The 61,958-nt window shown below is 40.8% G+C and overlaps 1 protein-coding gene across 1 annotated transcript; it reads left to right on the forward strand.

Annotated features, from left to right (window-relative positions):
- Positions 1 to 22,108: 22,108 nt before the first annotated feature.
- Positions 22,109 to 59,036, forward strand: sema3d (sema domain, immunoglobulin domain (Ig), short basic domain, secreted, (semaphorin) 3D). The gene is made up of 18 exons (XM_065957315.1): positions 22,109 to 22,368; positions 30,779 to 31,038; positions 35,874 to 36,034; positions 39,156 to 39,218; positions 39,392 to 39,511; positions 39,627 to 39,720; positions 40,178 to 40,306; positions 42,351 to 42,487; positions 44,164 to 44,278; positions 45,290 to 45,359; positions 45,461 to 45,605; positions 46,128 to 46,350; positions 46,922 to 47,010; positions 47,526 to 47,567; positions 48,287 to 48,444; positions 50,651 to 50,715; positions 50,876 to 51,015; positions 56,754 to 59,036. The coding sequence occupies exons 1-18, from the start codon at positions 22,361 to 22,363 to the stop codon at positions 57,210 to 57,212; spliced, it is 2,478 nt and encodes an 825-aa protein (XP_065813387.1). The 5' UTR covers positions 22,109 to 22,360; the 3' UTR covers positions 57,213 to 59,036.
- Positions 59,037 to 61,958: the final 2,922 nt, after the last annotated feature.

Raw genomic sequence — 61,958 nt, forward strand, 5'->3', positions numbered from 1 at the left:
AAAAGAGGATGTTACCACAGGCTGCAGATAAGACAGTCAAGCCTGTCTGTCCCACACCTCTCTTTTCTCCCTTTCTCCCTTTCTCCTGTCCTTGACTAAAATCTAAATAAGATCAGCTTCGTATTTCAAGTTCGGCATGGCGGCCAAGTCCCTCATTTCTCCTCCTAATCGATTACCGACGCCTTGCGAGAAGTGCACCGCGCCGTTAAGTTGCACCTCAGGGGGGGTGGAGCAAGGTGGATTTATAAAAAGATTAGAGTTTAAATTAGAAGAACTTTGAGTGAGGAGGGTCCACATAACTTCAAAAAAAAAAAAAAAAACCCTCAAAGGGAAATGCGACTTTATTCAAATCCCTTCAAGGTTTGTTTAGGTTAAAAACACACGGGGTCTATCATGTGCTTGAGTTTGTGATTAGCTTATCCGTTTAAATTAAAAACAAGTTTAGAATTTTCGATCCACAGCAACTGTAACCGTCTGCTACATGGGTTCATGTTTGCTCTGCTGCATGTGTGTCGGATTGAGAGAGAGAGAGGAACAAACCCTGCATACCTTTCTAAAAAAAGGTTGGGAAGGGACACATCACCATGACAACACAGGGAGGAGTAGGACGTACGCCGTTAGAAAAAAAAAAAAAAAAAAAAACATGGAAGCAATGTTGTGCATCCTGGTATCTCTCATCTCATAGTGTTAGCACCACAATGTAAGATGTGTGTGAATGGATGAAATGTAGTGTGCACACAAAAAATGCCCCACACACATGACTTACACACCGACACTTTCGTCTCCCTCCAACACACACCGCCCGAGCGCACACACATTCTCTGCTAATCCATTTATTCAGTCCTTGCCTAATTTGCCACAGCGATGACAAACTGAAGTAATTTCCTCTACATCTTTTTTATTCCAGTTCAATGAACTCTTAAACAATTCAGCTTGAACTTTGATTACTTGCTTGCTCATTTGCATACTCTTAGTTTGAGCCAGTACGCTCTTACTCCAGCAGAGCAAAGGTGACCTTAAAGAATTGTGAACAACTGGCACAAGTTTCATATTTACCACATATACTTACCGAAGAAAGAGCCTTCTTTATGAGATGCAACGTCATCCATCTACTTTGTGAACATTCAAATGAATGGTGATGGGACAAGCATGTACCTAATAAGTGTACAGAAAACGACTGTACTGTATAATGCTGCGTATCAAATCAGAGAACTGTTAGAAGTTTGGGTCCAGAGACATCAGAAAGGGCAGTATTGAGATTTAACACATAGATAATAGTGACATCTAGTGGTCAAGGGAGAGAAAAATGAGGCTTGAATGAATCCATACTTTCTGAAAAACAATAGATCAGCTCCCCTCTTAACAGTTTTGCTCCCAATGGGTGTGCATCTCTCCGGCATCCCAGCGTTGAATCTATTACGTGGCAAGCCAAGCAACCTCTGTCATGTTCCTCTCCATCTTTCTCTCTCAGGTCTTTTATCACTGCATGTAAGCACACGCACAGAGACATATAAACACAGACACACACACACACACACAGACACACACACACACACACACACACACACTGTGTCTGTAGCTCTTGGAAGGCTTCTTTTCCTCTGTGACATCAAATTTATTTAATCAAGTCGGCACAACCCCAGCTGTCCAACATGAAGTGTTTCCCAATTATCTTAATGTGATTTGCTCCTTGCTGTTGGCTGCTACACTACTGATTACGATGTAATAAGATACTGAGTGTACACACACGCACACACACACACACACACACACACAACTCTTGTTCTCACACACACACACAAATACAAAAACATGTTTCTGTCATCTGTACTCTCCTGTCATCAGATAGCCAGGGTGAGTAATGACAGGACAAGCTGTGACAAAGCGAGGGATGAGGAGATATCAACCCCAGGAGAGGAGGGGTGGTATAGGATGGAGGTACAGGATGGATGGAGGGATGAAAAGGCAGACAGACAGAGAGCTTCAGGCCTCAGCAGATTGTACCTCAGCGGTCCCCCCCTGTCATCAAACTCAGAGCGGGTCCCGCAGAACAGCAGGGCAGACATCATCCTAACTATGTGACGACAGGGCAGAAGAGAATTTAAATACACATAAGGAGATGCATCGCGACCCCACCGGGGAAGCAGACAGACAGATGGAATAAAAGAAGACAGGAAGAGATGACAGATCCGTATATCAATGCCTTCGGCCTCTGTGGTCTTGTGAATCCCAGCAGACAACGCGGGACTCTCTCTGTCCCTCCCTTCAGTTTAATCCGAAGTAGTAAAAAACAGGAGAGAGGGTTTGACAGTATTGCAAGTTTGCGCTGACAGTGTGAACTCAGGACGGATTAAAAAAAGATATTATGTGGGGAGGGGGGGGGGGGGATGCTGGGTCTGAGGTGTGGAGATGTGGACATACAACCCCAGCACCTTCCGTGCGGAGAATCCCACGGTGCGAGCAGTGCGACGGGTCGGCTGTCATCAGAGTGGCTTCAAGACAAACGAGGGGGGAAAGAAGGTTAAAAGAGGTAAAAAGTTGTGGCTCTCCAGGGGATTCCTTACAAGACCGGAGAGCCCAGGAGATAGTCTGACCCCTGGAGCTTGTGAGCAGCCATCCTGTTAACCCCCCCCTCCCATTTGTAACCCGGGGACAGGAGAGATGTTGGAGCCCTTTTGGCTGCAGAAAAGAACAACAATTCTAAATCTAGGAGCGTTCCATTAACATCAAACCAAAACGGAAACAGTTGATAAAATAAAAATAAAAACAGCTCATGCCTAATCACTTAAAGCACCTATGAGGATCAAAGCAAAAATATTATTAGCAGCGTATATTTTTTTACAAGTGCTAATTAGCTTATAAGTCTGATACACATTTCCATATTAAATTAAACTGAGGAAATTAAGATTGTTTTGTTTTGAGTTTTCCACAGGGTACAGAACATGATGAGATATGAAGCCACCCTTGGGGGTCCGTTGAAATCCATGCAGAACACACTTCCTCTGCTCTCTTATTTCAGTTTCTCTCTCTCTGTCATCTGTGCCCAAGCCTGTAATCCATCCCTGATGTTGTCAAAGAGCTCATTAGAAAAACCATTTCAGTCTTTTCTTGACTTTAATTATTTTTGTCTGATTTCCCTTTTAAGGCCTCCTTAACGCTGATATGGTTAATTACTGCTGCAAAATCTGGCTCATTAATGGCTGCTTTTGCACATTTATATCAACCACTTGAACTTAAGCTGCACTTTTTTTTGGGGGGGAGCATTTACAGGGTAATTTCCATCTCACATATTGTGTTGCCAAAAATGAGTTCTGCAGCAGTTATATAACAAAACTGCCGCAAAACACTCGCATTCACGACGTGTATGTTAAACCAGACGTATGTGATGTCTTCATTTTTCAGCATCAACTCCTGTGTCAAAGATCTTAAGCCGGGACTGTCCGTTCCGTCTGCACAAGGACTATACTGAACTACCATTGTGAAGTGAGAGCGCTGACATCATAATAGAGTTCCTGTCACCGTTTTCAATTTCACAGTCAATGGCTTCCATATGGTGGAGCTTAATTGGGGCATCATCAGGGGAGTCTTTGAATCTCCGTGCCTTTACATGTAAGTGTGTGTGTGTATGTGCACATGCATTTGTGTCTATGTACAGAGTCCCACTGTTTAACTGTTAGGGGAGCTTTGCTTATACACACTTTTATGACGACGACAAAAGAAGCTCTTTATACACTGCGTTATCCTTTGTGAGCACAGTTAGCATGCTCCTAAAAACAGCACAAATTAGTTTCTTTATCGGGGGAAAGAAAACCTCTTTAATGAAGTTAACATCTGGAGGTAAACACTTTTAGAAAAAGAAAGACCTGAGCTACATTTCTGTACATATTTGCGTCATGTGTTATCAAAAAACAACAATGGCTGAATTCTTTTGAAGAATGATTAATACGATAAAAAAAGCTAACATTGTTAATAGTGAGTGGATAAATGAAAAAATCAATCACTGACTGTACTTTGTCATGTATGCTGTTGCCGTACCCTTTGATAAAACTACTTTACAATGATCCAGGTGTGGGGCTCTGGCTTTGACTGGTTGACCTACCGGACTCAGTCCAGCTCACAGACATCAAACACATCAACCCTGAAGCTCTCTATCACTAACCCCACATCAAAGGTCTCACTTCTTTCTGTTACCATCTGTCCTTTCATTCCTTCCAGTCAGTCCGCAAGGCCCAAGAGGGACCGCGTCAGCTCTTCGGGATAGGCAGTCAACAGAGCACTTCCCTTTTTAAAAGTCATAATAAAATGTGCGGGCCCCATAGAGGAGAGTGAATCCATGAAAACAGGTTTACAAAAACTGACATTCACTGATGGAGTCGACAAAAATGCCGTGGCCAAAGTCAGCAGCGGTGCAGCTTAAAGATTTTTGTCAACAGCTCAAAGGCTTCTCTAACACAATAGACTTGTTTAATCCTTGACATGTCTATCTCCGGGCCCCCAGATTTCTTCAAGCTCTCCTTTTAACTTGCAGTCCTGAAAGGAAAAGTAGTAATCATCTGTTACTACATTTTTTTTTTGTTCTATACTGCAACCACCTGGGGGCAAGGTTTTCCCCTTCAACAGGGGAATGATGTTTCAAAGCATAGTCTTGCTTGTTGTGCAGTTGTTACCTATTTTTTTTCTCATTCTTGGCTCAATTCTAAGAAAAAAAACAGATGTATTATAAAGAGACTGACCATATGAATAGCCAGGTGTCGTAAAGGTTTCTGAAGCCAGCGCATGGAGTGAAAAAACTGTCCTTGATTACCTCTAACCTTTGGAAAATTGGAGAATACAAAAGTGAAAACACATTGTAATGCAAAGACGGAGAAAAAAAGTAAAGCAAAAAAACCCTAAAGTAAGTTGGGAAATGCAACTTGTTTTGCTTGATCACAGTTTCATATCCAAATCTAATAAAAGCTGAAATATTGCTGTTATTTTCTGCCTCTCTGGAGCTGTTCACCAATCAGCTATTACACTGTGAACACTGACAGGAAAGTGCATAACATTGATTTCCTCTTGCACCTGGATGAGATTTTTCAGGCAGCAAAAGACATCTTGACTTTGAAAATGATGATGTAGTGGAAGCAGGTAAGGACAAGATCTCCAAAAAGGCCGGTCTGGTGAAGTGTTCACGGTCTGGAGTTGTCAATATCTACCAAAAGTTGTCCAATGGAAGAACAATCATTGACCATGCGACGGAGTCATGGACAGCCGAGGCCCCCTGATCCCGTGAACCCTCATTGAAAGCATCTACAATCATGGACATGTGAGCATCAGGACTGGACCACAGAGCAATTGGAAGAAGGTGCCTGGATGAACCAACATTAAGTTCAAGATATCGACTTGGCCTCCAAATCCTCAGATGTCATTCAATCGAGCATCAGAGGGATGTGCTGGTCAACCAAGTCCGATCCACGTGCCAGTTAACACAGCACACATTTTTACACAACTTTAACTCTCTCATCCAGGTCTACACTCCCTCCCCCCACTACGCTCTGCCAATGAAAGGCGTCTGATCCAACCTTCACAACAGGGTCCTAAGACGTTGACTAGACTCTTCTCCTCTGTCGCCCCCCGGTGGTGGAATGAACTTCCAAACTCCATTGGATCTGCAGAGTCCCTCTGCACCTTTAAGAAAAAGCTAAAGACCCAGCTCTTTCATGAATACCTACTAACTTAATGATGATGGTCTCCATATTATTGATGATGATGATGGTAATGACGATGGTTTTTGTTTGATAACGACGACTTATAAGATGGTTTCTATACTGATTAGAGCTCTCAAGAACTGCCCTCAATGTTGTGCTTTGCCTCTGGTCACTTCCTGTCAGCACCTGTGTGTCCAATCGGACTCAAAGCTGATCGTTTGCTCTTACTGACATTGTTCCCTTTTTTCTAGATCCCTGCTTGTGTTGTACTTACTCTCTTGGATAAAAGCGTCTGCTAAGTGAATTGTAGAATTGTAGAAACATTCAGAGGTCTAGTGGAGTTCATGTCTCTCGAGGAAGTTACACAATATTAGGCGGTGACGGTCATAATGTTACGGCTGATGGGTGTGCAGTCGGTTGTGTTGTCGTCTCAGAGCAAGAGGGTTTATGGTTTGAATTCCTGGTCATGGGGCATTTCTGTGTGTTCCCCCCTCGTGGTTCTCTCCATGTACTTAAGCTATCCCCACCATCCAAAGACGCACACGTTAGGTTGATTGGTGACTCTTAATTGCCGTGTGTGTGAGTGTGAGCATGAAGGTTTGTTTTTCTATACATGTCATCCCTGTGATTGACTGGAGACCATTCCAGAGTGTGTTCCACCTCGTGCCTAATGACGGCTGGGATCGGCTCCAAACCCTGCAAACCCTGCGACAGGTTAAGCAGTATAGATAATGGACGGTTGGATATTGGTTGTTTCGTCCAATACCTAAAACAGACAACCGTTGTACACGGCCAAGAAAGAGTCCGTCAGAGTCAGTAATACAACGTCTCGCTGCTTTGACACTTTGACAGATAAAACATGTTAATTAGCGACTGACTCTTTCCCCTCATTTTATTCTTTTTTTTTTTGTTCAAGCTAATGAACTCTCTGCTGGCTCGCCACATGTTGAACACATTAATGTGTGTTACGCGCTCTCGTCAAGAAAACAAAAGTGCATTCTTGTAAGCCGGAAGACGCTAACACAGCCGAAATAGAATGCACTCATGCAGTTTGTGAAATTGTTGCACAACATAAAACAAGAGGTTTTACTAATTAAAAAATAGTTGTGGGGAATTTCAAATTGTGCAATAAGTTTAGACGAGATGGCTTTGAGGGCACTGACCTCATGTTTGTTTAAGAAAGGTGGATGTCTAAACGTTCATAATTTGCTGTATTTTGAGCAGTTAAATTAACATTATGTTGTAAACGTTCTCAGAACTGTTACACGGGCTGTTGGTAATGGGGACACTATGAAAACAATCTGCTCTATACATTAGACTCTATCACCACAAAACGCATAATTGCACATTCGGCGCACGGTGGAGAGGTATGATGAAAGGCGGATGTGTCATGTATAATGATTCGCTACATTGACCAAAGATACCAGCTCTAGAATGGCCTGACGAAAGCGGCTTTGAGGGAGGGAGATAAAGGCAGACGGAGGGTACGAGTACTTGAGAGCAAAGTTATAAACAGCAGGACGAGTGTACATTTACAGACCTCTGCTCTGTTCTTTCATTCAGTCAATATGTCAGCCACAGGTGGGATGTATCAAGCTGTATATGACTTAACCTGAGCACTATAATAATTTCCAGGGCACTCTATGAAAAATGTAAGCATCTTGTGTGTGTGTGTGCACATGAAGGCAGGAAGCTAATCAAATGAAATACATTCCTTATTAATGTGATTTATTACTGCTGTGTAGCCAAAATCTGATCTTGCAGACCGTCAGCAGAGGGATTGAATCTATTTCAATTCTAACTAACGACACATGCCACAGGCGGCAGGATGTGCTCTTTTTTTTTTTCTTTGCTGACAGCTTGTGTTCCTCTGTTGTACCCCGAGGCGTTGTGAGATGGAAGAGGTCTGCTCCAGTTTTACTGTGAATGATCAATGTAAACAAAGTCTCCCGTTTTAATCATTGTGTACAATTCAATGCAAGACAGAACAAGGGTGACTAAAAAATCTTTAACTGCAGCTATGATTTAAAGAAGCCGATGTTATGCAACTTGTTTTGAAAATGGATGGTGATCTTTTGAATTCATGGAAGAATCGACACATTTCAGAGCGGTGATGTGGCATAAAACGGTTAAAAAACAAAGACATCAAAGAAGTCCCTGTAGATTCAAAATACTGAAGTGAAACACAAACAGTTGATTTCCTCGGCGACACTGTCTGAGGGAGAATACGAGCGCTGCTTCTGTATCCACCTCTCAGTCAGAGCACGGCCTCTAATTTGATGTTGCCATGCTGTAGCCTTGGAAACAACGGCTCAAACTGAATTCCCAAATCACAGACATGACAGACAGTGGAAAAATATGCTACTAGTTATTTTTCTTGATACTGTTGTTCAGTCATCATAAGGGTTTGGGTTATAGGATGGATACGAATTTCCCTGAGCCGATACTGAGCTGATTGTTGTCGCGTCAAAAAAAGGTTTATTCATTATCTCTAGTACAATGGTTTGACCCAGTTATATCTTATATAGAGGCAATCTCGATAATCAGAGATTATGTGCGACCTTAATACAGTACATGCTACTGTAGGAAACCAATCCTCTAAGCACACACACACAGAAACACACAGAAACACACACACACAAACGTATGCACGCACACACACAGATGACCTCACACCAGACACCTCATGACTGATTGCCAGCCTTGGGCTAGCCCTGTGTCTGAACTTCCTGGTTTTTAAACCTTGGTTCCTGCGAGGATCATTGCTTCTGTGATGTGATTAACTCAACAGAATGAAGTCATGATTCATGTTGGGGTCTTCAAACAGGTAGAAGTTAGACCAAAGACTAGAGACAGGTTTCCCAGGTGGTCTTGCTTATAGGGTGAAGGGGCTCAGGGTGGGTTGAGGAGGGGGGGGGGGGGGGGGGGGGGGTTTGGGGGGCTGGAGAAAAGTTAAGGTCCAGGTTGAGGCCAGATGAATGGTGGGTATAGGTCTAGCAGCAGCAGCAGCATTGTGTTTTTCTCCAGGGGAGCAAAAGTTTTCGGCCTGATGGTTCAAATATAAGACTCTGATCCAACCATCACAACAGGGTCCTAAGTCTCTAACTAGACTCTTCTCCTCTGTCGCCCCCCGGTGGTGGAACAAACTTCCAAACTCCTTTCGATCTGCAGACTCCCTTTGCACCTTTAAGAAAAAGCTAAAGACCCAGCTCTTTCATGAATACCTTCACGCTTAATGACATTATTGATGACAATTATGATGATGACGATGGTTTTGTTTGATAACGGCGATTTTAGGATTGTTTTGATGCTGATAAAAACTCTAAAGAACAGCTGATGATGTTGTGATTTGCCTCTATGCATTGTGTCCTGCTTTCTAGATCCTTGCTTGAGTTGTACTTATTTTCTGATGTACGTTGCTTTGGATTAACATAAGTCATAGTTCTCCCCTGCCATGAAAGTATATTGCCATTGAATAGTCAAGACCCCTAATATAAGATGATACCACTTTATTCTGGTTTATTTCATGGGAATACATATAGAACAATGTGGTATTAGTTTCCAAAGCTAAGATGAAACTAAGCAACTTACATAAACTAAACTATAACCACCCGAGATTGTTCAACAGTTGGAGAATCGTGCATACATTTATCTGAACAGTTTGATTTGTGCTGAGATATCGAAAATCAATGTAAGCCCTGCTAATTATATTGCAAAACAGCCGGTAGAAAATGTCCATGGCTTTGCATAAAGGAAGGAAGCAGGGTGAAACAGCTTGCCCGGCTCACTCCCCTCGTTTAAAAGCCAGTCATCAGCAATGCCAAATTAGTTATGCATGTTAATAAGTAAGCTTCCAAGAAAAAATGCTAGAAGTCTGTTTTTTTTTTTCCGTCTTTATGCAAAGCTCAACTAATCTAAACTAAGCTAACAACTATAGCTTCATATTTAGCATAAAGTAATGAGACTGTTATTGATCCTTTTCAATCCTCAAATAAATACAGTGCTGCCCTTAACTGTAAGAATTTCAAATTTGTATTTGTAATTTACAGAAGCGTTCTGTCTCTTATTCCTCAAAGAATCAGAATCACAATCAGAATCGGGGTTTATTGCCAAGTACATTTACACGTACAAGGAATTTGACTCGTGTATTGGTGCTGAACAATTAACAAGGAAATTAAGCAGAACTAGAAACAACTTAAATAATACAGTATAAGAAGCTGTTACAATATATAAATAGAATTTAAAAATGTAAAAAAATAAAGATAAAAACACAAAATGTACAAAAGGTGTAATGTAGGAGCTGTGCAGTGGACCATGAAGAAAGACACACACAAAAAGACTAAATCTTCTTATTTTGGTCCACTTAAATATGTAGTTTCCTCTTTCCCTTCCGTTCATCTCACTCTTGAAACTCGATGCCCTCGTGTGACCCTGTAAGCTTGCTAATTGAGTTTCTTTTCTTAACAGCCATATGGTATTGGTTTCAGTTGCACCGCTCCAATCTAATGAGCTATCCCATGTGGACAAAAATAAAAACCCTCTAGATTTATAACTAGCTCCTTCTACTGGTTCTAACTTATGACCCCGTGATTGAGAGGTTACATTTTTTTTATTGACGGCGAGCACAGTCCGCTAATGACCATTACCGCAAATGAAAAGCAGAGAAAAGGGGGTTTCATTTTACAAATTTTATGACCGTGTTACCCTTTTCTTTCCTCTCTTCTTTCTCTCTTCACGACTTATTGACCAGTTCCCTTTGATAATGGTGTCAAAGTCAAGCGGCTGTGTGGCCCAGACTCCCAAACGCATCATAACACACAGTTTTCACTAGCTGCAAAACAACTTATTCATACGTAAGTATTACAATAATATGATTACAAAACAATTAACTTCTGAGGATTTGCCCTTGCCATGTAAATAAACATTGCTTTAACAATGTTGAAGTACAGTTTGATTCCATGTCACATGCTTAGGCTGTTAAGCTTTTTTTAACACCACATATTTTCTATATGCTAATCCACACAGTAATCCATCTGTATTCATGTAATCAGCCACTTGAGATTACAGTTCAATGACACAATTTGGTGTTGCCAGCTTGTGCCAGTGTTTTAAAAGAGTTGTTCAAACATGAAGCAATGAGAAGAATGTTGCACAGAGAGTGATTTTTCCATATTGAAAACACAGTCTGCTACTTTTATTGCTAACACACACACATACAGATGCAAAAAGCAACAAGCTGCTTCCTGGTTTTCAGCACCAACATCTTGCAGGTTAATAAAGATGGAAACCCCCGCCACTGCTCCCAGCATACATCTCTGGCTTGTCCCAGTGCCACTTTCACTGCACAGTGAGTCATTGTACCAATCGCTTCTCATTTCCTTCTCCACTGAAGGCGTACCCTGTGTGGTACAGCAGCCAGAGCGCGGTATTCCACCAGCCCTGACACAGCACGCTCATTATGGCCCTAATGGAGGTGAAGGTGTTTTAATGACGTGGTCTGGCCCATTCAGCCAGCCACTGTGCCACACAAGACTCCCTCTAAGGGCCTTATTACAGATTTCCTTGCACAAATACTTACAGATACATTCACATGTGATTTCTAATTTCTCCCGCCATTCCTGGAATCTGGGATTTTTTGCAAACTTAACTATGTAACCCATATTGAAGGCCCCTGCCGAAGCATCCTGCGATTGGCCTCACTTTTTATTGAAACTCCTAACTGCTGCCAATTGTTAGCAATTAGTCCAAATTGGTCAGTTAAATCGTAGGTTTATAGAAGTAAGTGATTTACCAAATCACCTCAGCTTGGACTGCGACGATGTACACATTGAACTTCTCTGTAATGACGCCGAGGTTCCCCAATAATAATAATAATGTGTTTATAATTAGAAGCTCAACTGCTCTTAATTTCTCTCAATTGTGTGAAATATTGTAACAGATTGATTTTTGGCTTCCAATAGGCCAGCCAGCCAGCACAAGACGTCAACACTGTGGTGTTCCCCCCAAATGAAGCCATTAGATTAGAAACACACTTAGACTTTTGGGATATGGAAGTCATGCTTCAACAGCACAAACATTGTCAGTCAACGTTTCTTTGAGAACTAATGAAAGACATGTAAATGTATCCCATCGTTGGAATGTGAAATTTGCAGGAATGAAAGCCTAAATAATATCGGCTAAATGGCGGAAATCAGCGGCGTTGATTAGAAGATTAGAAATAAACACACTGTTGATGCTGTATCAGTCATTTATCATAGAGTCCGACTTTGGCTCCATTATGTTGGCATGCTCCTTTAACTTCTAGAAAAGGAATGGCAGGCTGGAACTGAGGAACTGTGGTTCCTGATACTGTAATACTAACAACATCACAACATTTCTGGTATTTGTTGATAGGATTTCACAACAGCAACAGCTGAGGTAAATAAAAAAAAAGGTGGAAAGTTATAGCAAAAACTCATTAGCATGCCGTCTCCAAACTTAAAAGTTTCCTGTCTTCAGTAAGGGTAGCGAGGTTATCAAAGACTCCATCTCCCACTCTATTTTGTTCTTTTTCTCCTCTGTCTGCCCCTCTCTCTCTCTCTCTCTCTCTCTCTCTTGCTCTTTATGCTTGAGTGACCACAATTACACGTTGAAGCCAGCACAGGATGCAGCAGTGATTTAAAATGATTCATTTAGGGAATGCAGAGAGCTGACACACTGAAACTCATACTCCCACTGCAAGCCCTGCATCCCACCCACATACACCAGAAAAGATTCAATGTACAGCTGTGCTTAAACTGTACACATCCACAAAGGGTATTGATTGGATACACACATTTACGCCCTGAAAATGCACATGCAAAACCCTGATTATCACAAATACTTGTATGACAACATGTTTTCTAGGGGTTACAACGCGCACAAGCACACAACATTTGCTCGCTGGAATCATACCTCACACTGTTCACTCTGGCATTTCAAATCCTGACTCCATCTTTAAAAGGAGACCTGTCTCAATGTTTACCACCCCTGGCTGAGTGAACTGTGATGTTTGATAAGCTGCAAGAACTCGGCAGTAAATTTAGCCTAGTTGGGCCACAGGCATTTTCTTCATCTCTATTTGCAGTCCTCTCTCCCTCCTGATCTATTCTACCCCCGCTGTTTGATGGCCTCAAAGTGTAGATATGAATCATATGTCAACAATGTAGCAGTTAAAAAAAAAAAAAAAAAAAAAAAGCCTGTGGAGATTGAGCAAGGGAAGGTGAACAAGAGAGAGAGAGAGAGAGAATGAGGCAAGAGGAATCTCTACTGTCCCCACTGGCACACAACAATTAAGCCTTCTTACAGGAAGTGGAGTGCAAATGCCCTCTGTCTTCACTTCCTACAGCTGACCCTCTCTGATAACAACTCAAGTAAAAACCAGTGAAAAACATCATGGAGTCATGTTTGATAACTAGGAACTTTGAGTTTTGTCTTGTCTGATCATCTATCCGATTTGAATACATCATGTACAGAGGTATGAACATGAAGATGTTTCTTTTCTGGTTCCTACCTCCCATAAAGGGAAAAAAAAGAATAATGTGACATTTGGATCCAGTTTAAAGTGATCAACTATCTTCCCTGTTAACACTCCGAGATAATAGGATGAGCACCTGAATCCCCCATGTGTTTAAACCATTACGGCAAGATTGAGGATTTATGTTAAAGTGATAACAGCTGATCAAGGGAGGAGTCTCTCCCCTGATGTAAGAGACACAAAACGCAGCTGTGCTGTATCACACAGACACGCACAAACTACACAGGGGAGGATGTTGTTGAATGTGTTTTGTTAAAAGACTCGCAGATCATCTGAGGCCGCACGTCAGCCTCCTCCCCTTGAAGGGTTTCATTTACACTCGATTCCTCTTATCAGTCCTCTCTTCTGTCGTCTACTTTTCCTAAGGAGTGCTCTCGGCTTATCCGATGAGATCCACAGATGTTTATTTCACTAGAGAGGAATTTGAGGAATATCAAGATTTCAGACGGACGCTTGCTTAACCATTTAGTTTGGGGTACCGTGCCAAAAAAAGTGGACAAAATGTGTCTCGATTTGACATGAAGGGAAGTATGTTTGTGACAAGTTGGAGTTATAGCAGGCAGTTAAGGAAATCTCCAAGATGCACTGTCAATTGTATCGAATTTGAAATGCAGCCTAATATAGTTGATCTGTGAGTCTGAATTTCTGTTACACCCATTTCTCCTCACGATTTCCACTTAGAATAACATTCATACTTCCAAAACATGGCAAGATAACAGCTGTCCATTTCCTAGAGCAGACCCTCCCTCCTCCGTGATCATCACCTTCCTCCTCTCTGCCGCTCAGTAAGGGTACATTCTTTAGTTTAGAGAGAGTGATGCTGATATTGGCAGCACTTCTCTCTGAACATTCGGGAATACCTGAGCGAGGCATTTGTGGTTTCCCCTTTGGTTATTTCCTCGGCAGAAGAATTTCCACTACACAGAAAAAGTTTGAACATCTTTATATGTTCACAGTGGAAAAGCTGGTTCAGCATGTTATTGAGCACAGGGCTTAGACAGGGAATAATCAGAAAGAGGAGATGCAGCGAGAGTATTTCTATTGCTTTTCCAGCAACTTTAGAATAGCTGCATACGACAGGAAATTAACCATATCTTCTTTTTTTTTATAAGCTAGAAACTATGTCTGCATGATGTGCAAAACGTATGTGATGACATTGTTTTATATTGCAATTACAACGTGAAGTATAGCAGATTCTTTAAAAGTCAAGCGTGCATAGCTTTAACTCAGATTTTCTGTCCATCAGCTTTTCTTTATTTTGAACATAATACAGTACCTGTGTTCGCAGCGTGTTCCTCATCCTAACCTTCTCCTTTTTTTTTCACCTATAAATTGCCACTGTATTCTGCAGTAAGCTGATAGCTATCTTAAACTTCACCTGACTGCATCAAAATAATACAAAAAAGAATCACTGTTATACCCAGACCTCCATCCAACAGGTAAAACATACAAATGCTGAGTAAGGAGGCCTTTCTCTTTCACATACATTCAATTTTCTTTTTAGTGCTAATCATTTCAGACATTAGCGATGTGTTTATAACAAATGTGCATATTTCAAAGAAGATATTCCAAATTATTGTGCAGCACTTCAAAATACTTGATCTTTATTTTCTATGCAAGCTGACTTTTCTGCTGACAGTTGACAAGCCTGAATAAATGTTGTATTTCATTTTTCATTTTTTTTAACCAGTAAGAATGTTAAGTTAAATTCTTAATGCATAAATCTCTTCTTATTCTTATTTTATATTTTAAGTCCTTACTTATGTATCTATTCTTATATTGTTTTATTTGCTCTGATAACCTGCTGCTGTAACACCACAATTTCCCAGTTTGGGATCAATAAAGTAATTCTATTCTATTCTATTCTTTTCCATTCTATTCTATTTTAATTTCTTACTACTCTTTGTGTGTTTATCGTTCTCTTTTCCCAGCTGCAGGACGTCCAGATGCTGTTTACACTGTCATGTCCCTTAACTTCTACTGTAGAGCTTGTTTCTCTGGGGACACAATAAATAAATAAATAAATAATCCCACGCTTGGACACTTGACTATGAGAAACAAGCTCAAATCATAAATAAACAAACTGGAGACAGAGAGAGAAGAAGTAACAACCTTCCTCACTTTCTGTGTTCTTGTGTTAAATTCTAGTTGCTGTCTAATGGGCCGGTATGTTTAGTGTTTACCTTTAGCAGTATGGCTTGCTTGAGTTTCTGAATGTTTGTGCTGCAGTGTGTGAGTGAGTGAGTGTGTGTATTTGTGAAATGCATTTAATTGGGGCTGTGGGTTTTATTGTTTAGACTGCTTGAGTGTGATGGTGGAAGCTGTTTACCTCTCATTTAGTGAGGGAGAAGCAGTCTGCTTTAGTGTTTTGTTTTGGGTCGGCGTGTGAGCAGTAGAGGAAACGAGAACACTTAATGGGGTTGTGACAAAGAAAATGCCTTTTTGCCTTTTTTTATGCCTGAGAGGAACCAAATTGTTGTTTTTAAAGTTTCATAATTATTGCGATGAAAAAACAGTTTTCATGGAAAGTTACAAAGAGAAAGCAAACAAAGACGAGGCGAGGTGTTCATGAAGAGTGCAGCAAAATTGTCTTCTAAGCAAAAGGGTTTTCAAATTGGATAACTTCAAGTAAATGATTCAAGTTAAACACTACAAAAAGATTTGCCTCTGAGCTGTACTGCACAAGTTTCAGAATATTTCAGACTCAAAAGTAAATGACTTTGGCAGTTTTCTTGTATGTAATGCCAAACATTCATTGACGGAAAAAATCACAAGGTGCCCAGTTTATTTTGTACAGGGGTCTTGCTCCACAGAGCATACAGTTGTTTCCAGCTGTGCCTAAATGACATCCATAGTGTATCTTAATGTCATATACTTCAGCGAAACTACACCTGAGTGAGTGCTAATGTACTGAATAAAGCTGGGCTGTGAATCTGACACAGGACCAAGGCTGTACGTCAATATTGATAATCCCAGCCGGGCTGAAACTCAATACAAATGACCTCGATGTCATGTACTGCTTTTATAACAGTTCTACAAATAGTATACAACGTTAAAAGGTAATAAGCAGACTATAATTCAATTTGTTTAAATACTTATTTGATTGCTTATCAACATAACTAGTTCTTTGACTTGTCTGGAACTGAACTGTTGCCAAGCAACCCAAACATTTTCCAGCACATCTGCCTCTGTTCCTACAGTTTACTTAGTTTGTATTACGCACATATATCTTCTGAGTCACGAGCCCAATAATCGAGACAAACGTTGTTTACTGTAATGTTAGACCTCTTCAGGTGGAGTGATACATGTAGTGATATTGTGTTCTACATTGTGTTCACTGACAGACTAAATGAATTGTGTTGATCATCCCGTTACAGTGACACCTGTCCATGTGTGGGATTTGTTAAGGCAGCAAATAACATTTTGTGCTCGGACGTTGAAGTGTTGGAGGCAGGAAAAGGGGGGTAAGAGTAAGAACGTGAGCAACTTTGACCAGGGCCAAATTATGATGACTGGAGTCAGAGCATCTCCAGAACTGCAGCTCTTTTAGAGTGTTCTCCGTTTGCAGTGGTCAGTATCAACCAAAAGTGGTCTAAAGGTCCAATCTAAATATTGACTTGATTCAGGTGCGGGATGGTCTGTTTTTGTTTTGACCAGAGACGTAGGAGGTTTTAAGGCACCCCTACTCAGCCGATTTGGACACTCCTTGGTTTGCCTGGGAAAACGCCAAACCATCAGGTGTTACAGCGATGGGAAGGGGGGTGTGTGACGGTCACTGCCTTAGTCAGGCTATTACTAATTGATTCTGTCCCCCTAGTTCTTGAGGAGTTTGATGGTCCAATTTAGAGCACCATGGGCCTACTGCTTGCAGGGCATAAAAGCCCGACCCCAGGGTGGATCTCGCTCTCTCTCTCTTGCCACACATTCACATTCATTCCATGTTTGTTCGTGCTACGGTTGTGGGTGCGTTGTTCAAATAAATCATTGTTACCTCAATTTAAGGTGTTCTTTCTCATATTTGTCATGGCCATGGAGCCAGGTTATGACACAGGCAAGCAGATTAATTCAGGTATAACAGATTCTACCCAACCTAAGAACCCTCTGCATTTTTCTAATAAGCTAAACAACAAGAAATGTGGTAAAACTAAAATAAATATTGGAGATTTCTTTTGAAAAAGCTTAGAATGCAGAAAGGTTGCAAGATCGATGCAGAGCTGGCTAAACACTGAAGCTTCTTCGTCCGCGTCATGGCAACCTGCGTTGACCTAGACTGTAGGGTGGAGGGGGCGGGTGGAGATGGCTCTCTTCAATGTTTTGAATTTGGACTCTACAGTGCCCGTTTTAATAAACACTAGGTGTCAGAGTTACACATTGCCCCTTCATGAAGGAAAACCAGTGAGCATGCGACAGGGTCATGGGAGGCCACGTCTCATGATGGGTGTGTGGAGAAAAGGCTGGTCTGTGTGGTCTGAAAGCAGGAAAGCTACTGTTGCTCAAATTGTTGAAGAAGTTAATGATGTTTCTGACAGAAAGGTATCAGAACACAAAGCGCCTCAATGGGTCAGTGCTGTTTTGGTGGAAAAAGCGGGGACATAGACACTAATAATGTTGTTGCTGATCGCTGTGTATCAGTGCTCATGGAATGTCTCTTGCTCAATCAAATTACTGGGTGGAACAAATTGTGGCATGCCATCCAAACAAAGGAAACTGCAATGAAGTTTTAGTGTGTTGTCCGAGCTTCATCATTTCACACTACATTAGAGAGCTTTACAGTTACAATTCCTAAAGTGAAAAAGGGAGAAGCTCAGATAGACCTTGAACTAGAACGTGTACTTAAGGTCTCTTTGAACAGTGAGGCAGAGAGCAGTCACATTTCCATTCGATAGTATGATCCAAAACAAATGATATGTGTTATTAAATGTGTTATTTAAATAGAAGTTGCCATTAACAGACAAGAACTTTCAACTGTTGAGTTTTTACGCTCTCTTTGTTTTTGTTTTTTAAGTCTGCTACAATTTTCTCAGGATTTTCAAATTTTTCTTATCTCTGTTGACATGTCTAGCTGATATCTAATTAATGATCCTAATCCCTAATAATCAACAAGTTACAATCACTGATAATTAGCTCTGCTCCAGTTGTTTAAGAGTACAAGCCTGGTGGCATCTCATGTAATCGAGATAAGCTAATCACTGCAACTCTATTGGCACTAAAGCTAAGTGGCCTCCATGTGTGTGTGTGTGTGTGTGCGTGTGTGTGTGTGTGTGTGTGTGTGTGTGTGTGTGTGTGTGTGTGTGTGTGTCCATGTTGAGTGGAACCCTCCCTGGGTAACCAGGCCTGGCTGACTGCCCTCTCGCAGGAGATCTTCACGATTACTGTTAAAAAAAAATGACTCACAGATTGCACTACTTTTATACCCTAATGTACAATTTGTGTGATTGTGCACAGTCCCACTCCCACAAGGAAACCACATGCATGTTGGGAAAGTTGTTTCTTTCCTTAAACAACTGGAGATCGTGAGCCTACTAATGGAACATTAATGCCCGAGTTTATAAGAAATTCTGCATTCTTCCCTCATTTCTTCCCTATAACTCAGCCCTCATTGTTTTACCAACTGACAAGTGTTTTTAAGCCAAAACCTCAAGAAGATGAGAGAGGGAACATGGCCCACAAACTGTGAAGTGATTTACTGTCCACTTACATATCCCGAACACATAATGCAACCAGCGAAAGTGTCCAATTTTTCAAGCCTTAATCCCTTCGGATGAGAGGGGACTTCACATCCTCCAAGAGAAATTTTGGCTCCTCGATGATTTCTGATTACACAGACTTCCTCCTCAAACTTCCACAACCTTCTCCTGTTTATACTTGAGCTAAACTGTCACAATTATGCGGAGAGAATAATCTTCATGACACAGGACGGTGTATACTTCTGAAAACCCGCATGCAGTAGATCTTTTCTGTGGCTCTCCTCCTCATCCACAGTGAGCGGTTGATCCTCCTTAATGGAGGATCACCTGGAAAAAACGAATGGTGGAAACACGAGGGGATTAAGGGGCTATTCTTAGGGTTTCTTTATCATCTGTTGCATTGCCTAATCCTCTCTATTCACTCATACTCCATTTATCAAAGTGTAGGGATATAAAAACACAAAAGAGCAACACATGTGTAGGAAGTTCAAATGGGGAGAAACACAATCAGCATATAGGTATATGCATGTGGATACATTTGTGTGTGACTAAAGTATTGGGTTTTTTTTTAACCCCGATCACATAAATGACACCAAATTATAATCCAAAATGTTACCCAGCTTGCTTTGACTATTTCATTTTACAGGACAAGCCTCAGCAGACTTTAGCCCGAAGCCAAATGCTTCTTCAAAGAGACTGAACAATAGACAATATGACATTTGTTCTCTTAGATGTCAATCAACTGCCCCTGCCACTAATTGGACAAATGGACCCCTCGCTGGGCTGTTTTTTGGACTTTGCTCCTGATTTTTTACATAACTTGGCAGATGTTCTGGGAACTTTGCCAAAATCCTTCTGAACTCAAAATGTAGCTTCATTATTTCTGGGATAAAAAGGAGAACATATGATAGTGAAATATCAGCACACATTTCTACCATACGCCTTACATTTCTATCAATCTTAGGATTTGATTTATTATTGTTTTATTATTAAGTAATATTTTGAAAGTCTTATAAGGGGCTACAATCAGTGTAAATGTTTTTAATTTTTAATCCCCTGTTATTGAGACATGCTTCCCCATGTGCCTGACTTGCACAAACTCGACCTGTGGACATGCATTGATGGGGCAGTGGCGGTTCTAGGCCACTTTTACTGAGGGGGCCAAACTGGGGCCAGTTGTTTTGTCAGAGGGGAACATTAAACCCAGGTGAAAAATATATTTTGCCAAATAATAGCTCACATCATTAAATACCATGATTTATATTTGTTTCAGTCACAGTATTTAGTACTAGTTTGTGAGTCCGGTTGTTGAGTCAATACTGTGTATGTGTTACTAGGTGGGGGCTCTTCCTTTTGGAGGGGTGGCCACAAGGGGGACCAAGCTCCGTGTTAGAGGGGCACTGGCCCCTGTTGGCCCCTGCCTAGAACCGCCCATGTGATGGAGAGATGTCAGACATCACTGCTACACAGTGAGCTTGCCATGAGCTGTTTGGTGTGCTCAAGGGCACCTTGTCTGTAATCGTTAAGTGACCTGGCACCTCTACAGCTACAAGACCAACTTCAAGCAACATACTTTGGTCCGCACCGGGACTCGAACCGGCAACCCTCGGTTCACAACCCCAAGTTCCTACAGACTGAGATACTGCCGCCCCCCAAATATACACACAAATGTGAGGTATTCTTGGTGTGCTTTCTTAAGATTCTGATTATGTACTGCAGCATTCCCACTTTGAATCAAACAGGGAACTCTGTTACCCCACTACCAATCATTTCTTGTATTTTACTAAATCATGAAAACAACTGAACAAATACAGTAAATAAAAAAAAAGTAAAGAACTTGAAAAAAAATGATTGTCTAAACCTTTAGGCCTCTGGCCCATATCCCAGAATGAAAAATGTTAAATGTTGTTCCCAGGAAGCACACATCCTCAAAGTAAGGGAGGACACTTTTTTAACCTGACAACCTTTAACCTGATCCTTTGAGGTAACTTGGATTCAGTCACATCCTGCTAAAGATACACACCCAAAGCTGGAGCAGAAATAGGTGAATGACTTCCAAAGGGCAATAACATACAAATCTAAAACCACTCCACTTAAGTGACACGCTGTGCAACTCTCTTTTTCTCAGCTCTCATCTCATATGAATTTGACCTCTGTATGTACTTGGCTCTGACCCTTTCTCGAAGAAAACAAAATACTGTGAATTTGGACTGACTCATGTCTACATATGTATGTAGAAGAGTGCCAAAGAAAGCCATGTTTACTTCAAAATCAAGCAGGGAGGATTTGGACTGCACGCTCCTTTTCTAGAAGACACGCGGCCCAGGCATCCCACCCAGCAGGATCTGCAGAATGAACCAAAATACAGCTGCTTTTCTATTCCTTTCACCAGCCCCTGAGGATGCTAATATCAAGTTTATAAAGATAATCAGCGCAAGCCTGGACACGACATGCTCAATTACGCAAAACATAACAACTATGGGATTTTCAGAGGTCTATGACACTTCATTCACGCTCAAATGCATTTCAGTCATTCAAGTTTACTAGAAATCCATCATACAAGGCTCTTCCCCCTCTCGTACTACGATCTTATGTACAAAGTTTTGTTTTGACAGGTTGAGGAAAAACCTCCACCAGCATGTCGTACTAGATGCCAGGGAACCATTGGGAGGATATGAGGGAACTGGATTGTTGTAGCAGGAGCAAATAAAAAGAAAGAAAAACAAACAAAAAAAATGACACCAACACTGCACAACATAAAAGCAAATGATTCATTCATAAAGCATACTGTACAGCGTTGACCCCCATTGTTACTGGCTTCAAACTATTTATGGATTTTTTTAATGAATCCTCCTTTTATAGGCATTTCATATTCCTGCACAAGTAAAGATGACTTTAGTTATTTATTCATTTTTAATTATCCATGTACTACTCCAAGATGGTGCAATACATATCCCACAGACTCTCAAAAAAAAAAAAACTGTGGACTGCACAAAGCAATAAAATACGGACTGTTAGAATGAAATAATAAATAATATTTAGGTAGCCGAAGCAAAGTGGCAACTCTGTCTGTCCTGCATGACAACGGGACAGATGCTGAGGGCCCCTCCCCTCCAGCAACAACTTAATTACGAGTTACTGTCTGTCTTTCCCCGGAGCGAACTGCCACAGAGGAAGCAGCCATCCAGTACACCCACCCACCCACACACACACACACACACACACACACACACACAGACACACAGAGTGCAGTAAGAGTTCAAGCGCCAGTGTGCGTTTACTACAATTAAGGAGAGTAGAAGTGTTCTTTTGGGGGAAGTGTTCTGTTTATTCATCCACTTTACTTCTGGTCGGGACGCGGTCGCAGCGAGTGTCCTACTGTTTCTGTTTGCGTCAGCTAATTAAGGAGAGTGAAAGTGAGACAGAGCTGGATGCACAGGTAAGATAACGTAGCCTAAATACTTTCTTGAGTCCATATAAGACTTATAAAGCACAGCTAGCCCATCAGGGCGTAGTTCGAATAATTGCACCATTCATCAGATTGCCTGTCCTCGCGATATAAATGGGTCTGTATTGTTTTCAGGCTGTGATCGTTTCTCAAGTTTTCTCTGTATAGCCTCGGCTTATAAACTGAAAAAATATTTAATTTGACTGTCTTTTTTCCCCCTTTTTATATTTTCGACTATATTAGGCTATATATTTCAATTTTTAAACGGTTTTTGTTGTTGACATGTCTGTTTCTAAGACAAGTTTCCTAACTTATATTTAGGCTATATAAAACAATCTTTCTAAATTCAGCCTTCTACATAACAGTGTTTAAACTTCAACTCTAAAAATGTTGAGAAAGCTTTGAAAGCATTGTGACAACTAACTTTTTAAAGAATAAAAGGCATTCTGAAAAGATTTAAGGATCATATAAAGATTTTTCTCTTTTGGAATACTTTAATTGTAACAGTAAATCATCTTTCTATTACAATGAAAGTGTTGTAATTCTTAACTGTGCAAACAGCAATGGGCTGATGATGTTTGATGACTTTTACATTAATGATTTAGGTAGAGAGGCACAGACACAGTTAATATAGAGATAAATTGAGCGGTAGAATTTGAAGTGTGGGCTCCAAAAACTGTTCCTGATCCAACAAATTCCCATTGCCAACATGTTGCAGTGAACAGTTCTGTTTGATTATTATAACAGAGTTGTTAATTATGAAGTTATCAAGCTATTCTTCTCCTTCAGTGTCAAGAACCAACTCCCCACTTACTGCACTTAAGGGTTTAATAATCCAGCCTCTTACAAGGCGGAGTGGTTGAGTGTGTGCTATGAGAGATTTGGAGAGAAGAGTTGTGTGGTGTTGTTTTCTCTGGTACTGTTCTGGGGTTTTAAAGCAAGGCAAGGCAAGTTTATTTGTATAGCACATTTCAACAACAAGGCAAAGCAGCAAGACAGAGGCACATAAATGATTCATGTATGGCATCACAGACACATAATTCAGAAAATCGTGTCTGATTTTGATCAGATTGTCACTGAGGTGATGTCTCCCTGCTGTGAGTAATGCAGACTGCTAAATGTAAGTACAGTTTAGAGGTTCAGTACAGATCAGTCCGCTGAAATCAAAGTCTGGAGAACATGTGTGTGCTTTGAGGACTTTGAAGTGATCTTTGACAAGTGAAAACTCGTTTTTGTAGATGAAATTGTATCTTGACCGAACTTCTGTTTGAGTTGATTGGAGAAGTGGATTTGATAAGTACTACACATATTGTAAGACTCATGGAAGAGTTTTGGTATAGGTTGTGTGGGTTCCTCTTCTAGATATACCATATCTCCTCTACTGTGCATGCAGTGTCAACCCTTTGGCCTCCTGGGTGTTCTGTATGGCATGTCCTAAGACGCTGACTAGACTCTTCTCCTCTGTCGCCCCCCGGTGGTGGAATGAACTTCCAAACTCCATTGGATCTGCAGAGTCCCGCTGCACCTTTAAGAAAAAGCTAAAGACCCAGCTCTTTCATGAATACCTACTAACTTAATGATGATGGTCTCCATATTATTGATGATGATGATGGTAATGACGATGGTTTTTGTTTGATAACGACGACTTATAAGATGGTTTCTATACTGATTAGAGCTCTCAAGAACTGCCCTCAATGTTGTGCTTTGCCTCTGGTCACTTCCTGTCAGCACCTGTGTGTCCAATCAGACTCAAAGCTGATCGTTTGCTCTTACTGACATTGTTCCCTTTTTTCTAGATCCTTGCTTGTGTTGTTCTTACTCTCTGATGTACGTCGCTTTGGATAAAAGAGTCTGCTAAGTGAATTGTAGAATTGTAGAATGTTGACAAACACAGCATCAACATGTAGCTGTGTTTTAAATGGCCTACAGCGTCGATCCTGAGCTTTGAAGCAGCTTCACTCGGTTCTTTCCTGGACGGTGATGAAAGGTAAAAAAAAAAAATTGAAGTGCAAAAAGTGTACTTTCTCAAAACTCAACAGGATTCGGGTGGAAAAAGTTATTAAAACATACTTGTAGCCATGCTTCACACTAGCCCAAGCCTTTTATGGTCATGTTTCCAGAATCCTTCAGCGCATGGAGACAAAGCAGCTCAAGCCAACCATTACTGCGGTGCTGATGTTACTGTGTTTAGAGAGTCTACAACGGCTAGGTGCCAATGACTTGCAGACAGACAGCTCGACTGGGTTCGCCTGCTCAGCAGCTCTGTGGCCTCTGTGTTTCCTCTGAACTGCACTGGAGCCTGGAGCCCATGTGGAGGTGACCACATTACTTAAGCCTGGGAAAAAGAACAAAAGAGCTATACTTCCCACATTTCTAGAAAACCTTAAAGCTCTTGAGAGGAGTTGTTGCATAGCATGCTTGGGTGTACCCCCGTATCCTCAGGCCATCAGCGGAGACAAGTGAGAGCACTTCCAACTGTCACTCACTGTTTTCATATCCTCTTGCTCCCATCTGCTTACCTCAGGATGGTATTAGCTTACACACACACACACACACACACACACACATGTTCATAAATGAAGACTCTCATGCACATGCACATTCACAGGTCATGACTTGTTCAGCATGAGTACATTTTTTTTGTGTTGTTCCTTATCAACAAACCTATCAGCATGTTTATGCTGTTATCTCAGTTACATGGATGCTTCTCGGTTTTGAATTGCTTCTCTGCTTTGTTCCCAACTGTTTTTTTTTCTGTTTCTATCTTCTCTGTTGAAAAGAGCTCGACCACAGATCCAGTATCACTCTCCCACCTTTCTCATTCACCCTCGGGTAGCAGGCAAAACAGCAAAGTGAAGCTGTGGGCTCTGCCTGGTGCTGAAAATATGTCAGGGTTATACAGCAATGTTAAAGGCTTTATATGTGATTTTTTCATCCAGCAGATGTCGCCCTTGAGCACCAGCATGAAACCAAAACAACTCGCGCTGCATTGTTGTGTTAGCATGCTAATGCTAGCGATCTTTATTATGCTGGTATCTTCACACTGCATTTAAATTTACCTGAAATGAGCGTGATCTAGAAACACAGTTAAGCAGTGAGTACAGTATGTTATTCTTCTTTTCTCTAGTCCCTCAATTAAACAACTTTTATACACGAGGGGAGGAGTCAGCCGGCCGTCCTGGCGATGTAAACAAAGTGAAGATAGGACTCTGAAAACTCTGAAAGCAGACAGTGGGACTCGGGTGTTACACCCATTGTAGACAGTCATGACTCACAGAGTTATTTTCAGAGGATATACTTGATTTATATTACATTTAAGCGTGAAAAATCACATTTAAAGCCTTTAAACATAAAGTGAGTCCCTAACTAAGTCAGCAGCACATAGCATTATTATCTATATCAATCAATCAACTTTTTCATCTAGTGCTAAACACAACAAATTGTTTCTTACCACACTTACAACGAGAAGGTCCAGAGAGCTGGGTATTGTCCACAACCTCACAATTCAATTCGATTCAAAATCGTAATAAACATAACAGAGCTGTAATGGCATTCACAAAAACGAAATGTAAAATGCTCAACTGTGCCTGACCTGAATTCACAGCACCCACAGTGCCCCCAGTGGAGAGGGGCATAATTACAACTAAAACAATCGATTTCATGGATTTCCCTGTGTCGATATTGAATTGGGAAAATAATAATTACAATGCATTGATTAATCTTTTTTTTTTTTAACCAGCCCTATAGTCCAGACGGTGTTCAGCGACAAGCATGAATCCACCAATGAGCAAGCACCTGTTGCAAGAGTTGAAAGGGAAGGCAGAAGCAGTCATTGGTGAACAGCCATCTGCTGTGACCTGACGGGCGGAGAAGTTGACAGAATTCATTCGTCTATTATTTCGTCTTTGGTGTATTTAGTTACTATCAGCAGTTGTCCTGAGTATTGTCTTTTGGGGTGTTTTGAGATAACAGTGTAGGGAGGGACAACATGTGGACAGACAGGACCTCAGGGCTGGAAATTGTATCCACCTCCTTTGGGTTTTTCCCCTAAGATGTACTTTTCACTTCCAAAACGGATGTCCTGGCATCATGCATTGATTTCACACTTTAGTCGTTATGAGCAAACTGGGAATTTCATGAGATTTTTGTTTTCATTCTCAAAAAATTTCAAGTGTAAAAAAAGGGGCAGTGGAACATGACAGGACTGATCTCTTGTGCAACTAGGTCGTTCTGTTATCAGACTGCCTCTGGATTTCTGATTTATAGGATTTATTTGAAGGTAAATCGCTGCAGGCAATGCAGACTTCCCTAATGGCAAGGGATCAAATGTTCCACTCCACAGACGCTATCAGGTATCCTTACCTAACATGTTTTGTGATTCATCATTTGTCCTTATTTAGGGCAAACTTTGAGGCAACCTTTTCAACTTGTATACGTCTATATAATTGTTTTCTGTGTAAGGTGATACTTTGGTAATTTATTTTGCATTATTTTTTTTGGATAGATGTGTAATTTCCCTCGAGATGCACATGCTGTGCTAACAGATACTTGCTCAGATAAGGCGGGGGAAATGTTTGTGGTTAAAATCCAAAATGAATCACAGCTTGTCGTCACTGGGTGTTAACCTTATAACCAGAGCAAACTATTTTTTTTGTCAGGGAAAAAAGCCAGTGATTTTATTAAAGATGCAAAAAAACCTTAAGTATATGTGCGTTGAGGTTATTGATCTTGGTCCAGAATGATCTTATGTGGCCACAGGGAGCACATGTTTCATATTTTCTACATGAAGTTCATTCTGAGTATACAGTTAAAACACAGTGGGGTGTGTTCTAGATGTGCCATGTTCACAGTGTTAAGCTAAAAAGTTCAGACAGCAGTTGGAAGATATATTGATGTTGGACCCACGGATGACTATTACCTGTTTTTATTAGTAGCCTGCAGACACAGAAGTGAAAGTTGTTTTCTTTTAGCTTATGATGGAAAGTTAAATAAAACGCCCTGAAATTCCCTATGTGACAGTTCCAGAGTATGAATAGAAAGTGGTGCTTGACAGTGCTTTTTCCTTCTTCTTTTTTACTGACATAAGTTGAGTTATAGCTACAGGAACAACTTCAAAAAATGTAACGCTCCTATATTCTTTGGAGTTTGTATGCAGTGAAAACACAAACAATGGGGCTGTCCTGAAATTTTCCCCCGAGAGACACGAACTCACACCGACCTGCTGTGGCGTCGCATGCTTGCTTTTAATGCAATGTGGGGAAAAAAATGATTGACTGTTGCCAGGAAAAACAACAAATGTCTCGAGAGTTAGAAACAATTACCTGTGTTGTAGTGCCAGGTCAATGTGCCTGTGGTCAGGGGAATAAAGACAAATAACCGCGCTAATGCACTCCTGTCCTGTGGAGATGGAGAGGTTGATAATAGACTGCTCAGCGGGACAGCTGGGTGCTGCTAAATGCCTCATTACGGGGGTGGTCTCTGTGTGTAAATGCCCATATCCAGAGTACTTCTTCGCCATCTGTCCTCAAGTCTGCTGACGACATCTACAGTCTTTTAAAAGTGAAGTTTCTTCAAACTCAAAAGCCTCTGAAGTCCTTGATTTTTGTTCATCATTTATGAAATCGCTAGTGTTGTGGCATGCTGAATTAGTTCGATGTTGAGGCCTTCAGGAATAGGGCAGTATATTTGAGGCGTTGACATAAATGAGATGCTGTATGTCGGGGGTTGAGATCAGAAGCCAGCAACACTAAATTTGCTCTGCTACAGCTTTAAATCTGTCACCATCCCCATCAGGATGGTTTCCCCCATCACCCCCTGCGCCGTGTGCCGGACATGCTGCCAAAGACAACAGAGGACTCTGGCCGCCGGGAAACAGGGGTGTTAGCTAAACTCACATGGCACAAGCTGTCTGTTTCTTCTCTTTTTTCCCCTCGCACTCTCTCTCTCTCTCTTTTACTCTATCTGTTTTAACCGCTCTTTCAGAAGTATTGACTTGCTGGCAACACAAATCATGTCTTTCCCCCCGTGTGACAATTTGCTGCTGTCGTGATTTTCTCAACGGATGGATGGAGAGTGTTTCATGCTCCTTGTTCTTTCTCCTTTGTTTTTAGTGGGTGCTGTTCAGGCCTGTGTCTCTGATAGATGCCGGCAATCAAGCGGTAAAGAGACAAACATTACTCTAACACCACTCACATGGGGGGGGAATTGTGTCACCGCTCCCCTGAAGATAGTGTACTGGGGGATTGAGTCGAAAGCACCGGCACTATCCCTGTCACTCAATGACTGCAAGGATTTAAAACCGTCTCACTTTCTCACTCTCTTAGCTGCCCATCCATCACACACAGCTCTATATCTGTATTTCTAATCCCAAGGGTGTGAAGGTGTCTCAATTTGTCATCTTGAATAAACAGCAGTCTGTTTATCATCGCCTAATCCTCTACAGTTTAGACCCACAGAGCACTTGGAGGGATGCCACTTAGCCCTGATTCTCAGTAATGAACTGAATTGTGAAAAACAGATGATAAAACTGGACAAGGAAAATAAATGAAGTGAAATAAGTCGTACTTTGACAGCTTGTGTCTGCCAACATGAATATTTTCATTTGATCATGAAATGCATGTACTGTATATGTGAATACTATAACTGCTGAGAATCATCAGTCACATGAAATATTTACCTTGGCAGTGGATTAACATAATGTGAGCGTCATGGTGAATATGTCTTATCTTGACTATATCTATAGAGCCAAGCAACATGCTTTGGGAGTCAGTCATTTGAATAGAATAGAATAGAATGACTTTATTGATCCCAAACTGGGAGATTGTGGTGTTACAGCAGCATGTTATCAGAGCAAATAAAGCAATATAAGAATAGATACAAGTAAGCACTTAAAATATAAAAAAATAAGAATAAGAAGAGATTTATGAGGAAGGATTTAACTTAACATTCTTACTGGTTAAAAAAAAATAAAAAAATACAACATTTATTCAGGCTTGTCAACTACTTTCTGGAGGTAAGAGGTGTAAGTCTGCAAAAACAGTGATGACAGTGGTACATATGTAATAACTATATAGGGGGTTGTCCAGAGCTGTGCAATCAAAGATATATATGTTGAAGTGCAGGAGTGTAGCTACGTTATCAATATGTGAACGTGTGCATGCTACACCTGGATCAATTAATACAGATTGACATTGTTTATGTTGTCAGGTTGATCTGTCTTGTCTGTGATCTGGGTGGAAGGAAAGTAATGAGGGAGATGAAGCAATCTGGTTGAAGTGGGGCGGCTTTGTTTTTTAATGAATTTATCCATTTCTTCCTGGATCTTTCGATTGGTTGGTTGGTAGACAGATGGCTGTCGGAAAATATGCACAAATGCAGGTTTAAAAAGCACAGTGAAACTGAAAGGAAATGGTCTTTGACAGGGTGATGTACAACATACACAACAATGGTAATAAAGATTACCTTGACAGAATGGGGCTTATACAAAAAAAAAAACAGTTATCTTAAAGTGCTGCCAACCAAAATAAAATCCTCTTTGCACACAAGTAATTAGTTGTAGGTCCTGCAAAACCTCCTGCGATGATCATATTTTTATGTTTTAAAGACTTTGTTTTGAGTTGTAAGATTATTGAAATCAGCATGAAAAGAGTAACACTTTTCAACACTGTCATATTTCGGTTTATAGTGTTCAAATATTAGAGTTCCCCTCCTGACACTAACCAACTTTCTGCCACAATCATTCCTCTGATCTGTCCCATGTTCAATTAGAGCACATTACTCAAGTGCTCCTTGCTTATTCGTAACAGAAACGATCATGAGCGTTCCCATGAGTGTTCCCATTGAGTGTGAATTAATGTCTGTGCGACAGGCCTCTTTAATGCACTGTGAAGTCCTTAACAGGACGAGGCCCCATTTTTTTTTGCAGGATATAAAGGAGGAGTTGACAGGGTCATCCCCCCAATTCTTAAACTATTGGCAAGTATCATTTAGCTGAAGAATTAAGGGAGTTATCTGAGTCAAAAGAAGACAGAAGAGAGAGAGGGAAACTCAAAGAGGGCATAGCGGGGTGAGAGATAGGAGAATGTGAGAATGTTTTGTTAGCCTGACCTTTGTTTTGGGCAAACAGATTTAAAGGCGACACAGAAGGGGAAAGGCAGTGACAGGCAACAGCTGATGTATGATGGGTAAAGAGAAGAAGACATGCCTGTAGGGCTCCATGGTGAAACAGCTCAATAGTCTCAAAAAGAAACCTGTATGCATATCCTGCATGAAGTTAGATGAGACTGCACACACACTCATACTCTCTCTCTCACACACACACACACACTCATACTCTCTCTCACACACACACTTGTGATTGCTCCTCCCTAGCTTGACTCTTTCTCTGGGATCTCCCTTACAGGGTTTTGCAGAGAAAGGGCAGAGTGAATACAGGAACAGGACCAACTCCACACACCATGGAGAGAGACGACTCTTTTAATCTGAATGACGTCGGGGCTCCACGCTGCGCGTCTGGCAGTAATCATGGCAGAAAAGGGAAGAGGACTACGGCGCTACTGTCCCATGCAGGGGTCCCATTAGTGGGATTGATGTTGTTGGCCACCCTCCCTTTTGTAGCAAGCATCCAACAAAGTGTCCCCCGGGTCAAACTCAGCCACAGAGGTAAGGAGTGGAACATTGTTTTTTTTGCCTCTAAAAAATGTTGTTGTTACAGTCTTACATTTACTTTGAAACTTTAATGTTGAAGTGTTTTGTGTCAAGGGGCAGCCTGAGAGTAGAAATAAAAGTAATTATTAATATTTTATGACAAAATTCCTCATCAGTGCACTTGCTCTGAGTTGGGGTTATATTCACAGTCCCATGAGATGTAGAACGACTTTAACCCACCTGATTCCTCCTGAATTTTCTTTCTCAATCTCTTGGTTTCTGTCAGTATTTCACTTATTCATACATCTAGATGATCTGTGTCTCTATGCAACGTTTTGTCTCCACTTGTCTCTACGTATTTCTCTTGTGGCTTTGTGAGGAAAAATAAAGGAGGGATAAGTAGACTCAGTTGTACTGTGAAAGTAAACGGTCTGTGAAACATCACTGTAAAGAGAGAGAGAGTAGAGTGGGAGATTTAGGACTTACTCTGTGATCCATTACTAAATAATTCAGTTGGTGACTTTGACGGACACTTTTTGTATAACATAAATGTCTTTATGTCTTAATCCTCACATTTACATACTTTTATAGCCTAAACTTATTGTTACAGCTTTTGTCTTATTCCCATGCAGAACAGACATTTCATGTGGATGCCGTCCTTTAAAGTCTTAATATGCGATTTTTTACACTTAAATGTGATATAAATCAAGTATATCCTCTGAAAATAGCTCTGTGAGTCATGACTGTCTTCAATGGGTGTAACACCCGAGTCTCACTGTCTGTGATGTTTTCAGAGTTTTCAGAGTCCTATCTTCACTTTGTTTACATCGCCGGGACAGCAGGCTGACTCCTCCCCTCATGTATAAAAGTTGTTTAATTGAGGGACTAGAGAAAAGAAAAATAACATACTGTACTCACTGCTTAACTGTGTTTCTAGATCACGCTCATTTCAGGTAAATTTACATGCAGTGTGAAGATACCAGCATAATAAAGATCGCTAGCATTAGCATGCTAACACAACAATGCAGCGCGAGTTGTTTTGGTTTCATGCTGGAGCTCAAGGGCGACATCTGCTGGATCAAAAAAATCGCATATAAAGCCTTTAATCTATTGGGTGTATTTTAACCAGCTCCAGCACTGTGCAATGCGTTCATGTTCGTGTTTTGGTTTTGCATCAACTGAGTCTGTTTGCTTTTTACCTTCAGAGAGAAAATCCTAAATTATCGTCCCCCTTAAAAACCCCGCTCTACACTCCAGTGCAAACTTTACTTCAAAGTCTCCAATCCCTCATGCTACGTTTGAGCTACAAGAAAACCACACAAATGAACTTCAGTCCATGCTCCATAAAAGTGAATCCCCACGGTGACCTTAAAGTAAACTCACTTTGACTTCCACTTCTGAAAAGCGCTCCTCTAGTCAAAGCCTTCCAAAATCCCAGAATGGCTGGAAATAGACGTATGTCATGTATGGGCCCCGGGTTTCCAACATAAATACATGCAAGTAGCCGCAGGAATAATGATTGCAAGGGACAGTGTTTACCCAGCAGTTAGGCTAGTATTTAGCTCTACAGGGTGTCTCGTTTGGTGTGTTCCCAAAGCAGCCAGCAGATAAAACAAAGCAGTTCATCATGTTACACATGAATGTATTTCAATGGGGTCACAAATCCAAGCCATCTCTTTTTGATACTCTATCAGGGTTTGTGTATTGGCTTTGACTCTGAGCATGACTGACCACGCTTTACTGTCCTCTCAAGAGAACAGCTGTCTAACTAGGTTTTGGCTTCTTTGGACCTCCTATTATCAACAGTAGAACATTGTCCATCTTTGGTCTTTTCATTCAAAATGACTGAAGCAAAAATAAATTAATCAAAGGCAAAATCACCTCCAACCTCCATTGCACACATCATGCACACATCCTGTCATCATTTCATCAGTGCACACTCTTCAAAAAGCAACACCAGCCAGCGCTGATCACTCTTCAAACAATTACATCATGTTGCCCTCCTGTAAAAGCACGGCTCCAATGAGCAAAGGGGGGAAAACGATCAAAGCGTAATCATTCATGATTTAGTGAACACCTCCAAAACAACTGGCTCTCTGCTCCGGAACTCCGGACTTTCTGCTGAAAAAGCACGTCACAAGTTCAGGTTTCATCCCGAGTCAAAACACAGACATGTGGGCCTCCTGCCAAATAAAAAAAGAAACGATCATCTGGTTTTCAGCGTGAGTTTTAATGTGCTGCCCATTAAGACTGCTGTTAGACCCTTATTCCTAACGTGCAACCAAAGCGATCGAGTTACACCACTCTCGTTCTCCCAATAGTTTTGTAGCTTGTTTTAATTAAAAGCCACAGTTTATTAGTCATTTACAGTAGAGAGACAACTCGGGGGACATAATTCATCTCTTTGTAAACAACCCCCCCATTTGATCTTAAATTATGCCTAGAAGCAGCACATTAAAAACATATTCGAGTGAGTTTAATCTGGCTTTTCTTGTGCTCATTATTTCTGTATCGACGATGCTGTTTGCTTTAGCATTTGACCCGGGCTGTGATGTAACTCTGAGTACTCTGAAACCACGGGCAGAACATCCAATACTGCATATTAATGGCGGACTGAGGCTGTGAACATGCAACACCAAATCAGTGACCTCAACTGAGCACCAATGCACAAAACAAGCATCAATGACTTTTGTCTCAGCATGTGAAAAAGTCATTATTGCAATTTAACTTTTGCATGAGATGATTTTATTTCAGCTATTAGCTTGAGATGAAACACAGCACTGGTGATAATGAAGCATTGCCTTACTCGTCTTGTGTTACATGGTCAAAAGCAAAAATGATATCAGGGCTATTCAGCCTCAGTTGCTGCCATCACTGCAAATCCAAAGTTTCAAATTATGGCTACATATAACTCCTTAACTTACGGTGTAATGATTCATGAGCATCATGTATCTTTCACTTTAAAGATGGTTTATTATTTGTTGCGGTTCACAAAGTAAATGAATACTTTATGCACCTTTAGCTTTGAAAGAGACATTTTAAAGCTTGTTGTTAGCTTAATGTTGGCTAACAGGATTTTTTTCTCTGAACTATCAGAGTTCAAGGAGCCAAAGCAGGTACTGGTGTAACTTGTTGCGGCATCTATTGGATCATATTGAAACAAAACATTAAAAAAGGGTCTGCTCGTTGAATGTCTTATGGTGTTGCATCTATTTCGTAGAACTTTTTGTGAGCCTCAGCAGAGGAGCTAATCAAGAGAAGTTTAGCAGGTCGAGGGGCTTTCTTCTTTGGAGAAAGGTGAAGAGCTTGATGCGAAGCAGCAACGGCTAAGCAGGCCGTTTCAATGGGCTCATAGTGCGGCGTGTTTACAGAACAGATTAGCTTTAGCTGCGGGCTAGCAGGCCTAATCTCTCTGTAGGGTTTAGTCTTCTCGGTGCATGATGTATGTGAAGGAGTGGGAGATATGAGCATGTGTGGGGGGCAGTGTGTGTGTTTGTGTGTGTGAGCCTGTGTATAGGAGGAGGTATTAAGCAGGATTGCATGGTGTGTGTGTGTGTGTGTGTGTGTGTGTGTGTGTGTGTAGGGGGGGGTCCTCAAAGTTCAAATATTGAAGGTTGGTAACCTCTCCAATCCTTCACACCAAAAGGGTAATCACAATGTCAATCCTTTCAGAATGACTCCCCCAGGACTCCCCCCGCATTGAGCCGGTGTTTATCCAGAGCATGTTGCTATACCGGCACAATGTAAAGAAGTTGGTGATGGAAGAGATTTCCTCAACGTCAGCGAGATCAAGGATGCAACACTGAACTGAGAGAGTCGTCTGTATTCAGCTCCCTGGAATAGATCTTGGTAGCTAGGTGTCAAAAACCAAAGCGTAATAGTAGTAGTAGTAATTATTTATTTCGGTCACAAGAAAAAAAAAAAAACATTTTGACTGAAAAGGTGTAGGCTGAAGCTTGAGCTTATTACACCTACCCTTGTTACAAATCTTATTATTTAAGACACCACTACAAAACATATCAGAACAATTTTTTTTCCATTTATTTCTAATAAAAGATGTGCTAAGTGCACAGTGTATTTAAACTCTTTTTTATACTGTTTATTTAGAATGTAGCAATGTTAAATCATGCTGAAATGCGATGGTAATGACTTCTGATTTGTCGCACTTGAGTTTGAGAAAGTTGGTTTGAAGCCAGGATTTTATTTCTGTGATGCAGTCAGTGAGGATTGAGTGAGTGGCAGGAGTGATGGCTTTGGTGGCGATGTGGAGCTGGATGTCGTCGGCAAAGCAGTGAAACCGGAGTCCATGGCGGCGGATGATGTGACCAAGGGGGAGCATGTACATGATGAAGAGGAGGGGACCTAGTACAGAACCTTGGGGAACACCTTGGGAGAGAGGAGGAGTGGGGGATTTGCAGTGGTTTATGACATTCATATGCCAATGCTGCAGTTAAAGTATATGTGTAGTGAGCCATGGTAGCTTTAGCAAAAAGTGAATCCACCATGACATCTTCATGGTTTACGAGGTGGTTACAGTTATTGGGTATCGCACACACAGTAGGAATGCGCTGTCAAATTCGTTGCTACTGTAAATCCTTTCTTTCAGCGTTTGTGGCTGAGGTGTTGAACCACAGAGGATTAGACAGTTTCAAGTCAAGCTAAGACATGTTTTTTCTCTGACAGAGAAAAACCCGGGGCTTGTCTTTCGGAGCTTGACAGAGTCATATTGGCTAAAGACTCAGCATATACTGTCATTTAATCCTAGTTAGTGCAAAAAATGATGTGCTGCAGGGATGTCTTAATCTCTGCCTGCGTGTGTGTGTGTGTCTGTCTTTCTCTCTCTGGATTAGAACTTCTGCAGGCTGGCAGCGTGTCTCTCTTTCTGGGCCCCTCCGATGGTCTCCACTCCCACTCGCTGCTGTTGGATGAGGAGAGAGGCCGTCTTCTTTTCGGGGCTCGGGATCACATCTACCTGCTTGACCCTGACAATCTGGCCCACGCTCCCAGAAAGGTGCAGTATGCTGACAAGAGACATGACGTAGGAATGTGCAAATAAAGGATTTAAAAAAAAAATATCCGATCGTAGTTTCAGGATTAAAAAAAAAAGCTCAAGAATGAGTTAAGTGTGATAAATAAACAGCAGTGTTTTGTGTTATGTAGCTGCCCAGGCCATTTACTATACTTGAAGGGTTGTTTAGGTGGACTTTGGAGTGTTTACAGCAGTTTCAAGAGTATCCACACCCTCTGACAGAAGGCTAGTGCTGGAAGAAATTCAAGTTTGAACAGGAGACAGAGTATCCCCCCCACACACACACACACACACACACACACACACACACACACACACACACACACACACACACACATCCCCAGACATGCAAACTCATGCTTGGAGTCACTTTGACTCACAGATGCACTCTGTCATTTACTGCTCATCGTTATAAGGATACTCAGCTCGCAGCAGCTCAGGGCGCTTATACCTGTCTTACCGATAAATGCGATGATGCAAGGTATTATTTTCCATTACCTTGTGGTGTTTCTCCCGCTGAACTGCACTCAGTCATGTGTATTGTTTTTAGTGAAGAGCTCACTTTTCAGTCAACAGCATGTCTGGTGAGGTCAGGGTCATCCTGTGAGAGGGGGGGAAAAAAAGCTTACACACACAAGTTTGTGCACACTTTGGAGTGTGCAGCTTCAGACATAAACACAAGCTCACAAATGCACTTGGACTGATGCCATATGTTGGAGTTTGTAGATGTGAGGGTGTGTTTATGCAGCTGAGGCTGATACTGAGGATGGGGAGGGGGGGGGGGGGGGGCAGTGTGTTTATTTGATTTTTATCTGGTTGTTTTAACTCGTAGTCTTGCTCTCAAAGTGTTGCCTCTCCGGTCATTGATACTGATGTCGGGGAAGATATGGAGCAAAAAGTCTGGCTCTTTCTTTTGCTTTTGGGACTGTGCCCTCGATGGCGAACTTGATCTAGAAAATGCAAACTTTTGTGTATATCATTTAATGAAGAGAGATACCTGAAAACCTGACCTCCGGGCACTTTAACACATTCAGGTCATTTGCTCCCAAGCATTTCAGTTGTTTCTACTTTGATTGTCCGGAGATAGCTGCTCCTTTTTAAACTGTTTCCACAGTCTTTACATTCCACAATATAAGATGGTGTAACCAGGCCATTTATCATTCCATTTTAAAGGGATACTTCACCCGTTGAAACATGAATCTGTATTGACATTGGGTCATATATGTAGAAATGTGAAATACATTTTGAAGTTGGTGCCTTCTTGGCAGAGAAAAGGCAGAAAGTGTCTTTTTGGCTCATGTGGATGAAAGACACCAAATCCCAGAATGCACAGCACCACAGGCCACTCCGACTAAGGTCCTCTATTTCAGTATCAGAAATACTTTATTAATCCCAGAGGGAAATTCGATCGTTACAGTTTCTCCAAAATATACAGTATAGCAGGAGAAATATAGAAATAAAAACATTTACAGACATATTTACTTCAACACGAGGACATTTCCTCAACTGATTCAGAGATTTCTTCCAGAATTAGTATCTTGGAAAGTCCTGGCAGAAAACAGACTCTATGTCTGTGTCCATAGGCAAACAGTGAGAGCACCGACGAGATGGCTGCTGCCGACAGGCCGGTCTTGTGTCGCGGCAGCCGGCGGCGGCAGCAGCCAAGACACAAAACCGGCCTGTCAGCAGCAGCCGTCTTGCCTCTATATTTATATTTTTTTGCCATTATCAGCTTTCTCCATAGAGCCTGTTAATATGGCGGACGTTAATTTTTTGGATTCTGGGAGTGAGTTCCCACCCACTGATCTGTGATTGGTCTGCAGCTTCAGTGGTCGAAAATATGATGAACTAGTGTTGTAGTTTCACCCCGCTAACCGCAACAGCTTCCAGTGACGCAATATCACTGGAAGCTCCTTTTCAGACTCAGAAATACAAAGATTTCTCATCTCAGGGGAAAATGAGGGCGGGATGCACGACCATTCTAAAATACTACCAGGTTTCTAATGATACAAAGATTAATGCAAATGGGTGAAGTATCCCTTTAAGTTTTTTATTTTTTTTTTACCCAGGACACTCCATGTACTCAGTCAACACATCCCACTGCACAATGGTTTTCTCTATGAATTCCTCCGTGGCATGCAATGATTTGAAATCATGAGATGTTTTCGATAATTGCTCTGGTGTGTTTGCATGCGTAATCGGGCTCTGTCGACCCATGAATAAATTTGGCGATAGCTCTCCTTGGTAGGATTTAGGTGAGGTAACAGGCTAAGCACATAAGCCTGTTATAACACATGTGTGAACATGGATGGAGGGGAACATTGAAGGGACGCTGGATGATATACCCGTACCAGCACCAGGAGGAGCTAATAATCCCATTATTGCGATCAGTTTATTTTTTTTAAATAATCCCCATGGTGTTGCAAAAGAGGGATGATTAATACATTTACATTGTTCCCAATATTTTATAAAACACTTTTTTTTATCAACATACAGTACTGGGAAATGCACTGACTGAAAGTGAGCAGAATACAAAGTCAGTTTAAAAAAAGTAACAGAACAAACACCAAGGCTAAATTCTTGTGGCAGTTTGTTGCACAAATGGTAAAGACCCTTTTTGGTTTTAACCTTAAAGAGACACTTAAAAGGAACTTCAAAAAGATCTTGGGATGCACTTAGGCTCCTATCAGGTTGGGGGGTGGGGGGGTCAGGAACTTTCAAACTGGTACCCTTTAAAGTGCTCCATAAAATTTGATATTCTTCTTTAAAAAGAACAAGTGCTTAGCGTAAAGTAACCACAACAGGAGTATAAAAGAGTCTCCTTTTGGGGATTGTTGTAAGGCTGGCTAATGGATTTGGAACCTGTTGCAGCTTAAACACATTATATTCTTTTTTTTTTTTTTTGGCTCACACAGGTATAAAGTGCATTACAATCCTCTGGATGTTTGTAGATAAAGCTCTCATCTTAAAAAAAAAAAAAGAATTATGCTAGTGTGTAAATGAAAAATAACCGTATAAGGCAGTATTTAACTTCTTAGGCTAAAGGCCAACATGCTACATTATGAGATGTTAAGTATGTCTCCTTTTGTTTATTCATCCTTAGATTCACTGGCCTGCTCCCCGGGACCGAGTGGAAATGTGCAGACTAGCAGGAAAAAATGCGAATGTAAGTGCTGCAGAGGAATGAAGTGAAACAGAAATTTGCTTCATACAAAAGAAAAAAAAAAATCATATGGAATTTTTTGGTGTTTTCACACACCATGAAATGCATCATACATGTTCTATCAGACTTTCTGTACTCCTTCTTCATTGCTGGTTTTCTGCCCTTGCTCATACTAGTTGGAGTGTGCCAACTTTGTCAGGGTCCTCCACAACTACAATCGAACACACGTCTACGCCTGTGGGACGGGAGCGTTCCATCCCAGCTGCGCTTTCGTCGAAATCGCCGGACGCAGAGAGGTAAAGTCGATATGAGTCAGCGAAACCAGGCAAAAAAAATGATTATAGCACAATTTAGGAGTTTGGTTTATATTTTGAAAGTGAAATAATTCTTCCTTTTTTTTTTTTATCTTAGGATGGTGTGTTCCAGCTTCTTTCTTCTACAGTGGAGTCTGGCAGATTGAAATGTCCTTTTGATCCCCTGCAGTCATTCACTTCAATCCTCACAGGTAAGATGAGGCCATCACAGAAAAAAAAAAAAAAAACTCTTCAGCATTCCTCTGCCTGCCTTATCGTCAACGCACCAGAAATGTATTTCTGAACGTCACAATTTTACCCGGAACGAAATTGTGTTTCTCCCTTAAGTCTTTATCCTCCTTAAGTGTTTATGCATCTTTTTGCCCCCAATTTTTTTTGCCAAGTTAGAGGCGAGCAGAGGCAATAAAACAAGTGAAGTGAGACAAAATTGTTAAATGTAAATTGACAAGTTTTTTGAGCCTCATCTTCTTTTTTTTTTTACATTGTTTCCGCAAATATTTCTCAGGCTGTGTTTCTGCTAAATTTACTGAGGTAAACAGTTTTACTTTTTATGCATTATAATGGACTTTATATGCTAAGTTTTTTCCTCACTGAGTATTTTGTGATGTGTCATGATTGATCGCCTGCTCTGTGTTTTTTTGGGTCCAGATCAGTACCTGTACGCGGGCACATCGTCGGACTTCCTGGGCAAGGACACAACATTCACGCGCTCCCTCGGCCCTCCACCTGACCAGCACTACATACGCACAGACATCTCTGAAGACTACTGGATCAATGGTACACACACATGCCCTCCACACATCCACATTTAACACTCTGAGTGCACTCAAAAACTTGTTATTGCTTTTTTTCTCCAAACTTCCAGCCTCTCATACTGATACAAAGAGCCTCTCTGTGCCCTCAGGATGGTTATTGGCATTCCAGTGTAGAGGAAACAGCCCACTTATTCATTTCTCTGGAACTTTTATATGAATGTCAAAGCTGAAGAGGGACCACACCTACAGGGGAATTTACAGTGTGCCATGAAGTTCACGGCCTTAGTCACACAAAAACACACACACATGGGCATGCACAGTCATCTTCTCTTCCTGAATACATCTCCGGGCCTCCAGTGTTTTTAAAGCCAATGATGGGTTTGTCGTGTATGAGCAGTTTGTCACCAGCGTCTAAATCCTTACACATGGTCTCCACATTTCACAACCACACAGTCAGAGATTTTTTGAGCAATTATCTCTCTCTCTCCTTCAGTGTGCGTATGCAGCATGTGTTGGCCCAGGGCGTGCAGAAAGAAACAGTGAATAATTTGTTACAGTGTTTCTGTTCCATGTGAGCCCATGGAACATCCCGCTAACAATGACCTACTATCCAAAGTGTTAGCAGTCGTACACTAAGTTGTTCCAGTCGGGGAATGACTCTCTGGTGGTTGGCTCCGCTTGTCAGGGTTGAGCTAATGTTGATGTAATGTCACTGCAAGACTTTGGAGCCTCCCTCCTCCTGTGCCAGAACACTGATGATAACATGCTATGCATTCCTTTTTCTGTTTTACATTATGAACGGTTTATTTTTTAAATTAAGAAATTGCTTTTCTGATGTCTCAATTACTGCAGCATAAGTCACTTTTTATTTACTACACCATGTGTTTACCAGTCATTTGAGATCTATGAAATATTTTGCAGATTAAGATTTTAAATACAGAGACTGGATCGATTATAGTGTAACATATTGTTACAAACTTCATTGTTGAAGTTATTTTTATTTATTTTTATTGAGTTTTTAACTTGAACAGTACAAATTGCTGCATGATGTACATAATACTAACCCTCTTATCTCCCCGATCCACCACCCAAAACCACCCTCAGTCCCACCCCACCGCAAAGCTTTTAACAACAATGATAGCATAATGTACTGTCTGCATTTACACATATACATACATTTATCCACATACAGTTAGTGAACAAAAATAATCCAGGCATTTGCAGCTGCTTGAAGACTTACTTTTAAAGCTTCAAAAATCAATTTTTTTTATTTAGAAGTTTTGCATTGCAATTGAGCATTTTAGCTTGTCAGCTACCAAATACTTTCCTGATTTTGTCCAGTCTTTTATAGTAGTGGTACAAATAAAACTAACTACTCTAAAACATATTGTGCTGTTAACTCCTCGTCATGTATTCACTGGTCATTTAACAGCTATGGATTGTCTTCTAAGGAGATTAAAAAAAAAAAAAAAATGGAGACTGGATAGATTATAGAATGTTACATGTTGTAACGAGAAGCCAGTGTAGAGCCAGCCTTTTGTAAAACTTCAAAAGTCATTGTTTTCCTATAAAATAATAGCATTTCAGCTCCACAGCAGCCTTACTTTAATGGTAACTTTAGTGTTTTTGTTCAGCTTCTGGCCACAGCAGGCCGCTGATGTATGCAGGACAGAAGCAACTAGCTGGTTAACATGATAATGCATAATGCAGCAACATATATTCATTTTATGGTAGTGTTCACAGAGCAAGAAGAAGAGTCCAGATTTATTGAGCATTGCGTTCATGTTTTATTTAGCTATATTGTGGAATGTCAGAGTTGTGTTTACGGCTCTTTCTGCTGCCCTAAGTGGCCAAAAGAGAGAACCAATCCCGCTTAAAGCAAGGAAGGTTTGGTAATGGTGATGGTTTTTATTTCTCTTTAGTAATAGAGTGAAACCGTAACCAAACAAGTGCTGACACCAATGTTCTTGACACACCAAGGCTTCAGCAAATGGAAAAGCCATTAATGTACTCATTTTAACACCTCCCTCTCTTTTTTTTTTTTTGTGCTCTCTATGTGTCTTCAGAGGCCAGGTTTATAGCTGCTCACCCTATCGCAGACACCTACAATCCAGACGATGATAAGATATACTTCTTCTTCCGGGAGGTGTCTTGGGAAGGCAACGACAAGAGCATCGTGTCCCGAGTGGCTCGTGTGTGCAAGGTAAGATATCACACGAGAGAGGTGGTGAAAGTGGGAGGTATACAGAGGAATGGAGGGGAGGCCGGGGTGTGAAAGATGGTTGGAAAAAATAACGAAGGAAGAAGGGGATGGACGCGTGTGAGACTCAAATTGGTTACTGTATATTTAAGATAAAGCTCCACTGATAATGTCGTCGATTCTGACAGTGTGTTGATGATAATGCATTATCTAAGTGTGTTTCTCCAACTTCAGGAGATTTGACTTTGTATGATTTCAGTCAAATCGAATTACACAATTTCAAAACAAAATATGAATATATAAATATAAACACATGTACAGTAACCTATACACGTATTCATACACACTCACTTAGACACACACATACAATAGAAAGATTGAAAATGTTAACCCTCTATCAGCTAAATGAAACAGGCATTAATCTATTAAAAAGGGAGTGAAATGAGTGAGTTGATGGAAAAAAATAGAAATATATTTTATATATTCAAAAGTTTGACCTCGTGGATTAAATGTGAAGAGAGTTTCCTTTTAAAAATCTCTGTAGACGATCACATGCATTTGAAAAGTCCGGTGTTAGTCGGACTAATAAATCGACTGTTTCTAACTGCATGTAAACCTACTCACTGTCTCTGATAGCAGGTCGATTCAGAAAGAATATTTGATTGGAGTACCGTTCAAGACACTTTGAAGGGATGTAATGTTCATGACAGAAACTTACATTTCACCACACGTTGAATGTAACACAGTGTGTGCTGGTCAGTCGTTCCAATAGAGGACTATCCCACGCAGCAGCAGTCTCCTATTAGCATTCAGAGGCCTGTTGCTACATTCTTAGAGACAAACTTTGAGCGTCTTTATGACTTGGGAGTAAGCTGTAAAGCAGACTGGATGGAGAATCTTCTACTCTTTCTCCTGCAGCTATCTCTCCTCTGGTCTCTGTATTTTTCCCCTCGCTCACGTTCATTATCTTCCGAGTGTGTTATTACTCTGCATGTAAAATGAATCAGGGTCCTTCTCCTTCAGTCCTCTTTTGAAGATTATCACCATTGTGAAACATCCTCATTAAGTGCTTACTTTTTTTTTGTCTCTTGATCAACAGTGTGCTATTGTGTGTATTGAACCTTAACGATCTTTTTTCATATGACTTAGTTAGTGCGCCGGCCAACTTTAATAGGGAGGCTCTCTTAAGTTTTCTAACATCACAAAGAGGAGCACTTGAACGCTCTCACCAAAGCTCAATCAGAGGACGCTACTCAAACAGCGATTCATGTGCTAAGAGAACAGGGTTTGGCGCTGGCTTCCAACATTGCAGCTCCATTTTTTCTTCTCCTTTCCTTTCCTTTGATGTTTCTCCCTACCTCGTTCCTCCTTTCTCTCTTTCTTTTTTTCCCTCTACATCTACTGCGACCATCATTATTCTAACCAAGAAGGGCTCCTTTGTGTCAGCTAAATAAGCAGATCCTTACTGGAAACATGTGCTTCACCTGTTTGTTTTCCTAAAGAGTGCAGGAAACCAGAGTCAGGCCGCCGTGCTTTGTGTTGTGAAGGTCTATTAGATGGATTACAGTCAGATCACGGCAGTGTTTTATTTATTGTGGTTGTCTTTCGGCCATATTGGACTGTTGCACGATGGTTAGAATGAGTATTTTTGTAACAGTGTATGTTTTTGTGTTAAACAGAATGATGTAGGTGGGCTGAGGAGTCTGACCAATAAATGGACCACCTTCCTTAAAACCAGACTGGTGTGCTCCATCCCCGGTCCAGATGGAGTGGACACACACTTTAACGAGCTCCGTAAGTGACTGTGTGAATCGAAAGTTCTTAAAAATCCAGTTCCAATGAAGTGAGTTTAATATTTCAGAAACTACTTTTTGAGTAGAGACACTAAACTTCTAATTGCACCAGCAGTGGCTCAGTGGTAGCAAAGGTCAATATATACAACTGTAGTTTCTGCTTAATATTTAATAAAGCTGGAGGTGCAACAAAGTCTTTTCTTTTTCTTTTTTTTTTAGAATCACACATTCACCGACTTTTGTACATATTGTTCATTTGTAGTTAAACAATAAAGTGATTCCTCTTTTCACATTTTTGTAAATTTATACAGAACAAAAGTACGACAGAGGATTAGGGCCACGTTAATTATTATTTTTTTAATTTCGAGATTAAAGTCTTGTTAATTTAGTTAAATTAAAGTTAATTTACGAGAATAAAGTCGTAAATTTACAAATTTATTCTCGTAAATTTACGACTTTAATCTCGAAATTATTATTATTAATTTTTTTTAACGTGGCCCTAATCCTCCGTCATACAAAATAAGTCAAATAGAAAAAAAAATAATAATAATAGATATAGAACTGAACAAATCAAATAAAAAGACAAATTTTAAGACATGGGGTGATTTTCCACAGCACATACAAAAACAAAGCATACAGGGTTTCATAACTAAAGTAAAACCAGATTAAGCTAAAGAAGGGAGTTTAGGGGAGATATAGGATACATACCCAAATGGGTCCAAGTCTTCATTGGTAACTTGCATTCATCCACAAACCACAAAACTAAATACTTATTTGGAATCTTGAGCATTGCTGCCAGAAAGGCAACAACAAAGAAATGGCTCCAGCCAGTGACTCCATCAGTGAAAGACTATGCTGTAGTTTATGAAATATATACATAATGGTACGGATCACTTTTTCTCTGAAGCTTCAGAAAAATAGATTTCAGGACCTCTGGATTAAACGGGAAAACAAAAAGTATTTTCAGTGCACAAAGACACAAACTTCATGTTCCTCCACTTCTTTCTTTCAGAGGATGTTTTTCTGCTCCCTACCAGAGATGATAAAAACCCTAAAGTGTACGCCGTCTTCACCACCTCAAGGTAAAATTCAGCATTAATCGCAACATGTCATCGTTTCCTCCTCCATTTTCCTTCTCTGAGCCTTAACCCTGTCCTCTTGTTTTCTACTTTGCCCCCTCTAGCTCTGTTTTCCGTGGGTCAGCGGTGTGTGTGTACAGCATGATGGACATACGGGCTGCATTCAACGGACCGTACGCCCACAAGGAAGGACCCGACCACCGATGGGTTGAATACGAGGGTAGGATACCGTACCCGCGACCTGGAACAGTGAGTTGAACACAAAGCTCCTATTTGATAACTTCTTACCAAAAAACATGATTTGATGAAATAAACCCCTTAACCTACATGCTAATTACAAAAAATAAACATGGACATGATTTGATTAAAAGGCAGAATAATGATTTTGCTGCACTCACAGCTGCACTCCTGCTGCATGATGATGTAACTGTGGTTCTGATTAAGTTACTCAATGTTAATCAGACTCTTCTTTCATTTGTTTAAAAAACGCAATCAAGAAAAGGACACGCATATACAAAGAATGCTTCAGGTGTTAAAAGTGATTAAGCTTTAGTTCACACCAAGAGGGGAAGCAGGAATGACACAGATGTTCCAGATGCGGTCTGCCTCCTGCTGTTCTTCATTTGAACACCAGAGGGAGACATGCACCTGTAAACTGTTGAAAGCGACTTGTCAGTATTTAGAGGTGAAAAACTGTGACTAAACACAATAAGGGATGGAACGCATCAAGAAATTGGTTCATGTTTACACAACATTATTTTTCTCCTTCAGTGTCCCAGTAAGACCTACGACCCCAGGATCAAGACCACCAAAGACTTCCCAGATGAGGTGGTCAGCTTCATTCGATTCCACCCTCTCATGTATCGCTCGGTCCACCCTCTGACCGGACGGCCTGTGTTCACACGGGTCCGAGTGGACTACACCCTGACTCAGATTGTGGTGGACAGAGTCATGGCAGAGGATGGACAATATGAGGTCATGTTCCTGGGAACAGGTGGGACACACACAAACCTCTCCTCCCATATCCACACTTGACATTTCATTCTCTGGTCAGCAGAGGGCACTAGATCACCACGAGATGTCCTCAGCCTCAGACAAAATATTTTAGATCCTGTTCAACTATTAAGACTGAAGAGAGAAATATAGAAATGAAGAGTGGGAAAAAATGGTAACTGGTTTTGAAGCTTGTTATAAGCGTTGTGTTTATTTTTTTAGTAAGTGGCAGTGATATAAATGGGATGTTGCCTTTGGAGAGGCCTTCTGACAGGAATTTATGGACTCCACAGAAGCAACTGTTTCTGTTTTTATAGTTCTAACCTCCATGTTGTACGATATTTTTTATAGATAATAGACATTTCATCTAGTATAGTCCAGTTTGCATAACCAGATCCCTGTGTGAGTGTACAGACCAAAAACATTCATTGTAATTAAGTGTAAAAAAACAATACACTGTAGGACTCAAACATGGCTTGTTGTTGATTCAATTCTGAATTAAAAGTACATTTAGTTTGCTTTGCCTGATTCATCCTCTGCTCTCCTGTCTCTACCTCCTCTCTTCATCACAGACGCTGGCTCCATCCTGAAGGTGGTGAGCATCACTCAAGAGAACTGGTCGACGGAAGAAGTGGTGCTGGAAGAACTTCAAGTCTTCCAGGTTCTGTGCACAACACAGCTCCACAAACACAAACATTTAGCGCAAACACATTTTTCATTTCTTGCAGCGCTGCTGTTGATTGATGATGCCAAACTGCTCCAGCCGTCTTTGGTGGGACAGTTGACTCGTCGAGAAAGGGAAACATTTATCATTCCTCTTTTCTCCTATGTATTAATTTTAATATCTTGTTGCTTTTATGTGTCATATTTATTTTATTTTAATTTTTATACACATTTTTTTAATTCTTATTGGTGTGCATTAGTCTCTCAATGATTTTATAAACTACTTTTTTTTGTCAATAACCTTTCTGCACTCTTGTAAAGCACTTTGAACTGCAATTTAATTTGTCTAAAAGGTGCTATATAAATGAAGTTTGATTGATTGATTGATTGTTATACATACTCTACTACATACATGGGTTTCTCTTAACTGATAACCAAAAGCCTCATGTGTAGTTTTAACTTCTCTGGAACTGGAATTTATACTTATTAGTTTGTTTCTTTCACTTTTTGCAGGCTCCCACTCCCATCCTCAGTATGGAGATGTCTTCAAAACAGGTTTTTGCATTTTTCTTCTTCATCTTATTTCTGTTGTTTTTCTCTTGCCCTCTGCATCCTCCATTAAAGTGTGCATACACATCATGTGGCACAAAGCATACTGTTTTCTGACTCCATATCATTCATGTGTTTTTTTTCCTCTCTTTCTCTCCTCGGCCTTCCTCATTCTCTTGTAGCTTTCTCTCTCCACCCTTCTGCCTCATTATGTCAGGGGTCAGTGGTGTCAGTAGACACTTCAGGCCCAATCACAGCTTCCATTAATCTTCCACAAAGTTTGACCTGTGTATGTGTATGTGTGTGAGAATGTCTGTATGTGAATGCAGGCAAGTGTTTTAAGTTCTGTTTAGGGATCTGTTTGATTCTAGATGAGTCGGAGCAGATCCTTTGGGTCATGTTTGTAAAAAAAAAAATCCTTACAATGAGGAATCCTAAAATCACATATTGGCTTTAGCCCGATTGTTCTTTTGCAGTAGGAACCTTGAGGAAGTTTTAATAAATACAAATAATAAGTGTAACGTCACAACCAAAATCTTTTATTTTCTCTTATAACAAACTTTATAAACACATTTTATGGACTGCCTCTAGTGCTTTACTTTCCCTTTAGATACTGTCCCACTAATAACCCAATGTATTTACATGATGGAGGGTGAACCTGACCTTAAAGCTGATCAGCATGTGCCCCTTCCCTAAAGCAGATTGTGGTGTGTGTTTCACTCTAGCAACAGCTCTACGTGGGTTCAAGTGAAGGTCTTGCCCAGGTGTCACTCAGTAGATGTCACCTGTACGGTCAGGCCTGCGCTGAATGCTGCCTGGCACGTGATCCTTACTGCGCCTGGGATGGAAACACGTGCTCACGATACATCCCTGCATCGAAAAGGTAAAAGCTACACTCTTAGGATATACATGATTTCACATGCACACGCTTGTGTCAGTGTCATTTATGGAAAACACATTAAAGTCTTTTTATGTGATTTTTCACACTTAATTGTAGAAATCAAGTATATCCTCTGAAAATAACTCTGTGAGTCATGACTGTCTACAATGGGTGTAACACCCGAGTCCCACTGTCTGTGATGTTTTCAGAGTTTTCAGAGTCCTATCTTCACTTTGTTTACATCGCCCGGACGGCCGGCTGACTCCTCCCCTCGTGTATAAAAGTTGTTTAATTGAGGGACTAGAGAAAAGAAGAATAACATACTGTACTGCTAACATTGTTGTGCTAGCATTAGCATGCTAACACAACAATGCAGCGTGAGTTGTTTTGGTTTCATGCTGGTGCTCAAGGGCGACATCTGCTGGATCAAAAAATCGCATATAAAGCATTTAACTAAATACATGTGTTTAAATTAGTGCTGTGAAACGATTTTTTTTGTTATCCCGACTAATTTCATTTTGATTCACATGTTTGAAATTCCATAATTTCCCATTTAAAAATACAAATAATTATGCTTTTATTTTGACATTTTGTACTGTATTTAGCTTAGAGTACTTTACATGCTCTTTGAATTCAACCCAGCTTTTATTTTGAAATAAAGTAAGGACCGAAGGTTATGACATTAACTTAACCACGATCATGATTAACTAGTTGATGTTTTTAGTTGATGCTTTTTTGCATTGTCACGATATACAATCTGTTGTGAGGAAGAATAGCTGTTAAAACTAAACTAAACTAATGCTGACACCTCTAGTCTAGATAGGTTTCATTAAATTAAGAAAGACAGGAAAATGACTCATGTACTCATAAATTGGGTGTGTGTATGTTTGTGTGTTTCTTAACTTGGCAGGTTCTTTAATTCTGTGCACTGTCTATAGGAGTTCACATTTCAGAAATTGTTTTTTGATGGTTCTTTACATCATTTTTTTTCTTCAGTGTATGAGTTCATTTGAGGCATAGATTTGAGATGTTCTTCTGTATCTGATTAAAGTTACATAAAGACACACATAAAGTTCATGTGTGTCTGTGTATTTCCCCGTTGCGTAGCGTGCTAGCTTGTACAAATCAGGGCCCTTCAGAATGTATACCCCACAGTGTGAGGTCACACTGCCACATTATTGTCCAGTAGGGAAGCTGTTATAGTTTGTGGAATAGAGGAGGCCTTTATTTTCTCTCCATGGCTCTTTGACAGCTGATCTTCACAGTGTCAGTGCGTGTAGGCTGCAGATGTCCCATCACACGGGCATGACAGGAGGCAGAGGAGGTGAATCAATACAAATACAAGCAGCCAACGTGAGCAACAACAACAAGCTAGAGGCAAATGCAACTCTTTTAACCATAAACAAAACAGTTAGGGCATTTTTCTAAAAATGTTTGGTGAGTTACTGAAGATCCAGTTATCTTCAGTATGATGTAGTTTTGTAGTTTTTAAAGGTTGAACAGTAAAGTTTAATACGTGTCAAAGAGGAGAAGGAACTGAGGGTTAGGAGTATTCAGAGGTCATCTTAAATCACATCTGGAGTGATTGTGAATAATTGTTGCAACTTTTTCACATGTTTGCAAGCGTTCCTTTTTTTCAGTTTTATGCACATTTGGGATTTAAGAAAACATTTTTCAGCTTCACAGTGAGCCTCTTTTAAGCTTGATGATATTTTAGATGCGTCTCTTTTGTAGTATTCAAAACATTAAATGGAAAATCAATAAATTTGAATTTATTTGAATGTGGAAATATTGTTAATTTCATGTTTTCCTACCTGATCTGGGTGTACATTATATGGAATTCCTGATGTGAGATTAAACCAATAATGATGTTTATTTGGTTTATTATAAACCGGTTGAAGCTTTCATGTAAGAGACAAAATAAAAAGGACATCACTGATATCACATGTTTGTGTGATTGATCTGTGATGTTCTGATACTTGGAAGAAAATGAATGCCAATTTTATCAACCAATTGTTTTTTATCACTCAGCAATATTTATTTAAATTTCTCAAATTTTGGTAAAAGAAGTTCATGAGTATTAAGTGTGTTTTTATCGAGTCGTCTTATTATCCCCTTTAATGTGGGAGCTGAGGTTGTGAAACTGTCACACTGCAGGTAAAAACACACAGTCTATGTGATTCGTTTTTTGTCTGTGTTTGTTCTCCAGGCGAGCCAGAAGGCAGGACATCAAGCACGGAGACCCTGCCAGTCACTGCTGGGACACAGAGGACAGTATGTAGACTTAGTTCTCTACCTCTTTCTGTCTGAAGTAGAATGTTTATGCCTTTGCAGATACTTCGATCAGCCATCGGAGTAATCCTGCATTTTATTTTCTGTTTTAGAAGCAAGTGACAAGTGACTCTAGGATCAATCAAAGTTGTGTTTCCTTTAGGTCTTGTTGGAGGAAAGGAGGAACAAAGAGTCCTGTATGGGGTACAGAGCAACTCCACCTTCCTAGAGTGCATCCCCAAATCTCAACAGGCCCGGATCCGCTGGTACAAACAGAGACCTGGATCTGAACGCTTGGAGGAGGTCAGCGAGTGCACTCACCCACACGCCCAAAAAAAAAACACTTTCTCTTTCTTTTTTCCCACTCTCTCTCTAAAGCCTGAAGGTGAACCGTGTTTTGCCTTTCTTCAGTTAAATGTACCCGAGAGGTTACATTTTTTCCTGTAAGGTTCAGAAGACAGGGAAGTGACAGAGGCAAAGACAGGTGTTGGTCTACTGCAGCAACTTACATAAGAGCTTCAAAGCATATTAAAAATCTCATGCTTGACATTGACCTCGCCCTCCGTGGTGTCTGAGCCCTGAACCCCATCAGCAACTGTCCTGCCACAAATCACAGTCCAGGGTCTCATCAGTTATTACAAATGTATTTTTTTGAAGTGCATAGGTGTCCTGGTTCTTTGCAAACTCTTCTGCAGCAGCAGCTCCTCGCTCATTGAAAAAGATGACAAATAACTCCACCAGAGGGGAGGACAGGGATGTGATATAATCCATCTCAAGTGAAAAATGGTTTTTGAACTGTGAACTTTTCCCCCTTTTCTCTCTTTCTTTTTCATCAAGTAGCCAACTGACTTCAGTGGCTAAGTGACAATGACTATGTTTACATGCACACCATATTCCTGTATTAATCGTAATAATTACAATATTCTGATTGCGTAGGAGTCATGTAAACACCTTATTCCAATTGTCATAACCCGACTAAGCCCATTTTCCGATTATTAAAACCTGAATAAGACCCCTGGCGTATGCCTGTATCAACCTGAATATTGGGTCATGTAAACTCTTCAGTCGGAATATGCTCCTGAATATGCTACTTCAAGGATTTGTTTACTTCTGGGAATGTTCAACATGGCGAGAAACACGCAAAAGACTTTACACTTTTGGGGCGAGGAGGAGACAAATTTACTGCTTCTACTACTCCTACTCGCTCCCACCAGTCCTGGCTGTGAACTTCCATCCATAGTCTCCGCGGGGCTCTGGTATGTATCCATGGCGTAACGCGTACAGCTCCGTTGACCATTTCCTCGCGTTCTCGTCGGCCACGGTTGAGGAGGTGAATGAGAGCGAGTGTTCCAGTCACACTTTGATGGAGAAGTGGTAAGAATATTACACAGTATAGCACAAAAGCAAACAACTTGTGTGTGAAAAGAACGCCACTAGATGACGTCTTGTCATGATGCTACTACTACTACGATGACGGTTTATTCGGAATATGCTGATTGAACATGTAAACGGGAATATTCCAGTAGCTCAGCACTCTGCGGAGCATGTAAACACCTTTTTCGGAATATTGCCTAAACCAGAATATGGACCTTAATAGGAAAATGTTGAGCATGTAAACGTAGTCAGTGATCGTCCAAGGGGAACTACAGATTCCATAAATAATATTATTAAACAAGTGACAGACCAGCGTATGTGAGGGTGCAGAAAGAAGCCCTTTAAAGGGTATATTCAAAGTATATTTCAAGCTGTGGCACCAAATTAAAACAAATCTCAGTGTTGATTTTTTTCCCCCCAAAACATCCGACAAAATAAAATTTGTATTTAATTGAAGTGAATTGTTGCTAATTGTCATTGAATGGGATATTTTGTCCCATTTCAAAGTGGGATCCTTGGAGAGGGGATGGTGGACACAAAAGGACACACAATGTCGTTTTGGCGAGCTTAATGTGTTTGTGTTCGAGGTGTTGAAGGAAACTCATTGATGATGACATTCGTCTCCTGAATGAGACAACAGAGACCTGCTTACTCAGCACCTCAGCGTCCCCTCCCCCCCCCCACCCCCCACCCCCCTTTATCTAAACATCCGAACTCTCCTCACCCCCATTGCAAGTTTGTTTCCAACTTCCCACAACACTTATTTACGCCCACAACTGCTCGCCCTGTCCTCTCAGGGGTGACTGTAAACACACTGACAGGTGCAGAGGTCACCCTAAGACCCATGTGTTCCTTTTATGGGCCCCGTGCTGCAGTTTTCCCCCTCAGAGTGTGTCCATGTGCGTGTTCCCTTTATGGTCCCACCTCAGCAGAAATCATAGCAGAGCGCTCCCTGGGGACAGCCATGTGTTTTCGGGGTAATGAACACAATGGGGTGTTTTTCTGTGTTTGTGTGTGTAGCCGTGTGATGACATGTGACCTCTTGTACTCAAAGACAAAGTGATGAAGGAGTGAACACAGGCGTTCTTCCTGCCTCAGGATTCAATATGTGATAGATACAGAAGGTGAAGAAATCAAAGTGCATAGAGCGATTGATCCACGGCAGGTTCAATAGCTTTTTGTGATGCATTTTAGTTTAATGATTATAAAATTATAAATGACTTGATGACCGAAGTTGGTCCATCATGATGTGAAACTGTAAAATAGGGTCAAAGAATGCCCTTAAATCTAAATGTACAAGAAGTTAATCATGAATCCTTCAATGTTTGTGAGGGGGAATCTAGGTAACTCAGGTTCATGATTTATTTAACAGCCTTTAACTTCATGCATGAGGGCCAAATAAATGACCATTTAATAGGCCACAGACGACAATAAGGATCAGATTAAAAGGGAAACAGTTCAAATGGATAAATTTGATTACATAATACCGTGAAGACTTGGAAAGCTGTGAAAGAAGAACGTCTTCTCATGTGGGTTCACATAAGCACATGATTGTTGATTGTTGTCTCGGGCCGAACGTTAGCAATGCTGCTGTAAGTCAACACGGAAGTAAAAGGAGGTCAAGTGAATCCACACTGAGTTTGAGGTCAAAGATTGGAGGAGATAAGTTATGACCTAATTCTTCAGTGTCTCTGTCTGAGCCTGGCTGCTCTAAAGATATCCAAAGAAATGTATGCAATTTGTCTTTTTTTTTATTATCAACTATTGCCTCACTTCAGGACATTGACTCACTTTCTAATTGATTTTGTGCTTTTTAGCTCGAGTCAATGTTTTCTCTCCTTCAACACCCAAAGTTTTCAACTATAAGCAAAGAAAACAGAGATTGTAGAAGAACTTATTTGAGAAATCCTCACAGCAATGATTGCATGTCATAAACAAATTGTCAGTGATTTATGTTATATCTTGTATTCTGTGGAAGTAGGGTGTCACTGTTGTAGAAGTAGGTGGTCTATGTGCTCTCACAGCTGGATGTGTGTGGTGTTGGATCAGGTGATGTGTGAAATGTCTGGCTCATATCTACCTCTCACCTCCTTTGCCTGCTCTGGTTCCTTTTTTTGTCTGTCATCCCCCCTTTTCTCCTCTGCCCTTTATCCCCCCACCTTAATCTCTCCTCACTTAATTCCTGCCATCATGCTCCTCCAATCCATCTATCTTGTGCTTTTTTCTCCTGTTGTCTCCCACAGCCTCTCCCCTTATGCATTTCTCTCCACACTTTTTTTTTTTGTTGCCTCCTGATGAGTTTTGATCAAGGCGTCCTCCGCCAGATGCTCGCAGCACCTGCAGCCCGAACACAACAAAAACACTCATCATCCTCCCTCACACTCCCTCCTCTTCTCCTCTTGTAAAACAAAAAAGAAAGTCAGCTGTCAAAGATGTGAACTGGAAAGAGATTTTTACTGTCTCCCTCACAGCATGTTTGTGTCTCTGTGTGTATCCCCCCCCCCTCCCAGAGTGTGGAATGCTGGCCCCATAAGAAAAGTTTGTAATCAGAAAAGAATGGATTATGGTAACCTTCATCCAAAAGCACGGCCTTCTTAACCTGATACCACTTTATTTAATAACTCAATAGACTATAAAAAAAAGCTGTGTTTCATTGTGCTTCTCCACGTGAAGGCACGCTTGTTCACACACAGAAATATGCACCCCAAGTGTCACTTCTTAACGCAACTACTCCAGGAAAAATATGTTTTGAAAATTCTTTGCAGGAGAATAAAAGACAGACCATCTGCGTGAGTTTTAATGTCTGGCATTGGCCTTTTAGTCACAGACACCTTTATTATAGAGAAGTCAGCCTCAAAGGCACACAATTAACCAAATAATAAATACTGAATAACAACAACAAATGTTTTTATGTTTGAACAATAAATTGCTCAACATAATCCGAGCCACTGCAGCAGGGAGATTTTTTTTTTTTTTTTTTATGATTTGAATATGAATCCCATGTGTTTAGTCGGGGCAGTGAGGTGTGTCATGGAAATGAGAATGTGATAGGAGACGGACCGGTAAAGGCTGAAATGGGTAAAGGTCGAGGTCTAAAAAATCTGAGCAGCCTCTGGTTCTGCCACATCATCAGTGTCAGGCTTAAAAAACAACCACAGAGCTACACATGCACCCTCACAAGTGTGCACAAAAAAAGCACATAATGTAGCATACACACACACACACAGGCTAGTGTCACTGGTTTCCTGCATAAAGTTTGTGCTTGGCCCTCCTTCTCTTGCTTTCTTGTACCCCTGGGGGGGGGGGGGTCGGAGCAGAGCTGTTGGAGGTAATCTTTTGAAGCATCCCCACATGCATGGAGACACACGCAGAGGACACACACACACACTTGCACTCTTTCTCTGTCCTCTTAACACAGCTGTGTTGTTTTAGGCCCTGAGAGCCGCCATGACACCTGATGAATCACGCTGGATGCTTAAATGAAAAGAGGGGACCGTAAACATTAGCATGCTACTCACGACCTTAATGACAAGCACATGGACACACGCACACACACACACACACACACACACACACACACACACACACACACACACACACACACACACACACACACACACACACACAAGACAGAACAATCTTTGGCCTTTGCTGACGGCTCACACTCATCACGCATCTTAAATTCTCTTCACACCACATGACTCTTGGTCCTTTGTCCCCCCCACATTGTGGTTTGACTCTCACCACACCCAACGTCAATGTGTTTCCTGTTTCAGGGGTCATTACCGTGTTTAACACACCTCTGGATACAATAAGGCGTGGGAATGTGTGTGTGTGAACAAGGTGACAGGTATCATCATGGCGGTGTTTTGTTATGTGCTGTCATTCCTTTTGATTGTTTTAGGTTAAGAGTGAAACAAGCATCAGACACTTAGCACTACTCAGCACTGCACTATTATCTTATATTATCCTATTTAGCCTTGTGCATATTAGTCTTTGCTTATTTCTTTATTTTTGTGTTTATTGTTGATATTTTAATGTTATACCTTTGTACAAAGAGAGCACAGTTTACCAAAGTTATTCCTTGTGTGTTTAAAGGGGCTGTATGTAACTTTTTACATTTATAAATCGTTTTTTATCGCCCATTAATAAGCGAACGATTAACTGATGTGAAAAAGTAGATGTTCACTGTCTATCTGTGTTGCCTGTATAAAAAGTTTCCCCGGGTCGTATTTTCCGCGAAAGGAAGAATGAATACAGACACACAGACTCCTTCACAGACTTTCACACGTGTATGAACACTTACCTCCTCTGTAAACATTATAACGGTAAATATCCAGTGTTTTGCGGCCGATGATGATGCTCGTTTGTGTAAGTATGACGAGCACGCGAGGGAGAGCGAGCAACAGGTTACTGGTGCAGTTCGCCTAACGGCCATGCGGTATCACAAAAACGCAGTATTTTTGAAAGTTACATATAGCCCCTTTAAGCATACCTGGCCAATAAAGCTGATTCTGATTCTGATGATAAGTATTTTAGTTTTTTTGTAATTTAAAAAAAATTGCAAGGACAATTTTAGAAAGGAATATATCTAATGATATAGTTTGTATAGGTGTGGGAATGTGCCATGACCTGTGTGTTTAAGCGGCGTCTTTTTGTCTCCAAAGGTACGGCTGGATGATCGTGTGGTGCACACAGCGCGAGGTCTCCTCATCCGTTCCCTTCACCCCTCTGATGCCGGCGCGTACGTCTGCATGGCTCAAGAGCACTCGGACTTCACGCACACCCTCCTCCGCCTCACGCTGCAACTCGTCACGCACGGACAGCTGGACGGCAGGCCCAAGCCCAGCGAGGACCCCGCGGTGGAGCTGCGTCACGGAGCCGAGTCCCGCCAGCGTTACAAAGATTACCTGAGGGCGATGAGCGCTCCCGTCGGCACTCTGGAGGAGTACTGCGACTCGCTCTGGCTGGAGAAGAGGCCGTCCAGGGTGCGGGGAAAAGGTTTAGGAGTGGGCAAGTGGAAACACATTCAGGACATGAAGAAGAGCAGGAACAGGAGACACCACCGGGAGAGGAAGGATAACGTGGAAAAGCAAGAAAGGGCGGTGAGGACGGCAGAGGAGTGAATGAAACATTTAGGGTTCGCTCTTCATAACTCACTAATGAAGCAGTTGTGTTACATGGCTACGACATTGCAACGACAAATCAATTCATGAGCTAGAAAAGGCCACAAAGGGCCAAACTAAACTAAAATATCACAGCTTCAAAATAATAGTATTGTTTGCGTACTTGATAATTGAGTTTAATGGGGTTGTGTACAATTATTTAAATCATATATTGACTTTTTTTAAGCTGGTCTGCTGCTGAAGATAAGCTGGCCGGATGAAGGACTGCAACAGGAACATGACTGCTCTTTTCTAAAGTTTTTACTTGCAAAGTTTTAGTACACACATGCTTGGTTTATAGAGGTGATTCGTAGATTCAGTTGAAACATATGGTTTAACTTTGACTTGCATTGTAACCGCGCAGTTGACCTTTTTTTCCGCCGCCATATTGCTGTATTTAAAACTCTTTGGCTGTTTATTCTCATTGAATAGTGTATGTAACCCTGATTATGTCCAATGGGTGGCGCTGCTGTACATAATGATCATTGTCTTAAAACTGTGGAAAATACCGGGAGTGACTCTGCACTGCACAGCTCCTCAGAAATCTCACAGAACAAGAGCAAACGTCCGGGTAAAAAAAAAAAGAAAATCTTTTCACACATCATTTGTAGACCCTCTAACAATCATATTTTAGTTGAAGGAAATAAATTTGACAATAAAATATATAGCTACGATTCCTCAGAAAACTTGGTTGACCGCTCGGTTGAGTTGCCAGTCTACGCCTGACTCAAGTCGCTCATTTCTTATTTTGTTCACCTTTTCTAACCATTGCTACTCATTCAATTTGTTAAATAAATTATTTTAGGTTATTTTAACAAGTTCTACTCTCTGTGATGTTTATACATGAAAAAAACTAAACATTTTGTTGCAGAAATGAAAGAAATCCATTCATGTCCAAAGTAACCCTGAACAGGCAACCAGCTGGTTGACCTGCATATCTGCTTCCTGATAATCTGAAAAATATAACCTGAAAAGTTGCTTAAAGTCTTTATATGTGATTTTTCACACTTAAATATAATAGAAATCAAGTATATCCTCTGAAAATAACTCTGTGAGTCATGACTGTCTACAATGGGTGTAACACCCGAGTCCCACTGTCTGTGATGCTTTCAGAGTTTTCAGAGTCCTATCGTCACTTTGTTTACATCGCCAGGACGGCCCGCTGACTCCTCCCCTCGTGTATAAAAGTTGTTTAATTGAGGGACTAGAGAAAAGAAGAATAACATACTGTACTCACTGCTTAACTGTGTTTCTAGATCACGCTCATTTCAGGTAAATTTACATGCAGTGTGAAGATACCAGCATAATAAAGATCGCTAGCATTAGCATGCTAACACAACAATGCAGCGCGAGGTGTTTTGGTTTCATGCTGGTGCTCAAGGGCGACATCTGCTGGATCAAAAAAATCGCATATAAAGCCTTTAATGAAGAGGAAAGGAACACAATTTTACCAACAAATCATTTTTTTACAAATGGATTTCTTAGTGTGGAAGTTGAAGGGTTTTAATTGGTTGAGTTGGGTAGGCGTTTACTTGCGGGGGATAAGAATGCGTTCATGTTGAATGACTGTAAATATTGTTATAACCTGTACAGGAGATACAGCATGCTCACTTTAGTCTTATTACTGATCTGTATAACTAAGATGATAATCATGTATGATGTTTTGTACTAACACAGTGACATATTTTTGTACAAATGTTTCCTCCTATGTACTGTAGTTTTTTTTTTAGATGTTTGCTCTATTGCTGTTTTTGAAAAAGTTATTTAAATAAATGTGTCTTGGAGCCTCTGTTTCCCCTGAAAGTACCTTTCATTCTGTGAAGAGATTGAATCTAATCTACAGAGAATTTAATACGGTCATAGTGCAGGTACAGGCTGTCTCAAGTACGCAGCAGACACGTTGGGAGTGGGTTAGGGTTAGATCAGCTGAGCCTCTCCTGATTTAGAAACTCAACTCCCTGCACACTGTATGCAGATGTCAGAATGATTCAGGGCCAGCTGGTCTGCTGTGTGTGTGTGTGTGTGTGTGTGTGTGTGTGGAAAGTTGCCATCCTAAAGGGTAACCATTAAAAATATAGAAGTTTCTCCTCTAAGAAAACTTGTGATTTTCTCAGAGTAAACTTGTGAGGCTGTAAAGTTATCAGCATCTTATGTAGCATGAGTGTGAAGTATTATTCACCTTAAAATAGATCAACTTAAAACCAGTTACAGACCAACACTATAACGTCAGTAACATCATTCAGAATGCAAGTGGTGCACATTTCACAAACATATATGTTAACATTTAGAGAAAGTTCAGATTCCTTAAAAGCCTTTTAATTCAGATACAGATCTTATATGTCTCTTGTATCCAAATCAGACAGCTCTTGCAGTCTTAATGATGAAATGCCTGCCATTTTACAGCCTCACGGATTACAGAATGGCTCACACTATATAAAGTCTCTTTATTTTAAACAGCTGGACATACAAACAACTTCCGCGTCTCCCACTTTGTCTCTCTCCGCTGTGATTTTTTCCCTGTTTCTTGTAACAAAGACAATAAATATTTCAGGCACTTCCTTCTTGTCTATAGTTTATTTATCAGTCAGCTGCATAGAACAAACTACATCTCCCCAAAAGGGAAACAGCAAGGAAAGAAAGAGCCACAACAGGTTTTTTTTAAGACAGCCTGCTCGTCCATTATAAATCGGACTCAAAATATCTATATATCCTATAAAAAAGTTTGTGTTAATATTGTTATCTTTGAGCTTAAAAAAAAAAGTACAGCATCTCCCAAATACAAAATGTGTGGCCTGTCTGAAATCAACACGTTTCCATCCGGTTAATAACATGACTTAGTAATTTTTGCTTGTACCAGACTGTAATGTGAGTTATGAGGCATTTAGAAGACAATAACTCAGTTATAAGTTTCGCTATTTGTTATTTTTGGTTGCAGGATAACAAGATTATTACCATTATTATGATCCCTCCTATGGGTTATTTTTCCAGAAATGTGCATCCTGCTTTGATTCCATTCCAACATAAATGTTTGATTTTTTTTTGGCCTCCTCATAAGCTGCACCCAGAAGACTATAGTTGTTTGCTAGACAAGCACCCAGGACTCCACTGTGCTCAGAGTTTATTGACCTCTACATTTTCAGGAGGTGAACCGGTGAGTAAAGATGACTTGCTGCGATAGACAAGCACACAGACACAGCGGGCTTCAGACAAAGGAGACAAGAATTCGTGGAAACAAATCAGATTTTTGCAGAAGGAAAGTGCTTAATCTGATGTGATCGGTGTAATGAGCAGGCGAGTCTGCTGAGGCCCCCTGTCGAGTCCTTACAGGAGACTCGCACATAGACAAAGGCAAATGCACACAGGATACTCCTTATTCACTGTCTCTGTTTTTTCCTGTGTCCAGTGACCCACAAAGCCTTATCAAGATCAGATACAGAGCATGGGACTGTGGTCAGATGCTTATAGGTGGAATAGATGCTCTGATTAAATAACTTGTCATTGCTGACAATACCAATAATTCATCATCAATTTCCTTAAAATGTATTGCACTAGTTGTGGAAAGATATATACTGCAATCTACCAGAGCCTGTAGATTGAGCTTTTTTGCCTGCACATAGATGCCTGATATGACAATGCATAATGGAGTCTTATCATTGAAATATCAAATTAAAAAATATTCTAATTACAAAAAAATGGGCAAACTAAGATATTATTATAACCATTTGTCTTCTTCTTCTGCATTCTATTATTGTTTTGTATAACATTATAAAAAAAAAGAACAATGATGTAAGAAATGAACTATGTTTGGATAAATTAACTATGTTTGGATTGCCCAATAAACACAAAGTTGCAAAATATATATACATATTTTTAATCCTGGTGCATATTTGGTGGGACAGATGCACATTATTATATTGATTTCAAAGTGCAGCTCAAACTTCAAAATATGTAGAAACAATTACCAGAAGTGTAAATGTCACTGTCTGCTGTTGGTCGGCACACACAAATCACCACACAGATTGCTGGAATATCTCTTGACCCAGATCTGTCATTCTGTTCGCATCTATTATCTTAACACCCGTGAGCACATATTTGCGCGCCCAGGTGCGAGAGTTTAAAGCAAAGTATTTCTCCCGATAAACACTGTCCTTTTAGAAAACGTTCACAACGCCGCCCCACGATGAGGATATCAAACACCTTGACAGGGAGAGTATAGAGGAAGTGGACAAAAAAAGAGATGAGAGCGGAATTGAGATGTCAGAGCATAGAGGTGTTTCTAGGTCTATATTAGAGGGTATTTACAGCTGTGCAGATGTGTGTGTTTTCTCAGGCGTTGACAGTGAGCCCCCTCGGCCCGGGATGGGAGCCGTCGGGCTGGGGCGGTATTGATGGCCGCCTAAGGGGTGTTGGAAGGAGCGAGAGGTATTTGTGTGTGAGCTGGAAACAGTTGTTCCCTCAGCGTAATGACTACCTGTGTTCCCCTCTGCTCTGATTTATGGGCCTACATGATCTCTCCTCACGCCGGCATTTGTGGCGGGACAGGCAGGATGCAGTGGATGTCCCAAACTCACTCTGTGATGGATGTTTTCGTTTGTTGCGTAAGGAGCTGCTTTGATGGGATACCTCTTCCAAACACTCTGTGACCTTTCCTTGTCCCCTCGCTTTTAAGATTTTGACTTAATCAGGATTTCCTGTGTGGGCTGCGGG

The sequence above is a fragment of the Labrus bergylta genome, chromosome 7 (genome assembly GCF_963930695.1).
Source record: "Labrus bergylta chromosome 7, fLabBer1.1, whole genome shotgun sequence".
In the NCBI taxonomy this organism is placed as follows: Eukaryota; Metazoa; Chordata; class Actinopteri; order Labriformes; family Labridae; genus Labrus; species Labrus bergylta.

Bases quoted from the DNA above. Each gene is read 5' to 3' on its own strand.
- sema3d (XM_065957315.1), top strand. The intron at 39,219-39,391 runs GTAAGTGCTGCA...TGCTCATACTAG, and splicing joins TAGCAGGAAAAAATGCGAAT to TTGGAGTGTGCCAACTTTGT. The intron at 40,307-42,350 runs GTACACACACAT...ATGTGTCTTCAG, and splicing joins TGAAGACTACTGGATCAATG to AGGCCAGGTTTATAGCTGCT.